The sequence below is a fragment of the Catharus ustulatus genome, chromosome 3 (assembly GCF_009819885.2).
Source record: "Catharus ustulatus isolate bCatUst1 chromosome 3, bCatUst1.pri.v2, whole genome shotgun sequence".
NCBI classification, from domain to species: domain Eukaryota; kingdom Metazoa; phylum Chordata; class Aves; order Passeriformes; family Turdidae; genus Catharus; species Catharus ustulatus.
In genome coordinates, this window is record NC_046223.1 from 33,202,696 (window position 1) to 33,274,351 (window position 71,656).

Here is a 71,656-nt window from a genome sequence, read left to right on the forward strand (position 1 = left end):
GGGTTTGTGATGTCCTGTCCACAAATTTCCTGATGTTCCCTGGAGGAGGTCATGACCCATGAAAACTTGTGCCCCTCTGCCACTGAGGATTGATGTAGCCATTTGGAGACCCAGCTACCAGAACATGAGCAGATCCCCAGCCAGAGGGATAAAACAGTAACATGGGATGCTGCTCTCTGGGTTGAGCACAGGACCAGGCCAAGGCTCTCTGTGGCCATTGGATAAATGTGTACCAGGCCACAAGTCACAAGCCCAGGTTGAGCTCAGAGCAGAGATGACTGTGATCTCCACAGGCCTTCATTCCATCATGGAGTGTGAGGCATCTCCAGAGGCATGGCTTGATGGGCATAGTCAGGTTATCATCCTGGAGAAAAGGTGTAAGGCATCGGGCATGCCCGGTGCTGTGCTATTTCCAGAACATGGGGCCAAAGGGGTTCCTTGGGATTTGAGGGCAGGGCTTACACATGTGTATACTGCCAACCTGAATTACATGGCATGATGCCAGAGACCGCCCACAGACACACTGCTGATGGCTGGGTCACCAGAGCTGGCTCACTTCTCGATGCCTCCTCGGAAAAGGAAGGATGCCCACAGTAAGCAGGTAAGAAAACTGGCTGAAGGGACCCTGGTGAGAGCAATCCCACTGCCTCCCTGCAACCTCAGCAGCACAATGTGGTGTTGTGTGCGTGGGATTATTTGGTCTTTGGGGCTGTCTTGAGGGGAAAAGCAAAGAAGGGCCAGAAGATGTGGAAATGTCGTGTGGCTTGCCCCTCAAGGGGTGGCTCCAGGGCAGCCTCCAGAGGTGCAGCTCTGTGGCTGGCATGGCTACAGAGCATGTGGGCTGCACAAGGATACTGGGTCCTGCCTCCTGGGGAAGCTGATTGATGCCTGGAGGGCTGACTGTCCTTCCCTTGTGGGGAAGGGGTGGCTAACGGAGAAAGGGACTGTGTTTTGGGAACCTATTCATATGGGCTGTGGGATGTAAGGAATCCTTGAGTCCCTAAAATGACAGACCTAGGCAGAAGGGATGTGCAGAGGACAGTCCCTGGGGTGTATCTGGTATTGAGATGGACTTTATGGACAGGGGTAGCTTCCACTTAGGGCCGGTCCTGAAAACCCAGCTGTGATTCCTCAGACTCACAAGTTGGAAAATACAGCAAAACATGAAATTCCACCTCCAGCATGTTTATTCCTTCAGTTCCTCCCCACCTCCTCACCCTAGCCTCTTAGCTCTAATCCTCCAGGTTTACATCACACTGCCTACCAGGGTAGGCAGTGCTGCTTCTTTAGTCTTGCTTTCACCATTGGAGTCACAGCCCGAGGCCCCAGCACCTGCGTGGCCACCCTTCCCTAACACTGCTGCCAGCCTGAAGGAAGTGGTTGAAACATGACCTCCCCACCTGGTCTTGACCCCTGCTGTTGTTGCCATTTCCAGTTTTATTCAGTATGGCTTCCTGGATAAACAGATGGATTTTCCTCTCCTGACCCTTCATAAATATTATTTCAAGGGTGCCTTTGAAATTGCGCAAACAATCACCTGTTTTCCACCTTCACACAATATTTTTACTGTCCTTCATTATGCAGATGGGGTTTTTAGTCCCTGCCTGAGTTCACATTCTTTTCCAGTGGCTCTCACTTCTGTTTACCTCATAAACAACATGTGCCTTTCAGCCACAGCCCTGAATTTCCTGCATCCCAAATAATTTCACTGTGTTTCAGTCACAGCAACAACTGAGGGATTCTTACAGCATTGGGGGCCTGTGCCTTCCTCACAGGGATATCAAGGATCCTATCAAAAAGGCCCAACCTGACAAGGTTTTCTTCCTTGAAGAACTAAAATGCTAAACTTGGGTGTTTTACATTACTGTAGAATATGATGAGCAAGTGAAGGAAAACCTGCCCTTACGTGCCTTAATGCTTGACTTTTTTCCTAATCGTGTGATTTGGTGTAAGCAAAAGGTATACTTTCTCCCCATGACACTTTATTTATTTATATTATCTACCACAGATATAACACAAATATGGAAGACTGTAAACGTGAAGGGTTGGGGTGAGGCAGCAAAAGCAGTCACCCCATCTGTATTTCAGAATTTAGTGCAACCATAAAAACCATTCCTGATAAAATACTAGAAGGAAAATCAGCAATGAATGCATCATCACCATCATAAAGGCACTGAGAAGTCAATCAGAAACTACCACAAAGGGGAGCCTTGGAGGCCTCCAAATTTTGCCAACTTTCTGCTACTGCTCCCTTTTTGTACTTATTAGCTGCCACTCCATCTTGAGTAACATCTCTGAAGCAAGCCCTGGAGAAGCGTGGCAACCACAGGCTGTTTTTCCTCTGTTCTCATCTTCTGCTTGAAGACCTTTGCTCCCTCAGCAAATCCTAACAAACTTATATGGCACTTGAATGAACAGCTTAACTGTAAACACAGAGCAGGACCAAAGGTGAGATAAACAGGAGCCCAGCAGCTCTCAATGATCCGGGAACAAGGGGCAGAGTTGACGTTCAAGAATTGGACTGAGACTGATGTTTGCTTGCCCCTGAGATCACAGGATGTTGTTTTGAGGACCCTTTCCATGGGGGTCCTGTAGGAAATTCACTGCCTGTTAAAAGCAAAGTGGAAGAGAAGAACAAAATGAACTCCATAGTTTAGACCATTGACTGACCCTCTGACATGCTCACCCACTGCCTGGTCATCCATCACACTGACCTCATTAGCAGCAATGGGGTCCTCCTACAGTTTTTAGCAGAGTGCTAGCAGAGTGCTGCTCCCTGGGACAGGAGTTTCCCTTTGCCAGGTTTGCACAACACACAGACCCAGAGAGAATCACTGGAAATACTTGCAGATAGATAAACATTGTTTTTCTAAGAGCAGACTTGCATTGCTTTTGGCGACATTTGACACAGCAAGCTTCAAACTCTTGCCCTGGACCAGGAGCATGAAGAAGCTCAGCAGGATAGCACTGAGAGGGCGCCTTGTTCCTTGGAGAAGACTGTATTAGCTGCTGCTTCCTAACAGCCAGCACTACCTGTGAGATCTCAGCTCCTCTGCCTTCCCCCAGCAGCTCCGGGAGCGCTTGTGGCTTCATGGTGCAGTGGGAAGGGCTGATCCCTAAGGCCAGAGTGACTTGGCCAGGTGACAGTGCTGGGAGCACTGCCCTGTCTGCAGAGGTGCCAGCAGTGTGTTATGGAGCTGCTTCTGCATTGTGTTATTTACCTCCGTACCCCACCCAGCATGGCTACACCTGAAACCAGTGTCTGCAGATAGAACAGGCTGAGATGTTTATAAACACAGCTTTCTGTCATAAAAATTTTTTTCATAAATGCATTGTTTTTAACAACCAGTTACGAATATAAGTGGAAATTTCCTTGGCAAAACACGTTAATATGAGCATTTTCTTTGCTCTGGGTTGAGAAATACATATTCATAAATTTAAAAAATTCAAAATTTTATTGCAATTTTCATTGTGATGCTTTTTTAACTTTACGAGAGCCCCTCAGCATGCACATCACCATATGAAAGGCTTGAAATATTGCTGGTTTATTTTCTTTCTTAAATCATGATGGACAGCTGCTATTTAGTACTAATTAAAACACCTTATCTTTTTTTCACAGATCAAAGTGTCTCCTGTTTGTTTTGTAATGAAGCAGTGTGACACTTCTTGTGTTTGACTTTTTGTCAGACTGTTTCATTACAAACAAAAGTCACTTTGATCTGTAGAGAAAGATAAGATTTTTTTCTAATTAGTACTATATAACAGCTGCCCTCAATTGTGCTTAAAAATAGAAGAATGGAAGGCTTCAAATCTCTTGTCATATCATGCACTAAAACTTTGTCCTAAAACAGGCAACAATCTGTAAAACACACACAAAAAAGACATGAGTTAGGATTTTTAACATGCTTTGAAATTCCAGGATGCAAATGAAATACAAAATGTAAACCCCAAAATCCCCAAACTGGAAACACTATGAGGATCAATATTGTAAGGGAAAAAAATTGATTTGGTTTGCAAATATCTTTCAGAATCACTCTTCACATGGAAAAGCTGAGGGTCTTGCCCTGAAAATCAGCAGGCAAGGGCTAAGAAGAAAATCATGGGACAATTTTTTGGCATGTTAGGACAACCCACAGCCTTGGTGTTCCCCTGGCTCCTGCTCACTTCTAGACATTGAAATAGCCACATCTGTTAGATTCGTATCTGCTGCTCTGCATGAACATTGCCTTGAGCAGCAGAGTCCCGTTCTTGACTGACACCTGATCATACTGCAGATGACGAGTAACAAAGCCTCTTTTGGCAAGGAGACAGCACCTCTTTCCTGATGAACTCAATTTTGAATCAGCTTTTCCAAAGATGTTTTCCCACAAATTTAATGCCCCCAACTTCAGATTGGGCAGGAGCTTGAACATCAGAGCCTTTGTTTCTCTGCACTAGCTCTGTACCAAATTTTGGGCCAAAGCCAGACACATAGCCCTTCTCTCCAGACCAATTCACAGTCTGGCTGCTGGCTGCCTAAGGGAACTGTTTCATGCTTTGTGCTGGTGGCCGCTCTCAGCAGCTGTGATTCACCCTAGAACTTTCTGTCTCAAGGGAATGCTGATGTCTGCAGCAGATGGGCATCTTCCCTGCAGCTGACTCTACCCATGGAGCTTGCCCCTGCAGGGAGCCAGAGGAATGACTCCCAGCTTTCCCATCTCCCAAGGCCAGAGGCATGTCTCGTTTCAGCCAACTCACCAGAGCAATGCCACACACACCCAACACAGCCCTCACTGCTGCAAGCACCAAGAGGGTCCTCTGCCCCTCCCCAGCACAGCTAAAGGACCTGCTCCAGGGGAAAGACTGCATGGAACAGGAGGGATGGCAAGGGAGAGCAGCAGCATCCCTGTCAGCAGCACATCTGCACGAGCAGCCAGCACCACACGCTTCATGGGAGGTAGTAAAACCCTCGTAGTGGACAGTTATGCAACAGGCTTCCTTGTCTAGCTCGCAGCAATTATTGTCATGCAAGATGAAGATTTATATCCCATGTAGGTTTTTATCCCAGCTGGTGTAGGGGTGGATGATATTTTTATTGCTCCTGTATGGAAAATGTGAGAGTAATGTCTTCCCAAGCTCTTGGCCCCAGTCGTGCTTTCACCCAGCAAATTCCACAGGTTGCATACTGTGTAATTCAGTGTGTTCCTTTATTAGTATTTCAGGTGCAGTATTTTGTCGTGATCTTTTTCTCTCTCATTCTGATATTTTAATAGAGAAAATGCCAGAATCTTACGTGCCTTCTCCCTGCCAATATTCTTTTCATTCCCATGTCACATCTCTCTCATTAAATTAATCGTCCTAAACTTTTCTTTGTGAAATTCTTTTAGATCTTCTAATAACTTGTATGAAGTATCTTTAGACATTTTCTATTTCTGATATATCCTTCAGAAAAGTGACAAAATCTGAGTACATAATTTCAAATGTAGACATAATTTCGATTCATAGGAAGGCATCATAATACAGCATTTTCAGTGCTAGCTATTGCGATCGCTACTGCTCAAGGAGCCTGAAAAGCACCTTGATGTTTTCCTGAGTAAGAAATAAATAATTTAGGGCCTGTCATGTTACATAAGTAGCTTAAATTGATTTTTCATGTTGCATTACCTTGTACCTACCCCTGCTGAAATTAAACTGCCAGCTGCCTAATCTGTAGATCCTCACGCTCTCCTCTTTTGGAGCACTCTCAGCAATACCCAGGGCCCAGGCAGCTGCAGCAGATGCCACACAGCCCTCTGGCAGTCTTGTGTGGTGGGTAACTTATCCTCCACCCACTGCTGGGGAGACGGCAGCCAAGTGTTGCTGCTGCACCACAGGCAGGACTGCAGGGGAGGTGATGTGAGCCCACAAAGGATGGCTGCTGTCTGAGGGGCTAAATCCCTAAATCCTTACCTCTGCATGCCCACAGGGATCCTCAGGCACATTTCATCCAGCTTCCTTCTTAACACCTGCTCAGTACTAGCCATAACTTTTTTTTCAGTCCTCTCTTCACAAGCCTTGGTGATTGCTGAAGAAGGGTAACCCTTGTCTTTGGGTGAGCACCTGTCTCTTGGAAAGACAGCCAATCCCAACCTGAGAGCACAAGGCTCAGTGATCCCACTCCATTGGTGTGTATTTCTCCACGAAACTAGAATTTAGCACATGGCCTTAGCTTCATACACTCTCTCACCTGCTGCAGCTGCTTGTGGGAATATCCATCTCTTTATAAATATTGCTGTTGGTTTTTAACTGTGATTAGCGACTCAGCACAGGCTGGAGGAGTTGCATCACTAAAGCTGAGAGCAATGGGACGTGATTTGGCCGAACCTGGATCAGGAAAGCTCCATACATTGTTTACAGTGACAAGGAAGACCAGATTTTGGAAGACAACTGGCAAGGACCTATAGCTCTTCAAGATTTATCTCTTGCTACAGACTCTTGGTCCCTTGAAAGGGGCTTCATTAGAGCTGTCTATGTTAAATTGTCTAAACCCTCAGTAGTTATAAATCAGCATTGCTCCAATTAATTCAATGAAACTGCCAGCTGACATCAGATAAGCATACTGTTTATAAGGCAGTCTTGAATTCTACCAGATCACCCTCTTTTCATAAAAGTCAGTTTTCCCACTGGGAGCCCTGCAGATCTTTCCTCCTGGAATCCAGCAGACTCCATGTCCTTGCTGTCTCTCTGGGCACAAAGTAACATCTGACTGTTAGCTCCATAAAAAAGGGAAAAAAAAAAAAAGAAAAAAGAAGCACACATGGGGTTTTTTTTACAACAGAGACCTATTAGCAAGTCAAAGCAACAGCTTGGAATGGTGGAGGCACAAATTAAGGAATCTGTGGTATTTGTAAGAAATGCAGATAGCAGATGATTTGACTTATTTCCAAATACTACAGCAAATGTTCCCATTAATGCACAGGGCTGTGCTCAGCCTATTGCACTGCCTGCAGTAGCACTGTGTTTATGGATGGCCAGAGGCAAACACACAGACCTTCCTGTAACGACTTCTTGACCCATACAGCAAAGGGATAATGTTCCTCCTTTCAGCAACAGATTTCTGGGCATTTGCAAACAGCAAATTCAGCATCAAGGAAACCCTCTGTGAGGCAACTGATTGGAGTTGCTGTACTAAGAGAGTGATTCAGTAGGTTACTGCAGGACAGTGCAAAAGGCAGAAATTAAACTCTACTAACCCACTTTCAGGCTGCAGTCAATCACTTCTCCAGCCCTGAATTAGAAGCCAGAATCCTGATTGCACTGGCAGGATAGTACCTACATCTCTCACAACCCTAGTCCACACTCTAAACCTTACACTCTTGGTAGAAAGTCACCCAGAAAGACCAATTTACTTTCTTTACAATTATGCAACTGCAAAGTTCCCCTGGTCATGTGACAGAGTGCATTTTTCTGCTCTTTAGTTTCCTTTGGAAGTCTCCAGTGAAGACTCTTAAGGTGAGGAAGAAGTCTGAGTTCTCAGTGAGTGACTTCTCAAAACTACTTTGTTCCTGTTTGGGCAAAAGTTGGATAAATCATTCCAGTTCAATCTGAACCTCTGCTGTGTTTCTGGTGGTGATGTTTCAATTCATTATTTCAAAACACTGATTCTCATTCCAGGTGATTTCTCCTTTGCCTGCCTTCCTCTTTCCTATTGTCTACATCACATAGATGTTTTTGCTGTTTTCCTACTGTCCATTGCACTATATCCCCCAGGTATTATGCATCTTATTCTACCTTTTTTCATTTTCTTTCTAATTCTTTCTTCAAGTTCAGTTAAATTCAGCATAAACTCTTTCCTGACTCCAGGGTGTCTGGATATTTTGTTTCTCCTGATGCTGGTTGCTGCATCTTTCCTTTCCTCATTGCTCACCTGACTGTAGGTGGCATTACCTGTGCCTGTTCTCTGAGGTGTAGGAGGATTTTCTGCTCTACACGTCTAAGTCCATACCCTGGCCACATTCAGATTTCCTGGTGGGACAAATACTGGATATATTTGATTCTAAGTCTCCATGTTTCCATGCCTTAATGTCCACAGGAAAAGGATCAAGTTGCCTGTACAAGAAGACACATCTAAGCCACCTCTGTGCTCTGGAGATTGACAGGGCATAGCACCAGAGCCCATACCATGGTGTACCCCTCTATCCAAAATGTAAACCAGGTTTTCCTGACTGCTCTTGAACAATGCTCCAAAAACTCCACCTATTCAAATATCTTTACCATATCTTCTTACAATAACTTAAACCAGACATTGTATGTAAGAAGTGCTCAGCACCTCTAAACTTACTATCAAATAAGTGCTGAGCCAGGCAATGAGATAAGAGATAAGAGAAGGCTTCCACAACCAAAATATATATACAAAGATGGAGCCTATAATCCACACAGCAAGTTGGCCACAGGTTAGGTACAGCACTAGGTCTCCTGATTGTCTCCACTGGTGCCCTCACCGCAGACTGTATGACATTTCCCTCTCCTCACTCCCTTCTCATCATTTTCTCCATCCCCCCAAGCCACTCCTCTCCTTTTATTTTAAGAGCTGACTCTGCCATTTCCCATCTATAAGGTGACATATGAAAACTTTCTTAGAAAACAGTCATAAAAAGAAGAACAAAATGAAAAAGAAAGGCCCAATGGAGAGCAGAAAATTACAGTGTCTGGGCCGTATTTACAATAATTATAATTATTATAAGGCACAATAGGGTGTAGAAACCCATAATTCTCCTGGTGCTTTCTGATTTTTAGATCTATGTTTAGAAAGCACATGTCAGAGAAACAGTCAGAAAAGGAATGCCATGAAGTCACTTTCCTCTCTATGTTGTAAAAGCATTGGGGAGAGAATATTTGTGTCTGCAGGAACGCAGGGACAAGCAGCTTCAGAAATGAAACCATCATTGTCTGTCCCAGGATAATGTGCTACCTGCTGAAGTGAAAAATAAGCCCTGTCCTGACACCCTTTCACAAAAAGAGGCCCTCCTTTTTCTTCCCCACCCATGTAATTTTTATAGGACCAGACATTTCTCCCACTTCTGAGGCTTTGATGACTCTTCCCCAAATGTCAGACTCCACGCCAGCAGCCGTGACCCCCATCCCACAGTAATGCAAACTTGGAGTTGTTCCCTTTCTTACACAAACAATCGTGGTGGTATCTGAAGACCTCTTGGTAGCACCTGAGGCAGTCTGACTAACACCTGCCCTATGGGACTCCTTTCCTCATTCCTCTCCCACAGGCAGAAGCATGAATGTAATGCTGTGTTTCGTTTTGCTCACCAGGTATCACGGGCAGAGAAAGCAGCTTTGAAGTGCCCTCATGCATGAGACAGAATATGAGAAGGCTTGTGATGCTCTTTTGCTCCTGCAGACAGTTATCTAGCCCACCAGAGAGCTCTCCTGGTAGCCCAGAGGAGCTCTACCCATCTGGCAGCAAATTCTATTGCTCGCTGCAGCAGTTCCGCCCTTAAAACTCATGCAATCTCTTCAAGGAAAGGGATGAGATCTTCAGTTCTAGTCAGAGGTCTGTCATGAGAATAAGAGCTCTGATTCCTTCCTAATACTCTACAGAGGCTCACCTTGAAGCCAAACCAGTCCATTCTGGTCTTCTCCTGGGGTGCAGTGTGGGTCTTGTAGAAGAAAGAGAGAGGTGAATCCATAACTGCAGTTTCTATTATGTCCACAGGAGTCTGTGTTGGTGTGAGTTTACCTCGGCTGATCTCCATACCTTTTCCTGGCTCAGACTCAGCCCGCTGTACCCTGTCTCTCAAGCTCTGCTGCTCTGTTCTCCTAAGCATCACATTGCAGCTGCTGTGATATATGCCAACCTCTCCTGCAGGGACACTTAGCCAATAACAAAAGTGGTAAAAAACCACCACTTCCAGAGAGCTTAGGACACCTTCTTAGGCTATTTACCTGGAAGCAGCTACTGGACCATAACTCTTGCTGTGTCAAATGGACACTGAGGACTTTCTAACCAGCAAGATGAATTAGAGGCATTTTCACTGGAAAGAGATTTCTTTCTAAACACTGGTCCTTAATTGTCTTTATTAATACATGAATAGATGATAACAGTACCTGAATGTAAAAACCCACAGTGAGTTATTACTGGGAAACGTGTTTGAGTAGCAGAGCCATGCTTAGTGACATCTGGGGAAATAGGAAATCTACCGGGACCAGCTGTGAAGGAACAGACAGTCTGTGGTTTTGGACAGGAGTGAATACACCCTGCCCTCAAGCTCCACTTGTGTTTGGGGATGGTTATAGGGATCAGTTCTGTGCATTGCACAGGTGTGTATGAATGAATGTACATGAATGTATCTCTGTGTGTATGTCTTTTTCTTTGAATGTTACACATTTTTTGCTGAAATAAGGGGGAGTGAGACTGCAGCAAGGATATTCATAAGCAGAAGAGAATAGACCATGCAATATTTATGCCAGTCTGCAAATCCCCTCCCAACCCTGCAGTACATGACAAGGTCAGGCTCAGTTAAAAAGTCACAGGACTATTCCAAAAGTGCAGTGTTTTACATGCCTTCCCCAGGCATCCCCTCTGCTCTCATGCAGGCCTAGTGGAGAAGAAGGATGAAGAAGCACAAAGAACTCAGAGTTCTCATCAACCCTTGCCAACCCTTGCTGTTTCCTAAGGGGAAACTTTTGCATGGTGCCTTCAGCAGCCAACATGAGCTCTCTCCCTGACAGCGAGGAAGATTGCCGTAACAAGGAGGTTTCCATAAAGAGGGCTGAGAGTCACACCTGGCCAGGTGTTCTTGCTCTCTTATGAGGCTGACTCCCACCTCAGCTCAAATGAGACAGCCTGAAGTAGGGAGAGGAGGTGATCAGATAGATGCACATAGAGGTATCTCAGATATGCACCTGCCGCTCAGCCAGCGCCAGGGAGACGCCAGGCACAGAAGGAAATTTTTTTTCCTCTGACATTTTTGGTGTGGATAACAGAGTTCAAGCAGAGCAGAGGAGCCCAGCAATAATGGCTTCTGTTGCCTTAAGCTAAGCCACTTAATTGCATTGGACTGGTTCATCTAATCAGGGAGAAAGGTGAAATCCCTTGTTTCTTGCCCCAGCTGACTTTCCTCAATGAACAAAGCTCGTGAACCAAATGCTGGGTGATCCCAAACATGAGAAATTGCTGAACAGGACAAAAAGAATCACACTAGGAGTCCTGTGGGCAATAATGTCTGAGCATGCATACACTGAAATGGCTTGCAAATCAGGCTGAATCTGAAGCCCAGTAGCCATGATCCTCCCAGCCTGCTGGGCTGTTAATTATTGTTCCTGACTTACCTCCTCTCCCATTTTTTGGGCTCTGAATGATTGTTGGAATGTAGAAAAAACTCTGCTGAAACAGTTGAAATAAGCATCTTTTTTCCACTCAGTGTCTCACAGTTCAGGGTCATTTTCTCTCATTCCTGCCCTTCTCCTCCTTAGCAAGACCTTGGTTTGCTGTTTAAAGAACTTGCAGTCACAGTAAGATATAAACTGTTCCTCCAGGTTGTTAAACTAAACATCTTATGTACCCCAAATAATAATGGGTGGAAGAATAAAACATCTCACCAAGAAGGGCCCTGGCCTGGACTGGTAACTTTCCATGCCCTGTGACTCAAACATCCCAACTCTGCAGCAAAACTGGATGATATAGGGTAGAGCCTTGGCCAGTGTGAGATCAGGACAGGGCTGAGGGTGTCTCACTCACCTATTAGAATGTGTCCCACAGCATACAGAGAAGCATTGGCAGTCTAGTTAATTTTACTTTGGAGCTATTCAAGGTGAGGCAGGTATCAAAGGAACAGTTTTGGTACCAATCCGGCCTCTTTGACCCATGACAAATTTCACATTAGGTGGGGACAGAGTACAACAAAACCCAGTGTCATGTGTGGTGCCTGACCCTGGTCTTCTCTCTCTGGTGACTGATGGAGCATCAGACACCACAGCATCAGAGAGGTGACCCCAGGCTCAGTGATCAGTGCTGGGATTGCTCTGGGAAGCAGACCCACCACCAGTACACACGAAAGGTTCACCACATCACTGCTGTGGCTGCATGTTTATCACCAGCACCAGACACACCCCCTTCGAGCCCTGAGCTCCAGGGACACATACCCTTCATCTGCCCAGATGTCACCACCCACTGCACACAATGCTCCAAACCCTCCATCTGCTCTTTAGGGCTGCTGAACCGCCAGGGCTTACCTCCGTGTCCTTCCACCCACGCTCCCAGCCAAGCCAGGCTTTCCCTGCCAAGCTGGGGTTTGTGCCAGGAGAGGGAAGGACCCTCATGCAGACCATGGGTGCAGGGGAAGGGCTGGCTGGAAGGTGGACCCTGGGATGGCTCTGGTACCATGCTGTGCCTGATCCCTGTGGTGGATGTAATGTGTATCCATGGTACAAACATCATGAGACCTGGCTGCACGTCCTGCTGCCACGACTCACCCAACACGTGGCCCTGGGCAAAGCTTTTGCCACTTCCTTCTTTCTGTCTCCCTGCCTATCTGTCTTGTCTAATTACGCAAAAGCTTTCCAGGGTAGAGATCATTTCTCCCTGGGCAGTGCACAGAGTGGCTGGAAGTGCTCCTAGACGCAATTAACACTTGAGCAGAGCAGACCCTCTGGATACAACAGTGTCAGCAGGGACAGGCATCCCCAGTGCAAACTTATCTTGTCTCAAGTAGCAGGCAGCAAAATGTCAGACCTTTTGTGGTTTGGTTAGAAAGCTAAAAGTCTCCCCTTAGAACCAGCCAGAGTGCCTCCCTACTCTCAACACGCTAGGAAAAGTGTGGCTTTTGCAGGCAGTGCAGGATACATCCCCAAAAAGCCTTGCAGGCTTGACTCAAGCACAGAGCAGAAAGGCTTTCTTGATCTTTGGTGCTGCGAAAGGAAAAAGTTTGCCTGCTGGCTGGAGATAACTGCAACACTTCTGAAGCTCAGCCCATCTTTCAGGTAGAGGAACACAGGCAGAGAGGAGAAATTTAATAATCCTGTGCAGGGCCAGGAGTTGGACTCGATGATCCTTGGGGTCCCTTCCAACTCAGCATATTCTGTGATTCTGTGACTCTGGCAGAGTTACCACAAGGGCTTGGGGCTGCTTGCCTGTGTCATGGTGGAGATAACATTGGCTACTGAAGACAGTCTTGAGCAGCCTAATTGCTCCTGCAGAAGGAAAACGTGGGCCACAGGGGCTGCTCTGGCTCTTGGCTAATTGCCAGGCAGTTGTGCTGCAGGGATTGTGTATCCTGGAGGAAAGGCTGCTGAAGATGGATGCTATGAGAGCATGGAGATGAGCCTTGTTTCAACACTATGAGGGATTGTGGACAGAGGAGTACACAGAGGAGCAGGCTCAGTTCTCTGCCTCCTGCTCCTCCCTGGGGATGTAGTTCCAGGTTGGGGTGTTATGCCAAGGATGGTGCTCACCATCTCGGTTAAAAATTGTGAGGGCTCTGTTGAGGGCCAAAGGAGAGTAGGGAGCAGGGCTGTGACAGCTGCTGGGAGTTTAAACAGGGGCACTGCAAAGGATTCAACATTGAAGATATTGAGAAGAGAATGTCGTGAGTCTAGCACCACTACAGTCACTGCTAACCTCAAATACAATCACCACAGACAGCATTACAGAATGGCAAACCTGAGGTGTGTGGACATACCAAACCCAGACTCTCCTCACTAAAATCCACATGCTCAGGATGTTTCCGACATGGCTTATAAATAACACATTGGCCTTAAATATTCGGAAACCCACAGTTATGTCCTCTAGAATTCATGCCAAACAAAATAAGCAAACATTTTGAAATTATATAAGTCTATGTGCTTGAGAGCTGCATACTAAAAGTGGTAGTGGCAACAAATGCAATGTTTTTTCTCTTTCTCTGTTTATCCAGATGGGGATCCATCCACACTGACCAGGCCAGTTGCAGGACAGGGAGCTGAGCTTTGTGGAGCTTGCGAGGCAGCAAGAGCTCAAGCAGTCTTCACTTGAGCTCATTCACAAAACAGGAGCCCAGATCCCTGTGAATCCACATGTTCACCAAAAGGAGCCTGGAAATGATCTGAGTGAAAGCACAGATGGAAATCATTGTCATCAGGGAGGCCAAGAGCTTTGTAGGGAGCACGAAAGGATCAGATGTTTCAATGGATGAAAAAGAACATCCAGAGCTACATGAGATAGAATAAAAATGTAAGAGATCTAAGCCCTCTTCATCCAAAATACAAGCCAGCCCTGATTGACAGGGACAAAATGACATATCTGAGCAGGTTGTTTTGTAATTACCTGCAGCTGTATTTCCTGCCCTTTTTCCCTGCGATGTCTGGCACTGGCCCCATCCCAGATGTAACTCTGAATTAAACCACTGGGAAACTGGCAAGAGTGGAAGGAGGTTCTGTGGAGGGGAGACAAGGAGACAAACTGAGAAACCTCAACTGTGGTAGAGCTCCCACATCCCCCTCTTGCTCCCTCCCTTATCCCTCCTTTCTCCCCCACCACTTCTGCCAAGGAAAGATCTTGCCTAAGCAAAGCTCTGATGACAGACCAGTCTGCCTTGGATATTTAGTTAGGCAAGGGAAAAAATTAATTTTCAGACCATCTGTCCTGTCCAAAGAATAGCAATCTTTCCCAAACTGAGCTAACTCCATGAAATGGCAACAGTAAGCAACATGATATTAAACAATAATAAATCAAAGCTGACATCATTTGGAGCACATCCGGACCCTCCCCTGTGGGGGTATCACTCTTCTGTGTGTCAACAGCAGAAAGAGAGAAGCAGAAAGAAGCTTAATTTGAATCAGATAAAAGACAGTTGGCCTAGGATGGTATTTCTGAGAGAGAAGACATCTCCAAAAGAGTTTCCGTGGGCACTGTGAGGGTGGGAAGGGGACACAGGGCAGGAAGGACGAGGCAGGATGAATTTTCTCCTTTGCAGCAGGTAATAGTCTGGAACAACAAAGCCACTCTCTGCCCAGAGGGCTGGGACAATCCCTCCCCACTGCAGCACTCAGCACACCTTCCAGAGCTTCTGCCCTTGTAGTGAGGTCCCTTCTTCAAAACTGCAAGAGGGCTACCCACCTTAGTCCAGACCAGGCAGCCCAAAAACTCAGATGTATTAGGAGCAGCAGGGCAGGAGGGAAATACTTCGGGTGAATTTGGAAGAGAGGATGCTATGAGAGTTTCACAGTGGCATAAAGTGACAAAAGAGCAGTCCAAAATTATGGGAATGGCTTCAGAAGACATCCCTTTATCTTTAAACTAAATGGAGACTAATGGGAGAGTATGGGCAGCAGCAGCAGACAGCCAAGCGTGGTCTAAGAGGGGTGTGCAGTCCAGGGATCTTAGTGACATGCCACTACTGGGATCTGTGCTGTGAGGCAGAAAACTAGGTTAAAACTGATTAAAACTCAAGCTCATCAGGGTGTGCTTACCGAAATGCAATCCCCTCGCTGGAATGCAATGCAGACAAATGCAAGGAATGGCTGGGTTTAGCTATCTCCTTGTAAAATACTAATGGAGAAATGACTTAGGGGAGTTTTGCTCCTCAGCCAGTCCTACAGCTGTGTACTAAGCACTTCAATGTAAACCTATGTTTTGGTGCCTTTAATGGGAGCAGAAACATGAAGGCATTTTCCCAGTGATGTACCAGCAAGGGACACCACTGTCTGGTGTACTGCAGACACAGCTTCTGCTTGTGTCTCCACTCTGCACACATTCCCCAGCTCAGGGTATTTATACGTAGACTTATAGATGTCTCTTCCCTCCCTAGTTCATGCTGTCTTCAACTGCATGTCCAAGAACCAGCCAGCAGGCCAGGGCACGGTGGCAGGTGGATGGTGTCCAGAGAGGCCAGCTTGAACCTAAAAGCTGAGGACATCTCCCAGGTGCAGATCCACACTTGTGGTGTGGGCACTGCCAGGCCAGCGTGGGATGGTTCTCAGTGCCAGGGCAGTGCTGTCCTTTGGCTACTCAGCCTCTGTAAGAGGTTGCAGACATCAGGGTGCACGGCTCTGGAGTCCACGGCGGTGGGAGAGAAATGGCTTTGGGTCACTGCTGACAAGCCCCTCAGTCTGGGGGAGCTCTGTGACCCCGGGGCTGGGCTGATGGGGCAGGAGAGATGGGCCCAGGCAGGGCTGGGAGGGGATCTCAACACACAGCGCTGCTCTGTGCTGCCGGCTCCGCAGACACCGAGACGTGCGTGTGATAAAAGACATTATTTACAACAAAAGGAAGAAATAAGGTACTTGAGCTTCTTCCTTTCAGGTTTAATGGGCTTCTCGTAGGTGTGCCGCTGCTAATGAGTGTTGAGTCATGCTGGCCAGAGCTTTTTCTTGCACAACTCGCCCCTGCCTCCCCAGGTTGTTCTGTACGTGCCCTCTGATAGCGCTCTCCCGATGGCTGGGGCAAGCCCCACTGCCGGCAGCAGCGCTTACGCACTGTTTGCTGAGCTTTAGCAGAGCGGGACCCGAGTGTTTCACATCGCCCGCTGTTTGCTCGGCCAGCTCACTGTTTGCTCGGCTATTCCTTTCCCACCGCCCCTCCAAAAGCCTCCACGGTTGCTCTTGCGGTGGCAAAGGGCAAAGCAGCCCCGGCCAGCCCCAGAGCCCGGGGTGCACAGCAGCAGCAGCCCCCGGGAGCTCCGGTACAACACCATCAGCCCCCATTAAGACTTCACTTTCCTTTTCCTTCCTATTTTTCTTCCAGGCAACCAGTGGAGAGGTCTCACATGGCAGGCAGTATCCACGTGCATCATTCAGAGGCACCAATCCCATCAGGGCTCTCCAGACAACCTCTGGAGCACTTCTCAAGGTCTGGTGCCTGAAGCCTCCTACAGCAGGACTGGGAGTCCAAAGACACAGTGTGAGTAGACAGCATTCCCTTGCTGATTCAGCTGAACGTACTGGCACATCATCACGGGGAAAAAAGTATTTTCACTGACTCACACGGGTCCAGAGATCCTGTCAGATCCATCCCAGCCTATGACAGTGGGTAGAACCTGTCTGTGGGTGTCAGTGCTCTGGGATTGCAAAGGACAGCAGGGGAAATCCCTTGCGGGGTGGAACTTGGATCCGGTCTAACACACCAAGGACAGCAGAGACCTTCCACCCTGCGGCAGGCACGGGCTGCACGATGGCGAACCTCGCAGCAGCTTAAGCTCATCTCTGAATCCAGCCTTCAGTCTCCCAGTGGCTCCACATGCCAGGGCACAGTGTCCCAGCATTAAAAATACCAAGGCTGACAGATAGTGTTTATTAATAGCACGAGGGGTGTTTATTGCTGAGCAACAGTCAGCAGCTTGGAGGTTACTGCTGTTACAAGCCAAGGTCTGAGAGCATTGCCACATTGCTCTGTTCTCAGGGGAGAGAGGCTCCATCTCTGGAGGCAGAACCCATGGGGAGAGGGGCCCTGGCTGCCTCGAGGAGCTGCTGTGAATGCAGAGGAGCAGGTTACAGGCATAGCATCCTGGCCTGAGACACAGGACAGCCCCCAGGGACTGGGGGGCCCCAGCACCATGGAGTGATCGCTATAACATCCAGTGCAGTTTGTGAAAATAGGGGCAGAGCAGACACAGCGCTGAGCACCCATCTGCCTCCAGCACCTGCGTTCAGCTGTGCTTATGGCACCATTCCCTACCCATGAAGAGCCTTGGTCTCCTGGGCCTTTCTCAGATTCACATGTGGCCCCCCTGCTCTGTCCCTGCCCCTGGCTCCTGCCCCATAGTCCCTGCCAGGCTCTAGGCACCAAGCTGCTGTTTAGGAGGACAATGGTTTTTAACATCCTTGTTTCACAGGAAAGAAAATTGAGGTGTAGAGAGGAGAAATGATCCACCAAGGGGGATGTACTGTTCCAGAGATCTGCACGGATTTCATGACTACATCCTAGTGATCCAGAAGAATCAATGAAGTAGGACACTTTGCTGGGTATTCTGCAAACTCACCTTCTCTGAAAAGCTCTAAAACAGCCCTAAAAGAGGGGCAGAGGTTCAGAGACTGAAAAAACTTGAAACCTAATAAGCTGTTGTCATTCCCGAGACTCACAGTTCATACTCTGGAGCTGGAGGCCAAATTCACTTTTCAGCAAATATTTCTTTCCAGTTTTTGATCTTACCGTCCCAGCAGACTTTATGTGATGCTTCCCACTCTCCAAGTTTCTCTCCTGAAGAGCTGTGCTTTCTAATTTTTACCAGTTTATGGTTAAAACACTACAAAATGACTCTACAAGCAACATCCCACTTCACTCTGTTTCTCCTAATTTTTTCCTTTCTCTTTGTCATCACAGGCAATGCACAGGGGTCTCCCAGAGAATGTTAGCCTTGGATTATCTCATTACATATTGCTTCAAAGGAAGATGAGTTGGGAAGCAGCTTCACCCTGCCCACATAGCTCGCTGCACACCTGGAAATGACACTACGTGACTGATGAGCGCTTGTCCTAATCAAAGCGTGACTTTCCTTTGGAGTCAGGCAGCGAGGAGCAAGGGCCCAGGGACAGGCTGTGATGTGAGCAGAAGCCGTGCATTTCACAGCACACAAAACTTCAGCTCACCACTCACTGCCCACTATCCAGGAATCTCTGAGCACTCAACAGAGGCCACCAGTTAATTCTTTTTTAACTCCTCACCATTACTTCACTTACAGACTATGCCCCAGGGCAGCAAAATACTGTTATCATCACTGTGCTGTTATCACCACTAACAGCTGAGGAAACTGAGGCACAGACCAGAGTAGAGATTGACATAGCACTAATGAGCACTAAAAGAATCTTCAATAGATGCTGTGGCTTTGATTTGTCTTGGCTACAAGATCCTATCCAAAACTCCTTTCACTCTCTGTAGTATCCTCCAAGCAGGTTTCCCATCCTTACACTGCCTTCTATCTTTTTTCACACCCTCTCACCCTCAGTGAGTTGGAGACCAGTGCTAGCCAGCACCCCAGACTCAAAGGATCCACTGTTTCCTGGTGTCTTCCAGGCCGCTCGGACTGAAAGAGCCAAGAATCTAGTTCAGAGGTATCCACAGAAAAGATTTTTGTCACTAGCATGTTCCCACACTCATCATCTGAAGGAGAAAATGAGGAGTCTCTGGATGCATTAGCGTCTGTTCACACGGGCGGGTCTGTGTGGAGATGATGATTGAGCATGCAGACCTCTTGTGCTCTCAGCACAGCAAAAGCAAGGTGCTTTCTCTCCTCCCTCAAGGACCCTCAGTCTGGGTCAGGGAGCTGGGCCATGGATGTTTAGTCTGGAATGGTCTGTGGAACACGATTTGGTGGTGTTCCCGTGATATTTCACACAATAAGCTTAGGAAGGACAATGCAGTTGCTTTGTGAGACATGGTGATGCTGTGTCTTGTGACACAGCCTATTAGCAGATTGGCTAATGCTGGGTGTGCAGCTGCTTTCTGTCACGGGAAAGGCTGAAAGCAGCCAGAATATACCTGTGAATCCTGCCTCTAATTATTTAGACCAAAACACACTGTGCTCCCGGTTTTCCTGCATCTGTGTACCTTGCACACACATGAAAAATAGCTGCCAATAATCTGAATAGAATTTCCCCTTTATGCCTTACTGAAATCCTGCTCAGTAAACAGGATTATACTTGAAATAGGCTATGCTAGAGATATGAGGAAAGTACACACAGATGCCCATATTTCTTTTAATGAAGAAACTTGCTAATCAGCCAAATGGATTTTGCTATTTCTGCTTAACCTCAGCTGCCTCTACAGCCCCTATTTAAAACATTTTGCCTCTTTACAGGATCTGTCTGGCAGCCCTCCATCACTGCCTAATTGTGCTGGGGTGGGATGTGAAACAGCCTGATGAGGGAACATAACATTTTTCCCTTAATTTCACCAAAGCCGAGATTTCCCCTTCTTGCTAAGGGTGGCTTGGTGCTAGCAAGAATCCCAGCAGTGAACTTCCTGTGAACTGATGGGAACAGCCATTCTCCTGGAGCAAGTAGACAATATCTGAGAACTGTGGATGGAAAAACGAGGTAGTCAGCTAATAAAGAAAATTAACCCAGTGGACATGATTTGCCTACATTCTCCAAAGCTGGAGTTCTTTTATAAGGCTTGCCGCAGAAAGCTCTTAAGGATAACTACTAATCCCTGGATAAGGGTCAAAGTTCTTGCTGGGCATTAAAACTTGGTGATGTGATTAAAGAAAAAGTGAAAACTTGCTGCTCGGAGCAGAGCTTCCAGTGAGGAAGCTGCAGGGTGCCAGTGCTCTGGTCGGTTCTGAGTGATCCCAGGACACTGGGGATGAGGAGCTAATGGGTTTGGCTCATGGTGCTGGGATGTCTGGAGTGCCTGAAGGGGATGTAAAGATTCTTTGGTGTGAAGCAGTGTAACAGCCCTCTGAAAGGGCCCCCAGATAGGCAAAAGGTGAGTACCCTGGCATAGAACAGCTGGAACTTCACCTCTTCACCAACCTTTGAAGGTCCCCTCTGGAAAAAAATATTTAGTAGTTGCTGTGGATACCCCTGATTGGATGTCTGGGATTCGTGGTTTTTTACAGCCCAAGAGGCAATTAGAGCTCAAGTGACTTAAAACTGGGTGAGAAACTCTAAAATATCCACAGCAAGACAAGAATGTATATACAGCTCCCTTTCAGGCTTAGGAAAGGTCTGAGATTGACAGCACCAGAAGATGGGGAGTGGATTAAAAATAGGGTGGAACCTGGATGTAAAGGGATATAGCAAGAGCCTGAAGAGTGGAGTCTGAAGCGTGCCCAAGGGGACACACTGTCAGTTTTCAAAGCTAGGAAGGAAAGTCATTGCTGCCAAACCACTTGCACAGCTGAACCTCAGAGCACTTTGAAAACTAATGCAAAGTGGGGACATTTGCCTTCTGAGCTTTTTAGTATATCTGGGTCATACTGGATTTTGTATCTTCAGGAGCATGAAAGACCAAAATCTTTTTGGCTTGGTTAAAAGCAAGTAGTTTTTCACACCACACTGGTCTTGTGCTGGTGTAAGTAGCACAAGATTCTCATTGTTGGCCATCTTGGGCTCTAGCAGGTGCCTCTTCATCTGCTCAGTCAATAGCTATAGGATCTCACCACCCCTCTGTCTGGAGCAGGGCTCTCTGTGACAGGGGGAGGCCAAGGGCTGCCCAGGGAAGGTGCATCAGGTGCTGGGGAGGATGGAAGCTCAGGCCCTTCTGCAAACCCTCACCATGAGTTTTCCAGCAGTCAAAGCAATTCACACCAGAGAGAAATGTGTCCATAGGAGTGCAGGAGGTTTCACAACTGGGAGGGTTCCCTCCACCTGGGGCTGCCAGATAATCTCAGCCCTGCCCCACCCCTCTCCTGAGACACAGCCAGCCTACTCCTTCTCTTCCTCCCACCTCACCTCGCAGGGCATCCCTTACCTTCCATCCTCATCATCTTTACACTATGTCCTACCTCTCCCAGCCAGCAAAACCCCTTCTGAGCTGTGCCTTGTTGTTCCCCCTCTCCTCATCCCCCTATCCTGTTTGCTCCTATCTTCTTCCTAAATACCAGATGGAAGGAGATGCTGTCGATACCCAAGTACCTGTTGAGGTTCTCTCTCAAATAATGGAGAGGAGCAGTGAGATGTGACTGCAGTGGGACTGCATGGTGAGGGACTGGTGACTTACCTGCTTTGGGAAAATATATACAGAGAACCCTAACCATTTCAGCAAGATGGGAAGCCTTCTACTAACTGGGAATAAAATAAGAATTAGTAAATGGCACTTGGTGTCTGTCAATGGTCCAAAAAGGGAGGATGGGATTTGTCTTGTGCGTGGAAGAATCAAGGCAGGGGAGGGAAAGCGAGGTATCGGTGATCCAGTTGGGAACTGAACTCAGCTCCCTCTCTTCCCACACCTCTGCTCTGTTCTACAGACCAGGACTTGCTGACTCCCACGGTTCCTTCAGCTGTGCTAGGCAATCCCTATCTGATGGTGAGGCAGAAACACAGCTCACCAGATGATTGAGCATAGCTACGTGCAGGACCGCACTGCATCCACTCTGTGGGCATCACCACCAGCACCCCAGCACTGGCAGCCACAGCACCAAGGAGAAGGTTCTGCCATGAACTCCCTGAGCTGGCACCTCCAGCAGAAGTGATTGCAAATTCCAGAGCAAACTGAGAAATCCTCCAAAAGGATTTAGAGAGATTAGAAATTAGCAGGAAACAAAATGAGATTTAACTTGGGAAAAGATAAGCTAATGTATCTGGGGCAAAGCTGCTTTGCAGTGGGAGGGGACACCCTGGAAAGCAGAACTGCCAGGAGAGGCTGAGAAAGAGCAACCATGGAGAGATGCATCTAGAGAGAGACATAAGGGTATATGTTCAGAGCCAGCTGCATCTTCTGTGTTTTTGGAGTGATTCACCTTTGAGCATGTTCAGCAGTAGACAACTTTTGAGGGGAGAGGAGTGCTATTTTTATATATGAAAGGTGTTGGGATATAAGAAAGAGGAATGATAGAGGGCAAAGCTAGATCAGCTGACACCATGGGATTTAAAGATCCTTTTTATGTCACTGGCCAAGAAGTTATTCCAGAGGAGACGTAATCAGACTCCACAGGCATATGAGGGTCTACGTCAGAGAGAAAGGAAACACACCTACTGACACGTTTGCAAACTTAAGGGTGAAATCAAGTCAGAGAAAAGAGAAGGTAAAGATAAGGACAGAGTCCAGGCAGTGCAACAGGTTAGGCTGTTCAGGACAGCAGCACATGGTTAACAAGACAACCTAAACCCACAAATTGTTCCTCTTGGGATGTCTCTGAGTCCGTGACTGGTCCCAACAATTCAGCAAGGGTGTGGATCACACTCAGTCCCACAAAGTGACTCACAAAAGTCACAGCCACTTGCACTGTACATCCAGGCACCCCAGTGAGGTACTGGTGCAGAGGGCAATGCCACTCCCTGACTCATCAGCACCTCCTCCGGCAGCTCAGCCAGTTCTCCCAGGCGCTGTGCATCGACTAGGTCTACACTGCACATCCACAACACAGAGCTCTGGGAAGCCAATACTGCAACAAAAAATTGGCCCTCGGCCTCAAGACCAGTCTTAGATTAGTCACTGAATAACTCAGGATGATCCTATGACTCATAATTTATTATGCCTATGAAGACTGGAAACAATCATAACCTGTGCCGTTGACCCCCATTCACCACACTACCAGTAGTGAGATAAATCAAAGTAAGCAGGAGTTAGCTTCTTATCCCCAGGAACAACAACACCTTTGAAAAACATTATCTGCTCAGGAGTCTTCAGGCTGCTGGTCCCAGAGGTGAGGTCCTCGCAGTGCTAAAAAGAAGACTTGAACATAAGGAAGGGGACTTGGAGGAGGAATGTGCAAACTGGAGCTGTGAAGAAAAAAAGTAGAGATGATCAACAGGAAGTTGCATTTCTAGAAGTTAGTATCTGCTCAGGCATCTGCGCAGGTGAGAGGTTTCTTTGAAATGAATTAATCCATCATAAATCTCTATTGGGGCTTTTGCTTCTGCACTCATGGTGTCAGAGCTGAGGACACAAGGAAGGGCAGGGAGGGATGCTGGTGGGAGTCTTGCTTCTGGAGACGAGGCCAGTGACACAAACATATGCTCCCTGGTACCTGTATGTTTGTGGCACAGGCTGGATCCAGTACCAGCAGGTTCTCTGTAGGTGAGAAGGACAGGAAGGCCAGGCAGTGAGATGGCAGCTTGGACACCTTTCCAAAGTGTACACCATGGCTCAGGAAGGAGTTATTATGGGTAAATGAAGGTGAAGGGCTCAGGCCTTAAAATTTCTGAAGAGGTGGTGAAATAGAATAAATTGATCATTTTGCTCATCTTGTGCTGCCTTTCCTGAGCTGTCAGTAGGGCTTGCAGCTAAGGGGTGAGGTCTCCCCCTTTCTATCTCCCTTTAGATAATGCTCCTACTGAAAAGGGTTGCAAGGGCTCAAGGGTTTGCATCAATCACATCCTTCCTTCACCACAGATCCATTCGACCAAGATTCAGAGGCAATGCCATCTGGGGCCAAAGCTTTTCATCTTGAAGCTACCATACAGGTTTGGAGCAAGGCATCCTGACCTGCATCCCAGATTGTTTTGGGATTATGTGAACCCTCCTGGGGAATGTTCAGCAGGAACTGACACTCATCACCAGTGCTGGCAGGGGGCTGAGCAGAGCCAGACGCCCTCCCTAGCCTGGGTCCCACCACGCAACACACTCCAAGCATGGAGCGCACCAACAACTCTCAGAATAGCTGACAAAGGAGGTGTCAGAGCAAGCCCCAAAGTACAGCCCTCCTGGCTGGCATCAGGCTTGCAGGATGTCTTCCCCCTGCTGCATGCACTGGGCTTGGCCAGGAGATGGGCGATGTGGTGGGCTGAACCTGGGTGCCAAACACAGAGAGAACCCTACAGCAGCCGCATGCAGTGGGCATCCCCAATGCCTGAAGAGATGCTTGGGCACATGCAGGCTAGGGAGAGATGGGGAACTTTTTTTCATTCCTGAAGAATGTGTTTGAGGCCTCTGAAAAAGCAATGTAAAAATAGAGAGCATGAACCAGCAAGAATAGTCCCACGTCACAATGTGCAAGTATAGCCCAGAACTGTGGATATTTCCTGATGTCTCCCAGTCGTGGATGGGCAGCACTGCTCACCTGGATGTATGGAGGCAGCTCAGGCAGCAAGTTTAAAGAAATCTTTATGGAAAGGCTTTTTTGGCCTTGAGAAGCCAGCCTTGGGCCAGTAAGGTGGAATTTGCCCAACAAGCCCACTTCCCTTTTACATGTCTGTAATCATCTCACACAGGCAGTGAGTCACACCTCTGAAGACACTATCCTGGAGTAGGCAGCCAGCAAACATTTGAAAGGGAACCTGGCCCTTCTCCCCTTCATGATGCAGAGCCCCTGAGGTCCTCCACCTACCCACACCAAAGAGGAAGCCTTCCCCAAAGCTGTGGTCAGGCACTCTGCATTCCTTTCACACCCTCCTTCACTGCTGTGCAGGGGATATCACCTCCCTGCTCTTATCCACAACTCGCCACCTCTTACAAGATATGGGGCACTTGGCTGGAGGTCCAGGCATGAGTGCCTGGTTGCTCTGGGATGGCCAGCAGCTCAGTCACCCCATCATGCAGCATGTCAGGTGCTGTGGGGCACTGCAAGGGCCAGCAGCTGCCTGTGGTGTGGCACAGTGCCACCAGAGCCACACTGGCCTGGCCCCAAGTGGGGAGCTGGGAGCAAGCACGGTGTTTGCCCAGATCAGCACTGCAGACCTTGTGCTGGGTGATCTGGATTAGCCTTGAATTTCAGCCATCCCAAGCACACAGAGACTGCCTGCACACTCACCACATGGACTACTACAAAAATACCCATCTCTCAGTACCAAAGATCCCATGGGCAGACAGTGGAGGACATGGCCTGTGAAATGAATTTCCTTTAGGCTTCCAAGGTCCTTTGAGGGACCATGCTGAAGGACAGGAGATTTATAGGCATTTCTAACACAGACATTGTAGGTGGTGGTGGAGCCCAAGCAGAGCCTGGCTGACTTACGGGCCTGAAGAGCAGTGTAAGACATCAGCAACAAGGGGTTAAACCAGCTAGCAGGTGCCAAAAGGGAGAGACAGACAGGGCTTCCAACCAAACTCTTTATTCCAATGCCAGTGGGATTTTCTGTTGTGTCTGCCCAGGGCACCCTTTTCTGCCTTTCACGGTGCCTCTGCTCTCTGAATCACACAGAATAAATGCAGCAGGCACGAGGAAAGCATCAGCTGGCTGCCTGAAGATAGCATTTTAATTAGCCAGCAGCCAAAAGGTGGATGTGACCAGAAGCCTTTCAGGGAACGTTCTCATGCACAGGGTGAAAGGCTGTATGGTGAGATCAGAGTGCCAGCCTGAAAACCTGGCCTTCCTCCACATGTCCTCACCTCACCTCGGGCCAGGGCACAGCCAAGCTAGGTGTGAACTCTGGGTAGGGTGAGGGGCAGTTGCTCTCCTACATCCCAGCCTCTCCAAAGGCAGGGTTCTCAATCATGTACAGCCTCTCCAACAGCCTGAGCTCACTTCCAACACCAAACTATGGTCACTTTCCTCACAAGAGATGGCAGCCCAGTTATACCCACCCTGGAGAATAAGGAAGAGTTGTACTGCTTCCAGGGCCCCCAGTAACCCCCATGAGAGCTGGCTTGGGCAGGATCTTGCTGCATTTGTTTGAGGCAGCTACCTTGGCTCTGCTGCATCCACACAAACAACTTCTGTGATTTGTCCCATCTGAAATATGCCATCCAGCCACTGTCTCATGAAGTAGGTGGCTACCAGATCACCTCACTCTGCAGATATCCTACTTCTCCTGAGCCCTTAGAGGTAGGAAAGGATAGGGGCACCAGGAGTAGCCAGTCCAGCTTGCCACTGGTGGGACAGGGTTTGATGTGTTAGGTTTGATGGATTGATGAGGGTTTGATGTGTTGTGACTGACAGGAGCATGCTGACTGATCCATCCAGAAGACCCGTGTCCTTTCATGCTGAGACTTCACATCTAGTTCAGCCCAGGGGAGAAGCACTTACCTGCTGGTTTCAATTTTTCCAATTTGATGACTTGTAAACATTTCCCAGGTCACAAACAAGAGTGCAGGTCTCCTGAGAATAGGCTTGCTGTCTTCATCACCTTTCACAGCTACAAGCGAAAGAGCCCCATAGATCCACACAGAACAAAAGCCAGTGGTGAATTAACAAGGGAAGCAACTCCTTGGGTTCTTTATGCAGAAACATCCAGATGGTTCATGTTCTCACCTCACTGCTGCAGTCCACAAGATGTTACTGTAGTGAACCAAAGTGTCCTCAGGTACTCATCCTCTTTCCTCCGCTTCACCCTCTGCTGAGGCAGTGACTGCAGATCCACCTGTTGATCTACCTGAGTCCATCCTAAACAGAAGCCAGATTCTTTACCTTTGCAAGAGCAGGAATGATGCAGCCATGAACTCAGTGGTCTGTATTACCCTGAGTCACCTTCCAGACATCCAGGACACATCCTGCATGCTTCTTTCCAGTATGGACAGATGACTGGCACATGAGACATTCATCTCCATGGATGATGAGGAAATGACAACATTGCCAGAGTTTTTCCTTCTAGACCTCAAAGCACATCACAAAAGATGCAATGGTATCAAGATTCTCCATGAAGTGATGAGCACTGTCAGAGCTTAACAGTTTTTTTTCAACATCATCCAGGATGGCAAGGTCTGGCTGAGCCATCACTGATAGCTGCAAACACCAAGTCCATTACCAGAAAGGGCAGGTTCACACCATTACTTTCACCTTGGCTTGTAAATTCCACCAGGAGATTGCATCTGCTCATTCCTGTACAGTACCCAGCTCATGGGACTTGGCTCCTAACAAGAGAGGCAGGGTTGGGACCATCACCACTCTACTCAGCATCAGGCTTGGAAGGAAACCAGGAGTCCTGCCCCCTTGGTCCTGCCCATCACACCACCCTCTTCTCAGCAAGCAGGAACTCGGGCTGAGCTCCACACAAGGATTCTGGTGCTTAGCCCCCATTAATTTCAAGGGGTTTTAGGTACCTAGATGCTTTTGGAGGCTCTGGGCCCAAATCAGAGTCCAACTGGTAGGTTGCTGATGCCCTACAGCCTCCAGAGGCAATGCTGGAGAAACTGCTACACAATGGAAGCAAACCAGGATGCAAGGCAGAAGGAGAAGGCAAAGGAAATCAAGGTCAGAATTAAATTCTTTAATACAAAAAAAAGTTTGTTTGTCGTCGTCGCTGTTGTTTTAAGATATATCTGTAATTTCTTTGTTTAAAAATAAATATGTACTAAGGAATATCTTGAAAAAATTCACTAGACACAATATGTAGTGTTAATATCTTTTTTCCCCGCAATTATTACAGATAAACAGTAGCACCAATAAATAAAATGATAACAAATATTAAAATTAAAAAGGAGAGAGATTCAAGATGTAGAATTTTCTATTTTTTCCTGTTTCTTCTTTTTACATATATAAAAAAATCGTAGTGTCTATTTAATCCGAATCACACATATACATAAACATATATATATATACAAACACATAGCCAAATATATATATAGTATGTAGATGTATATCTAACCGTTGTCTCAATAGGAATGTGTAGGGGTAGGTGTTAGAGAAATTAATTAAATAACTGCCCATAACATGCTACTGACTCTGCCAACAATTGGGGAGAGACGGGATGGGACAACAGGAAGGTTAAATTTATACACAACCAGTACAAAAAAAAAAAAAAAAAAAAGGAAAAAAAAAGAAAAAAAAAAAAGGAGGTACGGCTTATAAATAGTTGAAATTAAATATTAACAAAGAATACTGAAAAATCCCTACTCTTTAATTAAATTATCTGTTTAATTTCTAATTTAAAAAGGGATATTAAATAAGTATATAAAACACTTTCTCTTCCCTCCCCCGATCGGAAGCCTCTGTCTTGCACATGATGCAGCATGAGTATTCTACATTGCAGATGCAAGCACCCACCCGTGTGTTTTCTCTCCTTCTGAAAGCCATCAGTCGGATGGGGAGATCCTAGTGGTTAGTAGTCGCTTGTTGTGAGTCTGTTTTTAGACTGTCTTGTCTTTTTGGAAGCTTTCCGTGTTGTACATTATCAGGCGTTGAAAATTCAATTGCAGATGATGTTTGGCAGCATTCTGACACAGACCGAGTACCTTTTTGATTATTATTATTATTAATAATAATTTTAATCACAGAACTAGATTATATATATCCACATAGATGTACAAACACACTTTCAGGGGTGTGTGTGTGTGTGCGCGCGTGTAAGGTGGGTTTCACATTCACCACAGCCTACGCTGCAGATACACACATAGCCAAGAACCTCACGACAGAGCTAAGGGACTCCAGCTGTCTTCACATTTGATTCCCCAGCCCAAGACATGGAAAAAGGGCCTGATATTTACAGTACGTCATTTTAAAAAAAATCTTGACGTTCTTAAGGGTCATTCACACTGGGCACACAAACTGAAGGCAGCAAAAGTTGCTTTCTTTTTTCCCCCCTTCAATCTTGGCATACGTATATATTATTTTTTTATATATATATATGTATAAAAATAAATATATATATATAAAAAAGAGAGAAAAACACATACATACATACATACATACACACAAATGCATACATTCACATACATACACACACACCCCCACTACTGTGTATATACTTTTGATTAATATCCCTTTCCAGAAATGTTCCATAAGCATCTTGGATGCTCTTGAGTGGCAGCTCTGTGCATGAAGAAAGCAGACAGTGCTGAACAACTGTGTGGCTATGCACCGGTCCCCATTCTTGCTTCAGCACACTGTAGACCTTGTGTCCTTCTGCAGCCACCAAGGGCGGGAAATCTAGACTCTTGTGATAATTCCTTGAACAGAAAGTCAGTGCGCATCAGCTGCCCACCATCCTTAAGAGAAGCCAAGCCAGTATGTCTCTCTGGCAAAGGTTCTACAGCGAATAAAGTCAACGCAAAATGTACACTGACATCCCATGTCCCAGCAAGGCAGGCAGGTTATGAGACGAGTAAGGGCGAAGGTTGGGGGAAGAGAGGGGAGGAGGAATCCTTGATCACGGAGATGGCCATTTCCTTGGCCTTTGACCCATCGCACCCTAGGATGCCGCTCTTTGGAACTCCCTGCCCATCCTCTCCATCACCTCTCCTCCCTGTCCCAGGCAAGGAGAAGGTGGTTTGTGGTACAGCACACTCTACAGAGAAACAGCGGAGGCCGCACAAGTCAGTTAGAGTTAAGAAGTTTACACCCAGCGCTTCTACTCAAGTCCAGTCTTAGCTTGTTTCTTATGCCCCAAGTAGCCCGCTTGTGTCCACAGCAGTCGAGTATTATCCAGTGAAGACACCAATAACATTAGCAATGTTAAAAAAAATAATCAGTATATATATATATATATTTATATATATATATATATAAAATATATATGTGTGTGTGTGGTTAAGATATACATATATGTATATATAGATGTGGTTAAAATATATATACATATATATATATGTATATGCATGTATACACACATATATATGTATGCATGGGAAAACCCATCAAATACACCCCTATAAGTCTTCCTGGCTCCATTATTTAGCAGCATAAAAAGAAAAATAAAATAAAACAGTTCAAAACCCAAAGGTGAATTCTGTGCGGCGGGTGCCTTGGGGAATGTTCCTTCCGGAGTCCATCGTCCGTACTGAAAGTGCTGTGCTCTACCGATCCTTCATTTTTAGGGTTCATTTGGATTAGTGTTTTGTTTTGTTTTATTCTGTCCAGGCGAGAAATCAGGCTCCAGAAACAGGGCTGTTTCCCCTTCTTCTCCGCTGCTCACCGTCTCGGTTTTTCACATCTGTCAAAGAGGAGAAGGAAGGAAAAAAAGAGAATAGGGTTAATGTTTGTGATGCGGGTGCAACCAGGGCAGGGAAGGGAAGGAAGGGTGGTGGCTAATGTGTTTAAGAGCACATGGTGTTAAGACACGGCATGACGTCACTGGTGGGGTGAAGTGCTGTGCAGATGGGGCAAATCAGCTGAGAATCTCGACCCCAAAATGAGTCAATGAATTCTATTCCCCCAGGCTCACCTAGACAGAGCAGGGGGATACTCAAACAGGGGTAAATTTTGGAGCAGAATCAGTGGCTTCCTCACAGGTAAGCAGAGTGTCTTGTTTGCATCTTTGCACACCATACACACAAATACACACAAACACAGAAAGACAAGGCTAAGCAATGCATGCAGAGACACACCCTCGGCCCTCCACCTAGCCTCTTGTTTGGGTAGGAAGCAGTGCAGAAAACAAGCCTCATGCAGGCAAGAAGGTGAAAAGTAAGTGCTTTTCATTCCACTAGATGCTGTGAGTGGGGGTTAGCACCAGAGAACAGCCGTGGTTGAAGAAGCAGCAGGAGAAATGAGAATTTACCCTCCCTTGTAGGTCCCAATTCTAATTCTACAAGAGCAAGAGGAACTTCAGCTTAACCAGCTTTTTATCTAGGAACTGATAAGCTAACCACTCCTATGACTCCTTCCCATTCTTCTGGCCAATACATTGCCTCTGGAAACCTCCCTTAGTGGCAATTATCCCATCACAGAGAGGGACTAGTAAGTGAAACTAGCAAACCCCTTCTGCCATCATGATTTCTTTGGGGTATTTTTTGGTTTTTCATTGTATTTATTTCTCACCGTTCAAACTCTGTGGGGTAATTATCAGTTACTCTGGACTTTGGGAAAAGGAGAAGCGGGGAAAAGGCCAACATTAAGTCTGGTCTCAGACTTCAGAGGTTTTGCTCGCTAGGAGAAGTTTAAGTCCAGAAGTTGCTCTGTTCTGGCCCCCCCATCAATTACTTTCCCACTGAAATTGCAGCACCCCAGAAAAACTCTCTGTATACAGAACAGTTTCCACCATGCTAGCAGTGCCAATGCCTCTCTGGCTTGGACACAAAGCATTTTCACACCCAAAGGAAGCACTTGAAACTTGTATCAGCCTTAGCCTCCTAGCCAATGGATGTCTCCTCTTTTCAAGATATAGCCACCAAGGATCCTGGATCTCTCTCCCTTGTATTCGCCCTTTGAGCCATTGCCACTGAAATACTGCAGGAACAGGAACAATCTCCTAGATCTCTGTGAAAGGGATCCAAGTTCAGAGTCACAGCCAAGTGCTCATTAGCAACCCATTTTCATGTCCGCCTCTACACACCAGAGGTGCACACATGGCTTGTGCAAGTCAAGACACCCCGCTGAGTTCACTGAAGTGCTCAGGTGAGAACTGGGAATCGGTTTCTTTATGTGTCTGTGCCACAGATGGTGTGTGACAGCACTCAGATGACATAAGCACAGCATGGATCTCTGAACTAACACTAACCCCACAGTACATTTATGTCTCCCACCTCACATCCGAAAAATGCACCTCTGCCTTCACCCAGGGTCAGACTTACATCTGCTGTATTCTATTCACAGTCCTGAGTGCAGCCTCTCAAACCACAACTCTGGACAGGACATGGACAGGGAACTGTGAGCACAGTACAAGAGGAAAGGGTGCTCTCCCTGGCTTTCAGAAGAACAAAGAGGCAAAGGAGAATCTAGGCTCAGCCTTGAGGGAGGCTCCTAGTGGCTTTCCTCATTCTGCACACAGCAGAGCATCAACAAGCCACAGAAAAAGGGCTTGGAAGACAGGGGTGATCAAATCCTAGTCAGTTAAGGATTTATCTTTGTCCAACAGTATGCTCAGAGTTGCATACAGGTAAGAGTAAGGTACAGAGGGATACAGACCCTCCCCCTGCCTACCTCAGCAACATGAACTCCATTATCCTATTCTATGGTAAAGAATACCTGAGATACAACAAAGGGTCTGTCTCTGGAAGTCATCCCCATCCAAGTCCTGAGAGCACACCTGAAACGCACAGCTGCCCTCTGACACATGGAAAGTCTGTCCTCACCCCAGTTAGTCCCTGTGCTCTCTGGCCCACGTAGGACAGAGAAAAGAAGTAATCAAATAGCACTGGTGCTAGAAGTCAGCAGGAAGCAAGCTCCCCCCCTCTTTCTCTCTCTCTCTTTCTCTTTGTGTGTTTCATCCTTCAGGACACAAACCTGCAAGTGCGCTCGTTTAACTCAAGCTGCCTCGACTTGCAACGTGAGTCTGTGAATTTGCAGGAACATTTACAGGTCTGGGGATCTTGTACAAACAAGTGCTTTCTCCTCTCTGAGCAAGGCTCACAGTGACTGCAAAAAGGCAAAAGGAAAGATGTCTAAGCTACAGCGCTTCAGCAGAAAGAAAATACACATGCAACACCCTGAACATCAAAGCAATCCCCTTGCCCCCTCCCGCAGCCCCCATGCTGCCCACTGGAGTGCCGCGGGCTGATGGATTTTCCAGCAGCACCTCAACAGCCCCAGGACAGCAACCCCTTGCATTAGCGTAGAGAAAGAAAACAGGCCTTCTGCACAGTATTCACAAATGCTGCATTGGATCCATTGGCTCAGGCCAGAGGGAGGAAGAAGGGGAAAGCAAGGATGGGAAGGTGAGAGGCCCCAGCCAGCTATTGACACATCAGTGAAAGGAGTTCTCTGAAGTGGACTATTCGAGTAGAAAGAGGCCAGCGGCTAAACGAGTTAAATACACAGGGTCTCTCCTCCCCTGGAAAGCAGCTGGGCTCCAGCATCACATGCTGACCCCCGCAGCCAGCACTGCCCTCCTTTCTGTAAGCCCCATCCCAACCTTGCCACCTAGGAGTCTCCTATGGAGGGGCCGTGAATTTACAATGCAGAATTTTGTGAAACACCATGAGAGAAGCAGAGCGAAAGAGACAGGGACAGACAAGCCACCAAATCCAGCAGAAAGAGAAAACCCAAAAAACAACAGACAGAGAGCCCACCCCCAGCTCCCCAGCACCCCCTCTCTGGCTTCCCACTGTCCCACCTCTCCTCTCCACCTGCGACTCCACCAGACACACACGCACATGTGCACACGCACACACACACACACACATGCATGGCAGATGCCAGCCTGCCTATCACCAGTCATCACAGCGGTGAGGCCACGAGACAAGTGGTAGAAAGCAGATGACAGAGTTGCAACTGCAAGGCATGAAGAGGTGCAGGGTACTCGTCCACCCACCACACTCTTGTGCCTTGGGACAATGACGCCAGTGATGATTAGAGAGCCAAACAAGCTAAAGCCACCTTCCCTGAGATAGCCTTAGTGCCAGAGCAGTGCCACCACCAGTGCTGCCCCTGCAGGATCTGCAGCCCACCAGTGACTGGGAGGGGAGGGTGAGATTTGAGCGAGCAGCAAGCAGGCAGATTTGTTTGGGACAGGGAGGGAAGAGTCTACAAGCAGAGGACACAAACGTACAAGCTGAGTGGTTTGTACCGGCCTTTCTTGCGCTTTCTCTTTTGACCCTTCCCCCTTCCTCGTTTTGATTTTCTGGAAGAAAAACAAAAAAAAAAAAAAAAAAAAGAGAAAGAGAGAGGGGGAAAGAAAGGGAGAGATAGAGAGAAAACGGAAGAAAATGCAAGAAAGAAGAGGAAAAAAATACAGCCATGTGCCTTGCTGGGAGGGGAGAAGCACATGAGGCAGGACTGGAGGGTAAATCCCAGGGCCGAAGCACAGATTTCACCTCGCACACACATTCACCGGCTCCGGCGCTCCTGTCAGCTCCGCCATCAGCCTGCCCGCAGCCAAGCCAACACCAGGGAACGCAGCAGAGACCACCTCCTGCAAGGCTGCTGCCAGCAGAGGCAGATCTGCTGGAGCCTCAGAGGGGCACCTGCCCCCTCCAGAGAGGGGCAGTGGGAAAGGGGCAGGGGTGAGAGGGAGAAGGAACAGAAAGCTTTGTGAAAGCATCACGCCACCGCAGTGAGTGCAGACAACCATTCCAGGCGACAAGCACAGGCGCACAACGACTGACAAACGGCAACCTGAGTGAAAGGGCTCTCTTTAGGGAAGAGGAAACCACTCTGACCTGATGCACTGCCCAGCACTGGGCCTAGGACGGGGCAGCTGAGCTCCAATAGCTCTGCTGCAGGGCGGGTGGCAATCCTTCCTTGGGAGCACTCCAGAGACAACGAAAGAGACCTGATCTACACAGTACTGCTGTGTGGGAGAGGGCTATCCAACCTGAAGGCTTTACTCATCCACCTCACCTCCTGCCTGTGGTTTAGAGGACTCCAGGAGACCTTACTTGGATGTCTGTAACATCTCCCTTGGCAGCCTCCATTCTGAGTACTGAAGAGTAAAGAGGGGGAAGAGGATGGCCTGACCTAGTTATTTTACCCAAGAGATAATCAGCAAGCAGTTCTGCTTTCAGGTCTTCCCTCCTTTCCCTCCTGTCACCTTCCACGTGGATCTGCCAGACAAGCAGATGGAGCCAAGGCACTGATTCCATTCTGAAAAATTCACCAGTTGCCTCTGATTCTTGGGCAGGAGCTGAGCAGGCAGGGGCTAGGACATGCAGTCCTGGACACCAACCATGGATCCCTACGGGCCATTAAGAGCACAGGGAGCGAGGGAGGCTGGAGCCTGTACTGCTCCTTGAGCCACTTTAGCACAGGAGCAAGGGAGAGACATGCAAGGAGAAGGCCCTAGGCGAAGCACCAGGGCTTGTCAGGCAAACGAGTCCCAGCTCTGAGGCAGTTCAGCAAAGGCTCCCTCGTTCCCTGGTGCAGCCCACCTCCGGAGAGAGCTGTCAAAGGGAATTGGAGGGACAGAAGAGAAAGCACCATAGGTGTCTCCTAGGCCCTGTTCAAGGCGTCTCACTGGAACGAGTGTCAGAGCATCAGCTCAATCCCGGTTCTGCCCTACATGTCAGGCAGGAGTCACAGGGACACGGTGAGGGGAAGAAAATCAACCTGAAGGGAGGAGAGGGGTACCAATATAACAAGACTTTCAATCCAGCACAAATCAAAGCACGCCAGTCTCTCCCATCCCTTCCCTTCCTTCCCTGGGGAGTGCAGAACCAGCAAAGAGCAGGCAAGGTGCTGTTAGAACAGGAAAGTGAATGCAACACAGTCCAAGCTGGCTGCTACACCCACACCCCATCCTCACCAGAGCTCACACAAACCAAACTCTTGCACACCTTCAAACTACAGAGCCACACAGACCGACCGTCCCCAACACGGCCCTGTGCAGAGAGGACTGTAGGCTGCACGCAGTCTGATGCAGCCAGGAGCAGATTTCCAGGGGGAGGAGGAGAGGCTGGAAGGAAGCTAGAAACATACAACCACCAGGAGAGGGGTGAAAGAAGCTCTCTCTCCTGTTTGTTCCCTCTGTCTCAGATTCAGCCTCATCTCCAAATATACACTCCTTCCTCTCCGACTCCGCACCTCTGAATGGCAGAGTTGCTTTCCCAGTCATGCGCAATCCAGCTGATCCTCTCGCTCAGAGAAATCATTCTTTCTTTTCAACATTGTTTCATATTTTATGCTCATCCCTGCAACTACTGCAGGATTAGAGCTTATTTTTCTACTTTCCACAACCTTTTTACTTTGGGGAGGAAGGTTGTGACCTAACCTCCTTCAAGCCACCAAAGCAAATCCATCAGATTCAAAAAACTCCTCATAAAAGACTTCATCAAGACCCAGCTAGGACATCCACCTCCCTTTACACCCTCCCATGGTCCCCACCCAAACAAAACCAGCGTCACATCCTGCATGGCATCAGTCCTGCCTCCACCAGGCCTCTACTTCCACCTCTCCCAGTAGCCAGCAGAGTTCCTACCAAAGCTGCTGTGAAAGAAGCTAGCAAGTACTCACTCAAGCAGCAAGAAAAAAATTAATAATAAAGAAAGGTAGCAATTTGCAGTAACCAGAAACACCCCAGGAAGAGGGAAGGGGAGAATGGGGGCTGCACCTTGAATCCATTCCAGCAGGACAGACACGACGGGACTTCCCTGACTCGGGAAAAAGCATTAGGAATGACTGCCATGGCCATGGGTCATGCAAGGTCCATGTTTGGGGTATGAAGGAAGGACCATCAGATCTGGGTTTCTGAGACCACCTGGAATGGATTCAGAGCATCGCCCCATGCAGTACCATATGCCATTTCCAAAAACACCTTCTTAAAGTGAGAATATCCAATCAAAGAAAAGGGTAAGGGGCAGTGGGGAGAGGAAATGACAACCAACCACCAAAAGAGAAAGGAGGAAAGGCTTGTCACTTACTTTTCTTGTTTGTTTTTGACATCTTTCTTTGGTCTGTGGGAAAAGACAGAACAAAGGCCTCATTAGAAGAGAGTTTATCACATATACTTCTGTATTATCCCCAGTTCCCACCAAGTCAAGGGAAGGACATGTACAGGCAGCATGGCAGGATGCCCATAGCACAGGTTAAGTGGTCCGTCTCAAAGTATTTCTGCTCTCCTGTTGACCCTTGCTTTTTGGCTAGTGCCAAAAGATCCCAAGATGCAGGCTAGCACTGTCAACCTGTGATAGCTAGAGATGGAAGAGCCCTGACAGCAGAGAGCTTCTTTTCCCAGGCTCAGCCATCCCACTGCAAACCAATCGAGAAGGCTGCAGAAGCGTCTGAACAAGAGACCCAACCCAATGGCAGAAAAAAGGAAAGGCCAGAGTAAGTTTATTGCAAGAGGAACCAGTGCTGCTCCATTCTCACCTGCAGTCACATTTACTGTGCTGTAAGAAGCTCATGTGTGATATGTGCTGACTCTGATGGGGTTTAATTCTCATGATCTGGAATGAAAGAAACAGAGGGTCACTGCCTGTTGACTCTTCATATTCACAGCTCCAAATCAGACTGCTGTGCAGAAAAGCACTCACAAGCCAGGTGCTCCTGGGAAGGACAGGGCAGAGTTCGAGATAGCTCTGAGGCCCCGTTCTCCCAGTCCAGGAGGGCCTTTGATCACAAGCGAGCAGCAACACCAGACTTGTGCCAAAGCTCTGTTTGCTTGTGCATGCCCGGTGCCAGCACCGGTGGACTGCCCTGGAGACAGGCATGGGAGAGGGTTTACTACCACAGCAAGGTTCTCAGTGAGACCTCCCTGGCTGATGCTGGACAGCAGTAGCTAAACATCCAGCCTGCTCGTGCAGAAGCCATGCTTCAGGCTCACACAAAGGTCTCAATCGAAAATTCCAAATCCAACTCCTTTTTCTTAAGCCACCCTTCCTTCCCAGCTGACATCTCACTTTCGCACTAATTTGACACACAAAGTATATCTGGAGATCTGTGTTTAAAACAGACCTGCAAAGCAGGACATCACCCAGCCCCCAGCCCCAGGTATCTCCAGGGAAGTTATTTAGAAGTTCTGAAATATTGTCACATTCTCTTAACCCAGAACATGGCTGGAAAATTAGCTCTAGAGATCTGCTTAAGTGCTTCTGACCCTTTACAGGCATGCAGGCATACCAGTCAAGAAATGTAATTCAGCAAGGAATGGTAGGAAGAAAACCATCCCTAGCTACACCAAGCTAGTATGCTCTGCCCCAGGCTGGAGGCTGCAAGTGGAAAAGCAGTATGGGGAACCATGAAAGGGCACAGGCAGGCTCTCCAACAGAGTTCAAACATAGCCTGTATCAGGTAAAAGGATCTGCTGGTTAATCACTTAGCACTGCACATCTCTCACGGATATTAAAAAGTGACACCAACATTTACAGTGGCTATTCAAGAGGCTAAGGGACAAAAGGAGGCGAGGGAGCTATGGGTTATGGGACCAGCATGATTTTGGACGAGAGCTGGGATCCAATATGACAGACAAGGGCATTAACTAAGCTCTCTGAAGCAATTTGCATCTTCCCCCATAGGCCCAGCTTTTGCTATCATGGCCACCTCTGTCTCTTCCAAGAAATAAATTCAGCAGCCTTCAAACAAAAGAGGAAGATGCCCAGAGGCAAAAAGGCTTTTCCAGCTGACATGGAAGCAGTTTGTTTCTTAGAGCCCCTTTAACTTCTGCTGTGCCAGGGTAGCTAAAAACCCAAATTCCTTGCTCTGTTGGTACAGGTTGACCTCACATGCCCTTCAGGAGAGAGTATTGACAGGTTCTCCCCTTTTGCCCTACTCAGCTGCCTTCAGAACAGCAGCTGTGTGTGGAGTTGAAGTGGAGCAAGAGCCCAAGGAGTATCTTCTTTGGAAACTCGGAGATAACACCATCAGAAATGCTCCTTTGCATTCGCTAAGCACAAAGTGCTCCTTTGCAGAAAGGCTCCTTTGCATGCTCCTACCTACTGTATTTGGGCAAGAGCCAAAAAAGAGACTCTCCTCTTAGCCTTAAATAGACATAGGCAACTCATCTTTTAACCCTGCGTGGTGTAACACGGAGCACCAGAGTCAGAAGAGAGGCTCCCTGGGGTAGGTTGCACTTCCTCTGAATTAGCTGGGAACTGGGACTTGGGGTGGCCGTGATTGCTGGCTTGTTTCCTTCCAACCCAGCATGGTAGATTGCAAACTGGACCCTCACCTCCATGGTGACGTTGTACACATCCACAGGGACACATTCTAGTCCCTCATCGCCGCAGCAACCCGCACATCTCATCAGAGGCACACAGGATGGCTTGAATATGTACTCCACCTCATCAGGGTACTCCTGGAAAATGTCCACCAGGGTCTCAATAGTCCTGCAGAAGCTGCGCTCATAGACTTCCAGGAATTTGATAACTAAAAGAGGAATGGAGGGAATAAGTTAATGCAAACTTAGCTCAAGAATGTCTAGTGCTTCACCCCTTAAAGTCAGCCAGACAGTTGCAACACGACTACCCTATGCTCTTCACTAATAGGTCTAAATCCCTTGTCTGTGCTCTACATACACGCACATCAAGTGAGAAGGGAAAAAGACCATCTCCTCCTACAGCTGCTTCAGGGCAAAGGCAAGATGGACAAGAGAGCCTCACTGTTTGCCTCCCTGGTACCATGACGCATGCCACACGTAACTCTTCCCCAAACCTCTTCTCTGCTATTCCACATACCCCTGGTATGTTGCCACTAAGAATATCAGCTCAGCCAAAAAAAACCCAAATTGAAGCTGCAGCAGATAATCTGCGCTCTGGATTAAGGTCCTTCACTGGTTTGTCCTTTACTCCCTTTCAAAACAGCCAGTGGATGCCCCAGTGGGTTTTAAAGCCTGAAGCATCCTTTGTATAGACCTCAGCACACAGACACTTCTAAGAGCAAGTAGAGGCTCTGAACTATGGAGCTATACATCTTCACCCTTCCTGTCATCTACCTCTTTTGGCCATGCAGAACATCCATCCAGGTCACCAAGGAGCCATGACAGTATCCATTACAAATCACAGCCTCCATGTCTCCACACTGACCACTTTCCCAGACCAAGGAACCAAGCCACCTACTGAAAGATTCAAAGCAGGTTCACAGCACCCCCAGGATTAACCAGACTATATATTTGGCTACTGAACCACAATGAGACAGTGTGGGAGGGGGAACAGGGTGGATCTGCCATTATCCCATGCCTTCCCTACGAATGGAGCAAACACTAACTGCTTGCGATCTGCACTGATTTCACAAGTATTTCTCAATGTTTCCCAGTCTCTTGCCAAAGCTTCATTTTGCTGCTTGGTCAAGGGTTGAAGAGATTTAAAGAGATGAGAGATAGAATAGATAAATACACACACACAAACCCTGGTGCTAGTATAGTACTGCAAACAGTGAATACCTGTAGTCCTCCAGGCCTCCTAGCTCTAGCACCCCAATGGCAACAAAGGATGTCACATGTAGCAGAGGATAAGAGTATGCACAAGGAGATAGTACCTGCCCCATGCTGTTATGCACTATAATGATCCACCTGTACAGTATGCAGAGTCCTCCAGCACCAAGGTTGATAACTCAGAGTGATAAGAGCAAACTGCTTGCATCATGGAAAATAATGGTCTCCAGTAAGCGTTTCTAAAGTGCCCTGAACTTGTGACAAACTGGCATAAAGGTTACTTTGCCACAAAAATGCAAAAGCTGCAGGGCTTGGAGCTCACAGCCCGCAGTTAATTGTTGAAAGTTAATTCTAGGTCATGCAGGGCTGACAGTACCATAGCGCTGAAGTGCTGAGAGCGGGTACAAGAGGGGAGGAGCTTCCATCCAAGGAGTTTGAAGTGTCAGAGAGCGTGAGCAGCTATTAAAAGAGAAAGTGGCTTGTGAAAGGGAAATGTAGCCTGGCAGGCATGGACTGCTTGTTGGTATTCCTTGTCTAGAAGACAACATGTTTCTGTTCCTTGTTCCTTCCCATCCTCTTCCCTCCTCCCCTAACTGCTGTATGTCTCCTGTCTGTTCTCCTATCTTGTCTGTGACTACCTCCTTCTCCTCCTTCTTCCTGTTCTCCTTTGGAGTGACCTTAGTCACTGCCTATGTTCCAACAAGTTGAACAATTCAACATGTGGGAAATTCTGCAGGCACAAAGATAGTCGCTGAACTTCACTGTTGTTTATTCACACTGTGCCAGACACAGGATCTGAGAACTCTGGCAGTAAAGGCATAGTTCAGGATAAAAATGCTCCCTTGCCTACGTCAAGGGGAGGGATGGAAAGTAAGAGGGAGGGAACGCAGCAGTTACCTGTGCAGATCAAATGCTGCTCACCACACCAGTGAGGGCATAAAGGGGGCAGAAACCGAAACAGAGTAGAAAAGTGAAGTGAAACTGATATTTGCCATGCTTTCCTAAATGTTTGCACTTCCTGGGCGTTTGGATTACACCAGAGAAGCCAGATTACAGATTGGCCCCAGAACAGCACATACAACTTCTTTTGCAGGGACTTTACTTTCACAGCTGCACCCTGACAACTATACTTGAGATCTGGGAGATTTGTCAGGACTAAATCTTTCACATGAAGAATTTGGGAGTTTCTACCTTTACTTTAACACATGATGGTTTTTCAAAGTCTGAATCAGCCTCTGAAAAGGAACCAGGGAATTCTTCCCTAGCTACCAGTCAGAAAATCCTGCCACAAAAGACTCATTGCCTTACTTTGCTGGACATAGAGCATTCACATGGAGACTGCGCAATGCTCTGTAGTTCATTTTTACAGTCACCACCCAAACCAAACTGGAGCACATGACTGAGGTACAGTCAACCTCACAGCAAAGCCCTGCCCCTTCTACCATACCTACACTTACTCCTATGTACTGGGAGTTATATTCCACACTTCGCTGGGCCAACTCTGCCTGAGTTTCCTCTCCATTGGCTGTATCACAAATGGAAGAAGGTCTCTTTCACAGGGAAGCACAGGAAGGTCACCGAAAGACTAATACCACTAGGTCTGTTCCCTTCCTGCAATCTGGGCTTCAGCCCACGTTATAAGTTAATCCCACAATTAAGTCACACTCCTACCCTGCAAAACACCTCCAGATTTGAGTCAGAGGTTCTTTGCTGTGAATGGAGGGGGAAGTAAGGTTAAAATGCAGACAGGACCCACATTAACTCTTCAAGGTATAAGTTCAAATTTGAAGTAGCTGAGTGCGAACATGCTGGACTAGAAAAGGACAGTCTATGATTATTTTGTCTCCCTCCCCATCAATGTCTTAGCAGCAATACAGACACACTGTTATTTTGAAAATAAAAGTGCAGCCACAAGTGCTGGTGGCTTCCTTTATTTATACCAGAAAATCTTTTCCTGTGAAACAAAGAGTGTTTGTCTGACTCCTCTACAACTTCCTGTGCCACAAAACATGTGGAAGCCTCTCTTGAGCACAAAAGGGTAGGGGCTGAAGCTAAAATAACAGACTCCAACCACAGTAAGCCCATCCCAAATAAAAATCCATCACAGCTTGGCATCTCAGAGAAAGCATTAAATGGCCAAAGACACAAACCCACCTTTCAACCCAAGTCCCTAACAGCTTCAGTAGAAGGAACTACAGGACCATCCTTGGCTAACAGAGGCCCATCACCATCTCCTCCTCAGCGAGGAGAAACTGAGGTATAGAGAGAGGACCTCTAAGGTCAAACCACAGGACAGAAGTAGAGCCAGGAAGGTAATGCCAGGAGTCTTGACTTCTAGTCCACAGATGTATCTACATTACAGGACCTGAAATATCACCAGGACAATAACACCAAAATCTCACCACTTACACTGCCAGACCAGCTTCTCCCGCAATGCCATCAGCATTCTTGTGACAAAAGTTAATTCTGTTTGATTCTTTCCCTCCCCAGGAGGGATTAGTTGGACACAACAAATGGCACAGATGAGGACACTAGCTCTTTTCTACCAACAGCAGAGAACTGGTTACCAAAATAAGCCTCACAGCAGGCTCCATCTTGATCCCTCTGGAGTCACTGAACCTTCTTCTGTTGACTTCAGCAGGAGCAAGGGTCAAGCGCAACAGGCGGCAGCCCGCCAGCAAATCAGAAATTTTGCCTGTGCAAAATGGACACCTATCCCAAGCACAGCCTGCCACAAACCTCTGGAAACACACATGGAGTCTGTCACACCAATAAAGTTACAGAAATTGAAACTGACTGCTACAGGGAAAAAAAAAAAACCAATCCGGGCCCACACTGCTGGAGCCCTCTGCTGACCTCCGGCTGGAATAACGCTGAAGGTCACAGCCCGTGGGGACCCTGCAAGTCGTCTGCCAGATCCTGCTTTGCTATGCAGGTAAGGGGAAACATGGTCAGCATGGTCTTAAAGCAGGTGATCACCTCAGCCTGAAGGTTCCAAAGTCCACAGCCCTTTTATCCCACTGCCGAACTGAGGACTGCGGACAGAAGCCAATCTCCTGACACGCACAGGGCTTCACTAGACAGGGAGCTCGCAGGAGGTGTCTCTGACTAAGCCAGGGGCTGCCTGCCCTTTTGGTCTACATTTACTTGCATGAAACAACCAGGCAGGGGACACTGTCACAACCTGGCCTTTGGGCAGCTGGAAAGACACAAGATTACAGCAGCGGCAGAGGCACCCCCTTGTTTCCTTGCCAAGCAATGGTCCTGTGCATACTGGACCACCACAAACCAGAGCCTATCAGTTCATAGTGCTGTTCGCTGAATCCCCAATGTCTGCTGCCCAAACCAGAATAAAAACGTGCATTTTTCAAGCCTAGTTCCTTACAGCGCTTAGCAATCTCCTGTCTGCGGGGGTACCTGGGACTGCTGGGAGGCATGAGTCCAGAAAATCATCCTGGACTGCCCCTTTCTCCTTCTCTTCCTCAGAGACCTGCTGTCTGGGGGCTGCTCCAGCCTTTGTTCAGGGATCAGCTCTGGACACCCAGCCGGGCATCACCAGCGCCGCCGGGAAAGAGGCGGGCAGCAAAATTTGACAAATCCCTTCCTACAGCACTGTGGCAAATCCCCAGCAAACTGCTCGCCGCTGCTCAGCTCTTTGTGTGCGCCCGTGTGCGTGTAGATATATATAAATATATATATATATATAAATGAGCGTGCGTATGTGCCCCGGCGCACGCACGCAGTTTCCCTCTGAGTTGTGGTAAGCCAGGGGCGGGCTGGGCCAGCCCTGCTGCCCGCCCTGGCACCGCGGCCGCCCCGGAGCCCGGCCCCACGGCCACCCCCGGCCCCACGGCCCGGCCCGGGCCCGCGGCGTGGGGCGGCGGCGCCGCGGCCTCCACCAAGGGGCTGATGGCGGCGGCGCCTCCCGCCGGCACCCCCGGGCCCGCTCCCCGGGAGGTGGCGGTGTTGCCCGCCGGCGGCTCCGGGGGCTCCTTCCCCCCAGCCCCCCCGGCCGTCCCCGCCCGCCGGGAAGACGCCCAGCGCTTACCTTCATTGGGTTTCCGCTCCCCATCCCCCAAGGCAGGCGCAGCCTTCGACAACTGCAAAGACAACAGAAAATCAGTCACAACACGGAACCGTGACGCGGTCCCGGGGCGCGGGGGGTCCCGGGCAAGGCCCCCGGGGGTCCCGGTCCCGTCGCCCCGCCGGGCAGCGGGCGGAGGGAGCCCCGGCGGGAGGGGGCGCCCCCGAGGCGGAGCCGCTCCCCGGCGGGCACACAGGGACCTTTTGTTCCCCCATTCCCCGGGAGAGCCGAGCGGGGCACGGGCGGGACGGCCGCGGGCTGGGGGACGGGGCTGGCAGGGCGCTGTGCCGGGCCCGAGAGGCCCCAGAGGGAGACACACGTCCCCGGGGAGCTGCTCTCAGTGACCGCAGGCAAACACCGGCGGCAAACGCGAGCCCCCCGGAGAAAAGTAACGGGGTGACCTGCTGCTGCCGACACGGCCGGCGGACCCGGGCACCGCTTCTCCCCGTAAAGGTGAATCTGGCCCGGGAGGGCAGAAGGGAGAGAAGGGCTGCCAGGCACGGAAGGGCATCGCTCCCCTCTCAATGTCACAGATGTCCCGTCACCCAGCAGTGGTGGCCACAGAGGTGTCGGCATCCGCCCGGGTGTCAGGGCGATTAACAGTGACAGCACCACGGTGCCGACGGACGCTGCTAAACCGCCCGAGTTTCTTCCTCTCCGATGGGAGGGAGGGCGACGCGCGCCCTCACCTAGTGGTCCCAGTTCCCAGCCCCTGCGTGGATCCCATTCCTGCGCTCCACAGCTTCCCCTGGGCCAAAACCGAAAAGGCTGCAAGCTCTGCAGTCACTCCTGCTGCCTTTTGGGACTAGAGACATTTCCAAAGCACTGATCCAGGCAGGAGTGGTGACAGCCACCCCCAAAGTGATATGAATATTACACTACTTTACTAGGGAAGTCTTTTTAATTCCAGGTGAAACAAGAACGTGACTCTTCCTGCTCTTCGTGAGGGCTTTAGCTCTGACGTAACTTTACAGCCAAGTCAGGCTTCCCCCTGCTGTTCTGTTCTGAACCAAAATGGAAAAGGCCCAGCTTTCTTCACTTCTCTGAGGTATGTTGCCACCTGTGTGATGCCATCCACCCCAGAACCTGCAGCCTTTCAGCAGAGGCCCATAAGAAGCATGGGGAACCATACAAAATAATGCTTTGTCAGCAATATGCTGTGTTCGGGCTTAGAAAAAAGCCCTCTGACCTTGTAGCTGAAGACAGAACTGAATTTAGGCCAAGTTCACCCCAAGCTCACAACAGGAATCTGCCACCTATGGTCTTCTAAGCAGTCCTGTGCACAGGGCAGCACCACCATCCAAGCAGCTGAAAGTGTCAGCTTTTAAAAGGAGGGGGCGAGAGAGGCAGCTAGAAGCCCCTCTCCCAGACACTCCTTTGTGTCTGTGCACAGTTCCCTTTGTCTAAGGTCCCCCTGACTGAACTTGTTTCTCATTTCAACCAAAGTCTTTCTATATATACCTGGGCATAACTTCCCAGCCCAGACCCAAGCTGCCCCATGTGTTGATCTATTTCTTCTCTGGGTAGGAGGGGGCTGTGTGCTCAGATTCAGTGCTGTGACAACACTTTAAAAAGCAGGTTCCTAGAAACAGTTTCATTCCTGAAGTGTGAAGGTCACTGCAACAGCACAAACAAAATGGAGGCACCAGAGGCTGCAGCGGCCTTCCAAAGCCTCTCAGTGCCTGACAATCTATGGGTAAAAAGAAAACCGCATCAAGGGCAGAAAAGCCTCAATCTGCTACGGCACAGGAAGAGGATCATGAGCCAAGTCAGTTTATTCAAGTCACAACACCCCCAAGACTTTTCACAGAGGGATTTCTGGTTCACACACAAAATGACCATGACAGACTGAGCAAAATTAGCTTGGAGACACCTTGAGGGTCATTTTTACCCATTCTCTGAGCAAAACTACCCAGTCAACTGCCAAGCCACTGCCTCCTCACATGCAAGCACACAAGCTGCACAAGTGATGAGAGGCAGAAGCAAGCCACAGGTTTTCACTACTCACCTGTGCCTAGCCAGCACCTCACCCTGCCCCTGATGTAGTGGAGCAGGAGCCAGAACACTCTTGCAGTGCTTACTTGGACCTAGGATGTGATATGACCCCAAAGATGGGAAACAAGATTGGTGCAAAGTGGGCAAAGAGCTTCTGAGCTTTCCCAGGGGAGCTCTCAGCAGAAACTAGAAAGGTTTCCCAGAACTATCAGTAACACACTCTCTGCTCACTATTCCAAGAAACTTTTCTGCCCTTTCAGCAGTGCCTTTCACCTGTGCCTAGTGCCCTCAAAGCATGTCCACTAGAACAGCAGGTGAGGCAGGGCCCTGTGCCTCACTTCAAAACAGTCTGCTGCATATCAGACATGGGGAACCAAATTCCTCAGGACAAGCAGGCCAACTGTGCCCTTCGGTAGGAGCCTGAAGGTCATGCTCTCCTCTGCTGGCTTTTGGCATTACCCAACAGTTCTGTAACTCAATTTCCTTCCAATAGATTTTCAACATTTCACAGTAGTGTGGAAGCAACCCCTGGCCCAGCCTTGAGAGTAGGATAAATGAGCCCAGGAATGGGGCTGACAGAGTTAGCTCCTTTCTGTGCTTTTTGCAGGTTGTAGCTAATGCACGTCCCTCACTATGTGGGGTAAAACCTTCAGCCTAACAAATAAACCCATTTTACACCATCCATGTGTCTGTACCTTCCCTGTTCCCTTCTCCCCAGTCCCTGTCCAAAGTAAGCTTTTCTCTGAAGGGAGAGAAAAGGTTAATCAAGTCATTCCTCTCTAACCATCACCCCCCTTACCACCACCACCAGCACTCTTTCTCTCCCTTCCCCTCCCCCTAATCTGTGCAGCCTCATTAAAAGAGCTTTGTAACTGTTTAGGACTGGAACAAACAATCCATCCACTTTGAGAGGGACTCTGGGACAGGAGTTAAGGCACTTTTCGTCTTAGGCACTAGAAATTCTCAGCGTTTTCTGCTTAGGAGAGGGGGGGAACGGGACTCACTGCACTCCTTCTCCATTGTACATGCAGACAGAGGTCAGTAATCCTGCAAGCTGCCAGCACAGCCAAGGCACCTCTGAGAGAACAGACAGAATGGATTTGGTGTTGCTCAGGAATCAGTGAGCCCCTCAGACATCACTCTCCCCTGCTCCCAAAGGGGTGCTCCTCTTTCCAGCCCATCCTCAGCACACAGAAACAGCTCTGGGGAAGGTGACCTACTGTGTCCCAGCTGTCTAAGGGCTGTGGAAGCAGACTCTGGTGGCTCCCCATCGTGGCGTGGTGCAGAGGCACAGCACAGGCAGGCAGCCTGGTGGGTGTGCGATCATTAACAGTCTAGTCACAGGCTTGTTCTCCCTCCCTCAGTGTCTGATCACTGCCTCTTCCCTATGGCAATACAGCTGGTATATCCAGGTCCCTCTGCTGCTCAGGGCAGGAGGGGAAGAGCTCCCAGACCATCATCAGGAGTGACCTGTCACCAGGCTGACAGCAAGACCCACAGATGAAGGAAGATGGGGAATAACGACCTGTCCCCCGTTCTCTAGGAAAGGGAGGACTGGAAGGGGACAACAATGCAATCTCTCTAATCCCCTGGTTTGTGAGGATTGTGCACACTGCTCAGCACAATCAGCAGAGAAGGTGGCAGTGCAAAAGCACCTTTCCTTCCCTCGCCTGCATGGAAAGGCTATCGCCACCAGTGGAAGCAGACACCTGTGGCATCAGTGCTGCCCAGACTCTACCATGAAACAATTTCCCAACATCCATGTCTAACTGCAGGAGCAACCATAACTACCACCTCAGTAAGGAGCCATTCCCCTGAAACTTCATCAGAGGACCACCGTGATTCCTTCATCCTTCTCCTTCACTTCCAGGGAAGCTGCCTGACACACACTGGACCCTGCTTCTCCAACTCAGACTCTGTCAGGGCTTTTATTTAATACTCTCTAATGTGCCTGGCTACCTAGATAGATCAGCCTGACAGCCAGATAAATATTATCATCAAAGCACAAACCCTAGTCCCGTGTGAAGAGTCATGCCTTCTGCCACATTCAGAGTCATCACCAAGCTGCCTACGTGAGATCTGCTGGTATTTCTAACGTTCCCATCACCGTGGTGCCCGGACAACCAACGGACAAATAAGGACAGAACCGAAGGGCAGATCTGACCGTCGATCTGCCTGAGCACTTATATAGCCCACATCACCCAGGTACCCGAACCTCTATCCATCTCTCATGTCTGTCCTTCTAACATTCCCCCCCATAAACTCCTGTAATTCCTCCCTATGTTTTCCATCGTTATATTGTTTTCTCATCTGCACCATCCTCCAGCCTAGGTGAAAAGGCAGTATGAGGCTTCTATGCAATTCTTGAGGACAGACAGATCTCAGCTCTACCTGATCCGACGTTTCCTCTTCTGGGGAAGAGGAAGGGGAGGGGAAAAGGAACAAGGGGAGGGTTAAAGGGTGTTATTACTGGACACCGATACTGAGTTGTCTATACTATAGGAGGAGAACAGATGCTACTGTACAAGTTTACTAAGGAGATTGGAGGCAAAGAAACCCCTGTTCTGGGTGACTGTGGAAAAACTCCTGGAGAGCAGAAACAATTGTCCCACCAGCCAAATCTGGCAGGCAGGCAGCAGGGAGCTGCTCTGTGCCACACTCAAAGAGTGCTTCTCAATTCCCATCGAGCACAGCCGAGCACAGCCTAATGTGCGGCTGTCACTGGATAAAGTAGAGATATAACAGGCTAGAAACAAAGCGTGCAGTGCTTGCATGACTTCAGTTACAGCTGAAATGGCTCCTAATTGGGGAGTTGCCTTCCAGCATCGGTGCTGAACAAACAATGTGAATAACTGATTAGTTTGCAAGCGACGTTTATTTTCACGATTGTGGGAGATGATCTGGCCGGCGCTCTCTTAAAGTGCGGAGCAGAAAAGGCAGGAGAGAACTAACCTGTTATAACCTTTAAAACGTAATCCATGCCTGCCTCGCGAACAGCCACTTTCACGTGGGCACTCTGTCTAAACCCCTTAATATCTCTTGGCAACACAGCCCTCTTGACTCTTTAGAAAACAGATTTATAGGACAGGTTCGCAAAGGAAGCTGCCCTTCTTTTTTCTTTAAAAAGAGGAAAGGGGGAAGAGTTGGTTTCTAATTCCTCAAGAATGACAATGAGGTAAAAGTGACTTAACAGGAAAAGAAAAATCCTTGGTTTTGTAATCTCGGTGCAGGAGATCTATATTTTGATTTTTTTTTTAATCTGGAAAAAAATTCTGGATCCATTTTGTCCTCTTTGATCTCTTATTTGTTTTTCCAGCTAGGCATTTTGAACTCCACTCGGCGGCACGAACCCGAGCTGGGACCCAAGGCAAATATCGCCGAAACAGCCTTTTGCAATGTCAGGAGACCCGAGGCTGATGCAAGAAGGCAGCGCGCTGCCTCCCTGCCCCGCGCCCCGCCGACCGCAGCGCCCCGGCCCCGGCGGGACCGCACGGCCGGGGCGCGCTCGTGTGCGCGGGCACTCCGCACGGCGCTGCCGCTGCCCCGGGGCCCCGCGGAGCTCCGGGCAGCGCTGTCCCCCGGCGCAGCACCGCACGCACGCACACGTGTCTCTGCTGCGGGCACCCACCGCAGCCGGCGCCAGCGGCGCGGCCGCACCGCACCGAGCAGGTGGGAGGCAAAGGGGTGGGGGGGACGAGAAAACAAAAAAAAAAGGGGGAAAAGTATTTTCGGCCGTCTGCCTTCCTTCCCCCTCCGCTACCGCGGGGCACAAAAGCCCCCGTCCCGCCGCTTACCTCCGCGCTCTGCAGATAGAGCAGCGCCGCCAGCCCCCAGCGGATCCAAGTGAGCAGAAAGTTCATGGTTGCCGGCGCACGCCGCGAAGCGGGGCCCGCCGTGCTCCGCCTCGCCGCCGCCGCCCCGCCGCCGCCCCGCCGCGCTCTCGCCCGCGCCTCCTCCGTGCCCGCCGCCGCCTCCTGGGGTGCCGCCGGCCGGGCGCTGCGAAGGGTTGCGGGGGAAGGGGGGCTCCTCTTCGGGGTCTCCGGTTTCACCCCTCCATATGCCCGGCTCTCCGCCGGTCCCCGCTGCTGCTTTCCGTGGGCGCTCCGCCGGGCCGAGCGCAGGCTCCGCGGCCGCCCTGCCGCCGCCCGGCCCCCGCCGCCGGGTAGTCCGAGCTCCACAGCGGCGCCCGTCCGCGGCGCTCTCCCCGCGTCGGGGCAGGCAGGCACCCGCGCCGCGCTCGCTCGGTTTCGCGCACTCACAGCAAAGTTTGCGCGGAAACTTTCAATGCATCTCTTTTCCTGCGCCCTCTCTTCGCGGCGGCTGCCTCCGGCGGCTCCCCGAGCCGGGGTCACCTCCCCGGGGGGAAAGGGGCTGATTCTGCCGCCGCTCGGCCCGACCCCTCTCCGCAAATCGGGGTGGTGGAGGTGGAAAGGACGAACAGAGCGCTTTCCTCCTGTCCTCTCTGTTACTGTCTCTCCCTCTCTCTGTCCGCCGCTTAAAAAAAAAAATCAGAATAGTAATATATGAAAAAAAAAAAAAAAGGACAAAAATCCAAGCTGGATAGAGAGGGAGGGAACTGGGGCGTGGGAAGGCTCTGTAGGAAAGGGAGGAGAAAAAAAAAATCCCAGCGGATCAAAGTATAGGTGGGGAAAAAATAAATTAAACGAGAGGATAAAGCAAGGCGGCAAGCTAACAGCAGGTCCCGGTGCCCGGGGAGGGCTGCTCCCGCGGCGCGCTGTCCCCCGCCGGCGCGGCGTGCGCTCCTCGCCCCCGGCGCGGCGGCAGCCCCGCTCCGCGCACTCCAGCGGCGGCTCCGCGTACCGCCCGCCCCACCGCCCGCCGCTCGTCAGCACTCTGCAACTGATCGCAGCGGCCACGGGGAGAGACGCTCCGGCAAGTCCCACCTCCGGCGATGGCCCGGCCTTCTTTCCCGGCCCTGCCCCCGCTCCTGAACGCCGGAGCCGTAGCCCCGCGGCTCGCGTATTTGGAGCGCAGATCCCTGCCGTGCTTTCTCGCCGCGCTTTCTGCCATGCCGATGGATACACGTTTGGGTCAAAATTCACTCTGCCCGTGGGAATTGTTCCAAAGTCCAGCAGAGCCATTTGGGGAGAGGGGCGGCGGGGGTCAAATTGTAATCACAGCCATCATCTGACCACCCCCAAGGACTTGGCTTTTCAGATACAGTGATTTCTTAGCACCTATGTGTTAAAGGGCTGAAGGAGCGTTATCCTCAGGTGGGTTTTATTTCTCTTAACCCAGTGCTATTCTCCCGTGGCTCAGCCTATGCTGGTTGAGTGGTGCCCGGGTGTGCAGAAGGGTTTCATACCGAAGGGGTGAAGGTTTTGCCAGACAAACCCCACCCTGCTTTCTGAGAAGGTATTGGAAGGGCAAAGAGGCAGCTTTGTCTCACTGAGTTTGGTGCGGGCATTCCCCAACTGAGCTACTTGATTCCTGTCACACAGAACATTTCATACGGTATATATAGTAACAATATGCCTGTGTCAACGTACATCTTTCTCCTGCTTTCATCCTCCAAAGACCTGATGTGGCAGATGGAGTGGAAGATCCCAGGGCAGATCCCAGGGCTCACCATGGGCGGGAGGAAGGGGTAAGGGGAAAAGACACTAAAGAAAGAAAAGGGTATATTGTCATTTAAAAGCAGATATTCCAATGTTGTGCCACAGTCTCATAGTGATACAGGCAAAGCATCGACTCTACAGAGGCACCTGCTGGCTGAGAGAAACACATGAAAAAACCCCACCCCCCCAAAAAAAAAAAATCCTTGCTTTCATTAGATCTTAGACCTGTTCGTCCCATTGTTTAATTTTTAAAGATTTTGTGTCACCCCTTGGTGCAGTATTTGGGAATGTTGTCCTGGTCACACTCATCCTGAGGAAAGCTGGGTGTGAGTGATAGGTCTGCCTGAGCAAGGAGCAGCTCCCTTCTGGCCCCTCCACTGCCCCAGCTGCAGGTCACACCCCACACCCCTTGTACCCACAGCCTTCCATCTGGGCAGGGGTAGAAATCCAGCCCAGTCGAAAGCCTGAAGCAAAATATAAACCCTTTCTCCTCAAGGAACACATTCCTACAGTGGAGTGGTGGGTGTTGTTCAAACATTGCAAAATAATGCCTTTTCCTTCGCTTTTTCTGTATTTTTTTACAATTGTTGCAGAGGGATTTTTGAAGAAACAAATACCCATCCAAAGTAACTGGAGTTCCCCTTATTCAGGATGCAGTTGCCAAAAATGCCTTCCAAGACACAGGGCGAATTCAACCTCCCCCAGGAAGAAGGGGATATTTCAATAACTGAAGGTAAAGCAAATTTAAAGTTCCCGGAGGCAGGGACCGCTTCCGACTCTGTCCCAGTTCACTGGGAACAGCTACGTCTTTATGCCAGGCCTCTGCACCTCAGACCAGCAGCAAGCAGATTAACTCATTCAATCCTTTCATTTGGTGGAAGGTCTTAGGTGCCTTTTCCTCTCACGCTAGATAAACGTTCTATGAATGAAGGTAGCTCTACTGCAAATAAATTCCAATTCTAACACTCCTCTGGATGGACAAAATCCCTCTAGCTGCTGCTTTGAGAAAAGTTCCCCACAGAAACCCCACAAAAAACATTAAATCCATGAGTGGCAAGGGGCAGCCTTATCCCCGTAAAGTTACAATGTACTGTAAATAATGTACAGAACCCAGCTTCTAAAATTACCACTATGGGATTGCTCATCTCGTTTTATGTTTCATCTGGATCCTGTGATCTTCCCACCTGCCAACATCCTGTTACCAGGAGAGCAGTGTATGTGAAGTTTGTGCAAATGGTCATGTACTTGCTGAATTCTGGCACCAGCAAGGACATTCATGAGCCTTCCATGTTAACTTTACACCGTAATAAATACTGACATTGCTAGAGAATCTGCAGTGTTCGTGCTAAGCACTGCTCACCAAAAAAGCAAATCTGTCTGTGTCACAGCTACGCTTCTTTATTAGCCTTGTTAGGCTCCCATGTCCATGGCCCCTGAGACAGAAAGACAGTATCAACAGGCAGGATTTTAAATATGGAATACCTAAAAGCACGAGCCCCACGTTTAGGAACTTAAGGAAAGATGCGTGATTTGCAAAGAGGCAGGGTGATGACTTATTTGGAGCTGTGAGATGCTGAGAACTTTTAAGAATAATTTAGGACTTTATCTTGCAGATTGAACTCGGTCAATGATTTGGCATTGACTTCAAAGGGCATAAGATCAAGCCTTATTTAGGGGCTCAAAATACAAAATTAGGAGCCTAAATTTAGGCATCCATGTTTTAATACCTTGACCTGTGTTAGTAATACCCTTCATCTAATCCCTCTATTTAGCCTGAAAAGAGACAAGTGTCAATAACTTTTTTACTGGCTTGCCTAAGAGAACCAGTGTCAAGAAAACTCATTACCCGCACTTCGTTTATTTTTAATCCCCTCTCTCAGATCCCCAAAATAACAGCCGGAGCAATGTTAGTGGAGGAGCTCAGACTCACTTTGAAATTGGAAGAGGAAATGTGAGAAATGTGGACATCAAAAAACAAATTAAACAAAACAATATTTTCTTAGTATTCCATCTTGTGGGCAAGTCCAGGGGGGATAATCCAAATTAGGAGAGAAGTCAGAGAAACAAAGAGTAATTTTAAGCATTTTAGTGCCAGAGCTATTTCTTAACACACGGCTCACTCACTGATTTCAAATATAGTCCCTCAGCGCAGAGCATGGAGGACAGCACGAGAAAAATGAACATTTTGGTACGGCCTTCTAGCAGATAGGGAAAAAAGGCCACAGTGGAGTGAACTATTGAGAGAAGCAACCAGGTGAACCGGTCCTAAACATCCTGAGGTATTTCAGGTGTTTCTTTCCCTGTAAGAAATCACGGGGACACAAGATGCAGTAACCAAGCTATGGCCAAGTTGGCTGCAATGGTCGCAAGACGGTGAATCAATTAACTGCATGAATCTTATTATAGTGATTATTTTTGTGTCAGTGGCACTAACAAGGAAGGGAGCAGCTGTAGGTATAACAAAAGGTTGCTCCTCTGAGATGCTTTGCCGACGCTCCCTCTGCTGTGATGCAAATAGAATACATGTGATGGGTAAGGGCAGCGCTCAGCTCGGATCTGCAGGCATTAGAGATGCCCATGCACCACCCACTGGCAGTTTCACTTACCTCTGTCACTCAGGAGTTTCCCAAAGACATTCAGCTTCTGGGAGGAGAGAAAAATGCTCATGAATGCACAGCATCATCACTCATTCTGTCCTTCTGGGTTGATTTTGTTCCCTGGATGCTTTCCCATAGTCAATAATCACATCATGTTATGAGGAGTTGTATCCCTTTCCTTACTCTTCGTCTGTTTTCCTGTCACTGACTGGATCTTTGTATCATCCTTTTGCAGCAAGCAGCAGAGGCAGTGACAAGGGAGTGGAGGTAACAGGACAGGTCCTCAACGGTCAGCAGGATTGTTTTAACATCTATAGAGAGATCAAGAAACTCAAAACAGCTCTTCCTGCCAAAACGATATGTAATGTCAGCTTAAGGGTACAGTCATCTTGACCCTGGCTTATATTTCCCTGGCTAATAGATCTGGTAGGAATACACACACACGGTTTTTGTGATAGTACTTCACCTTACACTTACATCACATTCCCTGGAGAAGTATCTGATGGGGCAGCCTTACTTATTAAATCATTTCCTGGAGGGGAGAATTCATTTGGGCTCATTTATTATCATTTGTCCTGGAGCTCATATTTTACGTTCTGAGTATAAGGAGTGGGTGTTATTCATGGCTATGGGTCTAAGAACCAAATGCTAATTTCAGGAGAACTGTTCTATTGTCTGAGGTTGATCACTTGATGTTTGTCCCAGGTGCTAGACACATGTTGCTTGCTGAAGGAGATACGGCTTGATCTCGGATTTTGACATTTTGGTAAGTACCAAACAAAAATAAAACTAAACTTAAGTATGCCTATCCCTCTCCTGCAAATCAAGTGGCATTTAGCAATATTGACTTGAACAATAAATAAATATATTCAACAATCCAATCAGAACAACCGCAGTGAGTACCAAATGAGTACAATAACAGAAACACAGAAGTTGGACAGTCCTCTGCATATGCAGTCCTCTGCAAAGACAAGCAAACAGGACTTCAGTCCAGAGGAACCCACAAAGCATCTATTCTGCATTCCATGGGCCTCAGAGTCCCCCCAACACCTCTCATTGCACTTCAGAGCTGTAGCAAAGGCCAAATACCACAAACACAACTCACCACCAAAAGGGAAGGGGGAAAGGCTCTCTCCAAAGTCCTGGCAGTGGCAGGGTGTGGTTTGCACCAGTGTCCCACACAACTGTCACCACAATTACTGCCAAAGACAAAGGTAGCAAGCCCCAAACAGTAGTGTCTATCTGATGCAGAAAGAACTGCCTCCTACCCACAGATCTGACAGCCAGAATAAATTCTGGGGACACGGGAAATGTATATGTACCAAAACAATACCTGTGCCTCTTCCCCAGTAATTAGGGTCTGAGGTAGGGAATCTCCCCATCCCCAAACACCACTTCCCCACAGGTGACTGGAGACATCCTTGCACCATTTCCTCCTCCCACCCCCTTTCCCACAAGTAACTTGTGACCCAGTTTCACCTCCACAAATGACCTGGGACCTGACCTCTTCAGGAAATCCTGCCCACTCAATTGTGCGGGCTATAAACCCCAACCAAAGGATGCTCCAATAAAATCTGCAGCTGGATGCCAGTTAAATATTTTCATACTTATGTTAGATTATTATCTGACGTGTAAACCACAAACCATACATACAATTGCAAGGTTTTCATCTCAGAGGTATATTAGTGTCTGGCTCGACACTCTAAAAACATGCAATTTTTAAAAAAATAACAGATCCTACAAATTGTTTTGGATAAATGGAAATTTTATAACTCTTTTCAATTGTAGTTTACACAAGATTGTATTTCAGTTTTGTGAAGATCTTAAGTAGAGCATATTGAATACAGTTCTGTGAGCAATTTCATGAAAGCATATTGGGTTGGTCAAAGCAGGGGAGTTTTCTTAAATTCCTTCCGTCTTTAGACTCCACAAATGCCCACACACCTTGGTAGCTGTCTGCCCAGAACCACACCTTCACACCCCAAAAAAGGTTGGGCAACAACCCAACTAATTAAAGATCAAAATAAAGGCAAATAGTCTGTTAGAATGCTCCTAAATTGTCCAGCTCTCAGTCTCTTGGGGGAGCACTTCTCAGCTCTGGAGCTGAAATGCAGGCTGTACAGCATTTCTTGAGAAAAGAAGCTGAGAGAGAACCTTCCTCATCCTTGGGCATTCATCGGCCTCCTCCTTGCTAATTGTGATTTCTCAAATTCTTTTTTCTTCTTAGCATTTCAAAACTGAGTTCTGAGGCCAAATTTTGGAGGAAGGAACTTTGGTCCAAAACAGTTTTAACTTGAGACAACAGTTCACTAGTGCCAGTTCTGGGAAAACTTCACTTACAACAGTAGGACAAAATGTAGCCAAGGCTTAGAATGCCTGAGATGTCAGAAAGGCCTCCTTTCTTACAAATACGATATTCATAAATAGAACTACTTTTGAAGAAGATTGGCAAAATCTGAATTGGGCAATCGGTTTTCTGATGTCACCAATTCACAGAAAGGTCAATATTAAAAGCCCAAATGATTTAAAACAAAAGCCATAGAGACAGCTACTCATACAAATGCCATCCATCAACAAAATTAAGTTCGAACATATGATCATGTTTCGTCATTTCCAGCTTATTTTCTGCTCATTTGAAAAGAAATGGTTTTTCTGGAACTAAACTATAGGTCAAAGAGCATAGGTTTTGACATCTATAGTTTGATAGAGAAATTGCTTTTCAGTATTATATGTATTCCCAAATATACAATATTAACTCTTTTAAAGGCCAATGGACAGAGGAAGGGCTGTGAGTTTGTAAATCACCAGTGAATCTAAAATATTGTCTGAAAAGACAGTGCAGGTTTACCCCCCTACCCTTCCTGGACATTTCACAAGGGTTGAGTTGAAGGTGGACAAGCATCCATCTCTACTTGTGTTGCAGTGTTGGAAAATCCTTTACAAACTCATTGCTCACATTGCAGGACAGCACAGGACCATCAGGACAGTGCTCCAAACCTGCTCAGGGCAGTACTGTCTTGTCATTGCAATGTGAGGCAGCAGCAGTCATGAAAGGGCGGGCCACCTCCCTAGCAAAGGAAAATCCATAGCCCTTGCTCCTAAACTATTTCCTATAAAGTACCTAAGTTTCTCTTTGCTGAAAGTGACTCATAAAACAGCTTTACAGGAATGCATTTATGTGGAGAGCCCATGTCCTGAGCCAACCAGCTTGCCCATACAAGAGAAGCAGGCCAGTTAGAATAAAGTTTCCTTCACCCTTTAGAAACAGCAGCATGCCATTTCTTTCCATCTTCCTTTCTCATTTAGACACTCAAAAGATGGAAAATCCCCAAAACACCCTCTCTACCCTGAACTAAATAAATGTTTAAACCACTTTACCTTTTAATGCTCATGACCCTGAAGCTTGGATGGCAAAAAGCCATCCTGCTCATCCAAAATACCTTTATGCCACAGCTGGAGTTGTGTGCCATTCATTTTGGGGAGGTTAATTTTTATGTCTCCCAGTGCCATGCACAGTGCTGTGCTGGGGCCCCAGGACACACCTGCCACTAGGACAAGACAACTGTTCACTGAGGCAACATCCCAGGTACAGTCACTGGCTGGAGACCAGGGCTGTCAGCAAAACAACTTTTGCTTTACTCAACATCAGGCCAGTTAGGTGAAATAGCATGAGCTGAATTCCGTTTTCAAAGAAAATGATTGCACAAACCAGTGCTATCTGTGAAAACAAATAATTAAGCAAACGAAGCCAGGCAGGAAACTTGGTGCAAGAATAAGTGTGTTTCATGAAGCTAGCTATGGCTAGCTAGCTAGCCTGGCTCTGGAGACCTGCAGTCCTGTCTCTGACACATTTGCTCAGTCTCCTCTTTGCACAGTGACACATTTCACTGCATTTCATTTGAGGAGTTTGCTTTGATCTTTCATGGTTCTCAGCAGAAGGACCCTGTGCAATGGTGAATGGCTCCAGCTGCTAAGCTCTGCTGATGCATCATTTAGACCTGTGGTTTAGCTGGCCTTTTCTCCTTGAAAAGAAGGTATCTTTACAGTTCTTGAAGGGAAGAAGTGAATTCTAGAAGAGAGATAACTTACTTGTTCTGTGTTTCGGTTCTTTCACTGTTGAGCATACCCGCTGTGCGTGTATCCTTGTTCCTGGCCTTTTTGGGGCTGAAGAGAGGTCTGTGCACCCAAGACTGGGCTGGGCAGAGTGCATGATGAGAACATGATGCAGAGCTTGCTAGAGGAGGTGCTGGTAGAAGGTCTGCAGCTCTTCACCCAAGGGATGGTGTCTGGAGAATTCCATGGGAGGAAGACAGCCTTCCAGTTCACTAGGTAACAGCACCTTTAATGCAGTAAGAGACATTGAGAAGCCCAAGGGCTACCACCTTGAAGAATGAAGTTGTTGCCAAGGGAGTTGCCTTCTTTAATAACATGCATTCTTGACCCAGGTGCAGACCATGTGGAGTCTGGCCTCACTGCTGGACAGCATCCTGTGTGACAGAGAGCTGAGGTTGGTGGCTGGGGGCTCATGCCAGGTTTCAGTCAAAAGCACTTGCCTTTTATTTTGTTCCAGACTGAGCAGTGTAAATGAAAGAACTGCATCAGCCAGTGCCAATTTCATCCAGTCAAAAGTTTGTCAAATAAGTACGGGTCAAAATTCATTAAGCAGCTGCTGAGGTTGCCTGAGCTGGCTGCGTTTTTCTCCAACAACATGCATATGTGCTCCAGAGAGTATCTATTGGGTCAGCTACCTGTTCTCCCACATCCAGGACTCATTCTGGCCAGGGGAGGACCGAGAGGCTCATGCTGATACTGCTTTCCTGGCACCTCTATATCTGGACTTTTGGAAGAATGAAGGCCTCTGGTGGGGCCATCACTAAGGCAGGCTCCCAGCGCAGGAGTGATCTCCTCCCCAGACATGGCCAGGTAGCAGAAACCAGACAAGAATCTGGATGTGGGACACATGGATGTTCCTGCACAGACAGACAACAGTTAGATGGAGGCATCCAAGCACACAGCTGGAGCCAGCCAGCACAGCACCTCTGTGCCTTCTTTCAGAAGGTGGAATGTGGTCTGTCATTGTAGACACTTTAGGGACAGTCACCTGTTGGCAAACAGGAAAAAACTAACCAGGATGGTTTAATGCTGCCTGCTCCTGTCCTGAAGGCACCAAAGCATGTCCAGCCCTAAAGCACTGAAAGATTAAAACCAAAAGAGTCAGCTGCATCCCAGAAGACTGCTACATGTTTTACTCTGACCACCACTGGTCATGCCTAGGCCAACATGGAAGGTGACCCCACAAGAGATGCACACATCTCTGCTGGAAGAACAGAGGCAGAGTGGGGTAGAAAGGGTCAGGATGGATCTTCCAAAACACTTTCCTCTGGAGGAAATTAATTCCCTAATAGCATTCTGTGCTAGAGCAAGACTAGTAACTACAGAACTGAAAATTAATTATTGATTAGTTAGGAGTAAAACAAGCGTGACTCAATGTGATTTGTTACAGGCAAACAGAATAAAGTCCAAACTGCGCATATACAAACCTGAAGGTTTAAAAAGGCCAGTTTTCAAAGTGGAAAACAGTTCAGCTTTGAGCTAAATGAGATGGGAGAGAAACACAAACAGAAAGAACAGAATAGTTATGTAATTGAATATTTTTATTGGTGCTGATATATCATAATTGAGAAAGAAGAGTGGTTTGGAGGGAAAATAAAGCAATAATTAAATATGTAGATGTTGATCTCTGTATGGATTTGTGTATATGTAGATATAGGGGAAGAGAGAAACTAGTAGCAATAATTAGTGCCACTTAATTGATTGCAATTGTATAAAATTGACATGGGGAGCAAAAGCACATTGAAAATGTAAGTGAACAAGAGATTTAAGGACAGTAAGACAGCTTTTTTAAGCAGAGTAAAAGCAAAGGATATCAAAAACTAATTCTAGACAATTACTTTTAGATTGAACCCACACAAAAACCCCAATTTGTTAAGTGCTAAAAAGCTGTTAGGAAGAGATTCTGAGGGGCTTTGATAAGTTTGGGCAAACAGATTTCAAATACCTAGAAATAAGGTGGCACTGTACCAATTATTACCACGAGTAAACCAGGATAGTTGGGTGGCAATCCAGAGAACTGGCGAAGCCTTCATTCCTGAGCTTTTCCATTAGGAAGAACTAATTCAAGGGGATAGTATCATTTGCATCAGTGAGTCTAGATACACAGAAAATGGACCAACTTGATATAATGACAGCTTTTATCAGTGAGATTACAAGTTTGCCTGACAGAGGTAGAAGAGTTGATGTAATTTATTTAACTTCTTCAGGCCATTTTAGTTCATGCCCTAGAATGATGGAAATATGCACAGATCTTATTAAAAGGATTAAAAAGTGGATAACTAGTAGGTTTTGGGAAATGATACTTGTAAGTGAAGAGTCACTTATAATTGGTGCTTTTGGCCCAGCTCATCCAAATCCAACTCAAAATCATTCCTATTGAAGTCTGAAGACAGTGTAAAGATGAAATCATTAAGCGGTGAACAAGATGTCTTTGGTGCAGAACAATACAAATTGCATGGGCTCATGCAAACACCATGTATTTTAATGCAGAAATGTATGACTCAGCTGTAGCAGAAAGGAGGAATCCTCCTACCAGAAAGGGATTTCTACCCAAGCAAGCCAGAAATCTGGAGAGGACTTGGAGGTCATGGAAGTATCTGCCAGAGTGAAATACAATGTCAAGGGTAATAAGATCCTGGGCTCCATAACAGGAACTATTAAACAGGAAAAGGGAGGTTGCATTATGCCAGCCTATAGCACCAAGAAAACTGCTGCTGGGATCACTGCTTGGGCAGGGAGGAGTCGGGAGGGTGCCAAGAAGAGCCAGAGGATGACTGCAGCACTGAAAAAGATGCTATGGAGAAGGGTTGCCATGATGTAGCCTATTTTTGGATGAAAGAGAAGGTCATGGGTGATTTGGCAATGGCGTATAAGAGCCTTATACTGGAGACAAGAATACAACAACAAGGTTTTCATTGTTTAGCAATTACAAATATTGAAAGAGACAATGGGAGGAGACAATGCAAGAAAATCTTGTAGATTAGAAATGAGGCAAAAATACAGGTGAGGAAAATTACAAGAAGCTCTGGTGGATTTTCTGAAAACTGGAAATATTTGTAGACACCTTTCTAGAAAAGAGCAGGTTTCTCCTTAAGTGAAACAGGGACAAACCCCGGAAGTTTCTTTGTCGGGTGTTAGACACATCAGATGAGATGGTCACCGCTGCTCCTTGTGAACTGTTTCTTGATCTGTTACAGAAGTTGTATTAGTTGCTTGCTCTGGTTGCAATAGGGATTCACACCTACCTGCCAGTCAGTCAGTGCTGTCTCTCTGCATCCAGTTGCAATTCTCTTCCTGACGGCCTCTTTTCTTTCTTCACTGCTGCAGCCAGAAGCAGCAGTCTGTGTCATCACCATCCCCCTTGCTTTCCACAGGGTTCAAACTCTCACAGGCTACTCGGGCTCCCCCACCGCTCCATTCCTGTCCTGGGTGTCCCCAAGTCTCCACATTCCTCCAACCCTAGTCCTACAGTTCAATCCCAAGAGATGTCTCTGGAAGAAGGCGCTCCAGGTGCCTGGGAAGATGCCCGTGTCTGTCTCTTCAAGTACAGCGAGCAGCTGTGTGCCTCAGACCTGAGTCACGGGCGCTTTGGGGGTGGGTAAGGGCGACTTCTGAGCAGGTGAAGCAACTCTCGTGGCTATCAACCCGCCCACATCGTACTCCAGGGTTATGGGGGAGCGGGGAAGGGACCCAGGGCAGGCTGCCGTGTCCTGCACCGGCACTGACACCCTCGCAGGTTTTTTGGTGGGCTGCCCAGCTTTCCCCGAGGAGCGATGCTTTCCGCGCTGCCCACACTCCCCCCTGCTGGTGGCAGCGGGCTGGGCGCTCGCACAGCCTGCCCCATCCCTCACTCTATCCGCCTCCTGCCTGCTCCAAATTCTGGGGGTAAAAACCAAAATGGCATGTACCCCAACGCCTTGGGGGTATGCGGGATTAAATATCCCTCAGACACGTGTTTCGACAGGGCGTGAGTTTCAGCCTGGATGAGGAGTGCCTCTTTTCGGCTGATGCTACAAATTAAAAATGCCCGTGAAAACACGGGCACCTGAGCCAAGGGGAGTCTCTGCCCGCAAATGCCACCATAGGAAAGACTCAGCAGCACCAAAGGAGGACCATTGGCTGGTGTGTGAACAGGAATATCATTAATGCCGTGCATGACTCATAGCTGGAAGTGGAAGTGCAATCCCATTACCTGTGCCCTCTGACAGGATGGTCATAACCCCAGCACAAAGTGATCGCTAAAAATTAACTTATTACTATTGTTGTTGTTGTTATTCCTAAGAAGACAGATAGAGGACTCAAAGGAATGTCCTGTCCCCTCCTGACAACCATCCTCTGAAGACGGGACTTTTCTGCTGAGGATAGGGATTAAGGAGAAAAATGAGTCAAGACTTCAGTTTCTGAGATAGCTGATAATAATTAACATGCAGCTAATGGAGGGATATGTTAGCTGGGCTTTCCAGGGAATGTATTCTAGCTGTGAGAAGATAGAAAAATTCCAGAGTGAAATGCAACTGGTCTTGCACCTCATATTTCTTGTGGTCCCCAGATCCCATCAGCCATTAGAAGGCCTGACCCTGAGCACACTGAAGCTACTCTGAGCATTTTCTTTGTGTGTAGAGAACTTTGTGGCAAGGCTGCTACACTCCAAAGATGAAAAACAGGATTATTACTCCAGTTGGAGAAAGTTGAGGCTCAAGAAACCCATGGGATAACCCCATCTCTCTGGCAATATCTTTTTGCCAAAATAAGACTTGCTAAGTCCCCCTCTACCCCGACCTACTCTCTCTTTCAGAATTTGGTTCATGAGGAAAAATGCATCTCAGGCTTTTGCAAAAAGGACCCTGATATGCCTACCAACACAACAGGCCAGTGTGTGACCTTGTCTGTGGGCTGCACATCACCACAAAACCCCTCTGAATAAAGCAGTGAGGGAGCACAGACCTTGCTGAAAAGGGACAGAACAGCCCTACCAGCAATAGGTTAAAATTTTAGTGTATCTCTGGCCTATCTGGTAAGGAGTCCAGCACTGATTTCCTCTATGGTAGGACATTTCTCACACTGTTAGCCCTCAAAACACTACCAGTGTTCAAGCAGGGAAGTGAGGAGCAGCTTTTCCCGACAACTGGGACTAGGCACATTTATATACAAAGAGTAAAAAACACCATCCATTTGTGTTATTGTTTACTATTGTATATGCAGCAGGAATAGCTCAAGATAGTGTAAGAAAAAACAGTCATGCAAACATATAGATTCTAGGGTATTTGTGAGTGAGGAAGGACAGATAAGGTGGTGTAGGAAGAAAAGAAAATGAGAAATTTTGCCCAAGGCAGTCGGAAGGTTGAGGAAGACATGAATTTGAATGAGATAGTTTTGAACATCCTATGATCTCCAAAGAATATTAGTATTTCTCCTCTCCTTCATAAACACAGAACTGGGAAAGGGGAAAAAAATATGCTGAAATCTTAACTCACATTACAGCATATTAAAAAAAAGTCTCTCTCCATGCAATTACTTGCAGCTCTGTACAGGCAAAGATTCACATGGGAGAGGGGGCTGAAGGTCCATTAGTAATCACAAACCCCAATCTCCTGTAATTACCATCCAACCTTTAAACAAAAAGTCTTCACAATTTTCCAACTATAACCGTAATTCTATTGTCCTTGCTCCTGGGTCCCTTGGCTCACAGTTGCAAGACAACTCATGCAGAACACCAGGTTATAATTGTGATAGCTGGTGGAGACAAAGAGAAAGTCCACCAGGGAAAGATAAATATTGTTCTATAAAGATCACCAACCAAATCTACTCAAATTCCAGAAGATAAGAATCGTTAATAATTTCCTGCTCAAAGTGGCCAGCCCTGGCCTCTCCTGCAACCTCTTGTTCCCATGAAGCTAACATTTTTGAATAATAATTTTTTTTTAAATTACCCAAAACTAAAGCAGTTTTCCTCTGGGTAAAACTTCTGTCCCTAATTTAGCCAATGTTGGCTTTCAGCCATCAGACTTTTTTCTTCTCTAGTGGGTCATACAGTTCATTTGGAGAAATGCAGCTATATCTGAAATGCTCACACGTTTTATTCTAAGCAAAACACAGTTTCTATCCACCCCCAAAAGACATAAGTATTGAGCAAGTAGAAACTACCCATTCATTTCACCAGAGTGAAAAACTTTTTCAGATGTCCCTGGAGAACAAAATAACAATAAATGAATTTTCAAGTAAATTCTATTTTTTAAGGGCTGATGAAACACTTTGACTGCAAATATGCAGAATCACTCTGGAAATGTTATCTACCAGTGGACTCCAGCACTTTCAGACTCTCTCAAACTCCAATAGCTGCTAGTTTATAACTCTGCTGTTATTTTCAAGTGTTTCCAAGACCCTGTTGGTTTGGTAATAGATTCTCTTCAGCTAGAGAAAATATTTTGCAAGAGCTGCTTTCTGGCTCTTCAGATTCAGCAGAGCAGCTGCAGAAGTGATTTTCCTCCTAAGAAAACCTGTAAACTCTCTGCATCCCAGAGCAGGGAAAACAGAACCAATCATTACTAGAACAGCATCGTGTCATGGTCTGCAAAATATCTGTAGCTGTGACCATTCCTCATGTCAGAGCTGAGCTGCCTGTGCCTGCTTTGTGCTTCTTACTCTCAAAACTCCCACCCAGGGCATTTCCCTTTGTGCTATACCCACAGGAACCATCCAGCTATGAGAGACAAAACTGGTTTCACTCATCAGAAATGTGGCATTTTGCTTATTGCCATGCACCAGGAAGAACTGGGAACCAAATCCAAGGGAGGGCTTGCGCGGTGGGCATTGGAGGTCAGAAAGTTATCGCTTTATTTGTAAACATGAGAAAACTTCATCTGGAGTCAATAAAAGCACTGAGTCCCGTGGGGCCGTTTTCCTGGGTCAAAAGCAATAAATTCAAAGAGCTCATCCTTACAGAGAAAGGAAATTGGCTAAGAACAGCAGCATAATAATATGTTACATTGTATATCTGCAGGCCCTTTGATCCCTCGATATTTACAAATATTAATGAGTCATGCTTCTCAAGCACCTTTTTGGAAGGTATCATTACACCATTTTCCAGATGGGGAAACCCACAGGAGAAAGAAGTGATCCTTCCATAGCCACACAGAGCGTCTGTGACACAGCCAAAAGAAGAAACCAGATATTCTTGCTTTCAGTCCTTTGTTTTTAATTATAGCAACATTCTTCCTCTCATATTTTATGCTGTATTTTATAACAAGTCATGTATGAATACACCTATGTAGGACATTTGTTGCTGGTTTATTTTCCACCAGTCACACTGGTATTTTACTCCTTGCACTAAATGAATTTTAACTGGCTCTATTACAGCAGAAAACTCAGTAATAATATATACTGTGGTCATACAGAGGGCGTTGCTCACACAAAATAGTAATTGCCTTTACAAGCAGCAACAGGAACAGATGCATCTTAAATTTCCAAGAAGGAAATTTTAAGAAAAGAAAAAGAAAAATGCACCTATGTGTACGAGTGAACACAAAATAATGTGTTGTGCTGCCATGGTCAAGTTCAGCAACTCTAAAGTTGGAGTACGTAAGGGACCAAATTTAAAGAGATATGATTCAGTATCTATTGGTTTGATGGAAGAGTGGGGGTAGAAAAGAAAGAAATTTGAAAATTGTCAAGTATTCTCAAGCATGTGAGAAAACAGCTATCTGTAAGGTTCTTTGTTCTGGGGGATCTGATAAAAAAGCAGTCTTCTTTGGTGACACTCCACCTAGGATTGCTTTCTTGCTCCTATTGTGGAAAAACAGTACAGTTGTCACTGAATGAGCTAAGCCATAGTGGGTCTGTGTTCTTCTCGAACATCAAAGCTTTATCTTTTCTTTTAATGTTTTTCCTTTTTAGAATGTTTTCTTTTTCTTTTCTCTTTGTTTTTTCCCCCCAAAATATTTAGACCCTTTCCATATAATAGGTCATGTTTTAAAGCCAGAGCACTATCATAGAGTTTAGGCTAATAGGACTATGTAACTTAATTTACATACAGGGCCAATACTTATTAGCTCATTCCTACAAGCCGTATCAAAACCTTCAGATCCTTCTGGCTCCTCCCTCTGAAATCTATAGATTCTTCCCACCAAATCCATAGATAAGGGGATGAGCCAGGCTCCACATCCATTCTGATCCTTACTGGTCTTGATGTGGTGTGGAAATTTGATCACTTTATAATTTTCTTTCTGGATTTCTCTTCAGACTCACTCTTCTCTGCACTTACCCCTCATTTGGGTGTTTGTCCTTTCGAGAAAACATAGTAATTGCTCTGGATTTTCCAGGGGACGTTTTGCTTGTGGGATAAACCTGTCCAGATGTTGGCATTTACATCAGAGCTAGACGTCTAGACATACTTAAACAATCAGCAGAGAGAAACAGGCATTCTGTGACATGGGTAATCTCATTTTAAGGTAGATGTTGAAAAGCGCTGGGATGAACCAAGTCCTGGAAGTGCCTATCTCTCTCCATTGGCTATAAAGATTGCCTGGAGCACAAGCTCAAACATAAACATCAAAAGTTAAGGGAGATGAAAGTGTATGATCCTCAAAGTGCCTTATAGAAAGGCACTTTCAGTAGTCACTGGGCTTTGGGTCTTTGTAGTGCATGAAGTATTATCTATGTGCTTTCCATGATGTGATCAAATAGCAAAGAAGGAAGAGTATTTTCTATGAAGGAATCATGACCCTTTCATCTTTTTTTGAGGTATCTTCTGCCTGAAGACAGCCAAGCTTAAGCCTCAGCCTCAAACCCAGCAACTTCAGTTTGAGTATTTCTGCTGCCATCAGTGGAACCAGATTGCCTCATCTCAGCAAGAGGAAGAATGACTTTACAGCAAACTTCATTTAAGGGAAGAGCTTCTTGTCTGGCATCGCTGAGCAGACACAGTCTGCCATAATGCCAGCTCATATGTCCCCAGAGAAATGTGAGGCAAAATACCTCATTGTCTCTAAATTTATAGCAAAAAGGTGTATCAACTCAGTTGCCTTCATTAGCACAGCATGCACCTTATCACCGTGAGACCTCATTTTGTCTATCTCATGAGAGGAGGCCCTACTCAGACTCCCCCAAGAGTAGACATTGCAATGTCTACCTGCACTGATGATGTAGACCAGAAACCCTGGATAGCAGACTTTTACTCGACCTTGTAATCATAAAATACTCTCATATTTAGACACCAGAGTAATTGCAATGCCAATATTATGATAGGTGGTAGAATGAAGCTCAAAAGCCTTGACACCCTCCTTTCCTAATCAACCATTTCTTCATGTTTTTCATATGAGAAAACAGACAAGCACTGGTGCATGTTCCTGTTTTTTCCTTTATCCATATTCTTTTCTAAATTTAGCTACATTCACACAATGTCAGCATCTCAACAAGACTATTAAACACACCAATATCACTTCATAACTGCAAAGCCTGGTTTGTTGTGGAGAGTCTTGTTGCCCAAAAGCAAGTTCTCCAAAAGTATCTGAGCAAAGAGAAAGGTTTTTATGGGTTTCGTGCTCCAAACAACCTTCCTAATAATGTGGAAGTGTCAGGGAGATTTTGTAGATCAGAATGATCTGCCCTAGAAGTATTCAACACTGCTTTAATTTAATTTGTGTCAAAGGCCTAGTGGAGTTCAAAAAGCTATCCACAGTTCTAGTTCTTCTGCATTTCAGTCAACTGCTAAGGAGTAATTTCCCTGTACTCTCTCTTTTTGTTATGAACTAGGATTGTTTTTCTCAGTTTTGTTTTTCTTGTTCTCTAGGAACACTTATTGGCAGAAGTGTCTTTATTTCTTAGAAGTTCATCAGCTCTTGCCATCTGTTTCTCCCATGATGTCACTGCTGTCACTTTTGCCTCATCGCTATTTCCACGGCAATCAATCAGAATTGGATGCCTCAAATATCTGACGTCCACTAGGAATTAAAAACCAGAGCAGAAAGGATATGAGCAAAAAGGAAAAGGATAATGGGACTCAAAAACCAAGGGAAAACAATTGCTCAAAATCTCTGATTGCGTCTAAATGTGATTCTTCTGCTAAATTTCTGAATTACGGCATCGTATTTTAAAAATGTTTTAAACTTTGCCTCCAAAGAAAACTTGTTTGAATTTATAGACTTTAAGAGGTAGATATTTAATAATGTTTTCATAACATTTTAAAAGAGTGATTTCATTTTCATACTCAGACTCCTATAACCTGAACATCAAGACATGGTATGAGAACTATTGGCACTTCCTACACCATAAGAAAGAGAAAAGCATGTTGACTTTTAAGTAGAAGGACTAATTTCTTTTTCTTAACATTGACACCTAATCAAAATAGGAAAAGAATAGTGTCTTTGTTAACAACCGCTCTGTAAATTTAGATAGGAGACATCTGTAGGTTCTGAAACATATATCAAAATCAAGGAAAACGCCAATGCAAAAATCTTTTTGTTTCTTTCTGAGAAACAACAAACTTTCTCCTCTTCCCATTTTACTTTCTTGTCTTGATTACACAATGTCAACAAACAAACAAAGCCATAAACCCATTTGTATTTTCACTTGGCAGGGCACCTGTAGCATGTTGTTGCTCTTACATAAAACAGAGCTTTTTAGCCAGTTTTATTGCTCTCTCCAGTATCAAGATGCCCACAACATTCCAGCCAGGAGATCTCCACTGCTTCTGGGGTTGTAACCATGCCAGAAATACCACTGCAAAAAGCAAGGCTTCCTTTGCATATACCAGAAATAATATTTTTCACAGATCCCCAGCTTGCACAGGTTAGTGTGACCACAGGCTTCTTCCTCAGCCCCCTGTAGTGTCTATCATGATGAAAGCTTTTGGAAACGCTTTGTACACTGAACTTCCTGGAGGCAACGGGAGGGCTCAGTGTGGCGTTCTGCAATCTGAGCATCCATCTAAGCGGCCGTGTTCCTCATGGAGTCCCAGCGCTGCCTGTGCTGCATATCTGTGCTAGCAATTACTGCAGAGGGCTGCAGCTGAGCCTGATCTCAACACAGCTGAAGCCCAAGCACTGCCAAGAACAGAGTGTGTTCAGCGCTGTTTTAAGAAGTATGGCTTGGTTCATATGCAGGAGCTTTCCTTGTTCTCATTACCTCTCTTGAGTGCCAGAGTCCATGGGGTAAGCCAGAGACCCTTCTCCTCCCTTGCTCACAGTAAAAACTGCTTGCCTCCATTTGGAACGCCTTTTAGTTAGAAATTATCCCCTCTAGGTGTTTGTCAGCAACCTGGAACGTCCCAGAGCATATATCCCTATATGACTATCCAATGATCTCCAAAAAGAATATTCCTTTTTTGCTTGTGGAGACATCTCTTACCACATCCCCAGTTTCATCTTCAGGTTGTTTCATTTGTTCTTGATTTTATCTTTTTACTATCCCAGTAGGAGATTCCTACATCTCATTTTTCATATTCTCTACATCTCATATTTGGAGATGGTGGAGATGAATGAGTACAAAGCTTTTCTTATGGATTATGTTTCTATCTCATTAGTAGATATGTCTATTTTGGTGCATCAGTACAAAGAGGCTGTTCTGAATGGATGGTTTATCTTTTAAGTGAGGGAGAGAGGCTGTGGTGGAGCAACTTTTGTGCTTGGTGGTTGGCTAGTGTAAGCCAAGCAGAGATAAAGGAGGATGTATTGTCACTGCATACTCATCATAACCCCTCCAGGTGGCCCTTCTCAGGAGTTCCATGCTCCCCTTGTACAGTTTCAAGCAAGATGCCCATCAGTGCCGCCCTCTTCTTCAAACATTACCAGAGCAACTGCTACTTTTCAGTAGTTATGAATGAGCACACAAGTTCTGAAGGTTGAATCAAAGAAGGTCTCAGTAATCTCCAGCTGCATTATCTGTTTCCACAAATGCATAATCAGACTTTTCCTCCTCCTCCTCCTCTATTTCACTCTGTCTCTTGTCCTTGGTTTCAGCTGCCCTTTCCCCCATCAGTTACTCTCCGTACTTCAATTTACCCTGGAAGACTCTTCAGCCATCTCACCCCATTTATCCTCACATTCCCCAGCCCTACCAGACTTAAAAGTTTAGGGCATGGATTTTTCCTTGTGCGTGCAAACAGCGGTGGGTGGAGTGGCTGCTGAAATCTTACTGGATCTGCAATATGGGCAGTGTGGTCTGTATGCACTTAAAAACAAAATCTTGAGGGAAATTCTGGAGCCAAGCTAAAATGTCAGGATTTTGCTCAAAAGGCCAATAGATCTGCAGTTGAGAAAATGAATCACTGGCTCCAAACAAGATAAGGAAGAGATGAGGAAAGTTAGGCTGTTTGCCTAGAAGTCCTTCATACTAATCCTGGCCTCTGACTTGGTGACCTGACAGAGGGACTGTTAATTTGCCTCTAGATGAAGAGGCCGCTTCAGGAGGAGAAGTGAGGAAGAAAGCATGACAGCTTTTTGTTTCACCTAGCCTGGCCATGGCCATTTCACTCTCAACTTCACTGACCCAAGCCTGTCTCATCAAAAGAAACCAGAGTTCAATGTCTATTCTGGGAAATACAGATGGGAGTGAAGTGAAGGAGGGGGGAGACCCGTTTCCATGGTTTCAAGCTCTTTCTTTCTTGATGTTGCTTCCCTCCTGTTACACAGATAATTTCTCCAGTTTCGAGGTTCAGTCACAACTCTGCCTCCTGTAGCAAGGCAGGGTCTTTCACACCTTGGCAAGTTGCTCACTGAGGGACATGGCAAGGAAGCCAATGGTCTGCTCCTGCTCATGTCACAGCAGGCTCTGCCGTGAGTTTTCACATTGCTGTCCCACTGCAACTTCCTCCTCTTCTTCAAGCTGACCTTCACACAACTGAAATCTAGCTGGATGTCTCCCTTGGCAGCTCTGAACCATAGGAATACCTCTAGGATAAGCTATAACCCTCCTCTGTCTTTCTTTTCCCAGGACAGGAGTCTTAATAAGTCTCACCATTTCCCTCTCTTAGCCTCGCTGAAAGGATGCCCCAGCAACCCCATTTCTTCAAGGACATTTTTTATAACTCCCTTAAAGGCTGCATACAAGTAGATCCTGCTGGTGGCAGGTAGGATGTTCTTCTGGCAGGGACTGAGGTCAACCCTCTCCAGTGCTCTCCCTCCCTACTGGCCTGCAGCAAATCCTCCTGCCACTTTCCCCCTCGGTACACCCTCATTCTTCCCTCCATTCAGGCT

General features: G+C 47.3%; 1 protein-coding gene across 5 annotated transcripts; it reads right to left on the bottom strand.

Moving 5' to 3' along the window:
* Nucleotides 1-27,669: 27,669 nt before the first annotated feature.
* On the bottom strand, nt 27,670-50,939 carry VEGFA (vascular endothelial growth factor A). Of its 5 annotated transcripts, XM_033055306.1 has the most exons (8): nt 49,972-50,939; nt 44,147-44,198; nt 38,899-39,095; nt 37,101-37,177; nt 36,653-36,685; nt 33,847-33,918; nt 32,583-32,714; nt 29,971-30,351 (listed from the first exon to the last, which is right to left on the bottom strand). In XM_033055306.1, the coding sequence occupies exons 1-8, from the start codon at nt 50,035-50,037 to the stop codon at nt 30,330-30,332; spliced, it is 651 nt and encodes a 216-aa protein (XP_032911197.1). In that variant the 5' UTR covers nt 50,038-50,939; the 3' UTR covers nt 29,971-30,329. The 5 variants fall into 5 exon arrangements, with proteins under 5 accessions (XP_032911201.1, XP_032911197.1, XP_032911199.1 ...); XM_033055308.2 differs by lacking the exon at nt 33,847-33,918 and having other exon boundaries at nt 49,972-50,675; XM_033055309.1 differs by lacking the exon at nt 32,583-32,714 and having other exon boundaries at nt 49,972-50,088.
* Between the last annotated feature and the right edge of the window lie 20,717 nt (nt 50,940-71,656).

Bases quoted from the DNA above. Each gene is read 5' to 3' on its own strand.
- VEGFA (XM_033055305.1), bottom strand. From the start codon at position 50,037: ATGAACTTTCTGCTCACTTGGATCCGCTGGGGGCTGGCGGCGCTGCTC. The intron at 44,199-49,971 runs GTAAGCGGCGGG...TTGTCTTTGCAG, and splicing joins TCTATCTGCAGAGCGCGGAG to TTGTCGAAGGCTGCGCCTGC. The intron at 37,178-38,898 runs GTGAGGGTCCAG...CTTTCATTCCAG, and splicing joins TGTACAACGTCACCATGGAG to ATCATGAGAATTAAACCCCA.